The sequence below is a fragment of the Mus musculus genome, chromosome X (assembly GCF_000001635.26).
Source record: "Mus musculus strain C57BL/6J chromosome X, GRCm38.p6 C57BL/6J".
In the NCBI taxonomy this organism is placed as follows: Eukaryota; Metazoa; Chordata; class Mammalia; order Rodentia; family Muridae; genus Mus; species Mus musculus.
Window position 1 is genome coordinate 37,123,884 of NC_000086.7, and position 53,825 is coordinate 37,177,708.

Genomic DNA, 53,825 nt, shown 5'->3' on the forward strand with positions numbered 1-53,825 from the left:
TCTATAGGTTTCTCCTTCTTTCTATATCCATGACTTTTCTTCTTGAACCCACTTTAACTCTCTATCCTTGATATCCCCCAGTTCATCCTGGCTATCTAATCCAGCAGTCATTCAACCATAGGATGCATGCATCTCCTCACAGAATTCCAAGTTCAAGGCCAACTCTAGCTAGGAGTAATTTCTACAAAGGGCCATGTAGGTTTTTATGGCCTCTGTGGTTATGTTGTCTAGATTCTTCTCATGGCCATCAAGATCAAGGGTAAGGCCTGTCCCTCACCCACCACAGTCTTATGACCACCTCCATTCCTCATTCCCGAGAACCACATCTGTTTCATTTATTATGGTGTTATTAGCTTTGAGTAACGGGGGAAGTGTATTCTCCAGGAGAGATTGAAAGTAAAACACATAGATCAGACAGCAGATCAGATCCAGGCCAATGGCAGTCAATCAGCACATGTGCTGATCAACAGCTTGGCAATGCTTCAGGGGCAGGAACTGTGTCACAACACCCCTTATGCAGTCATGCTGGACCTGGAAAGAACTCCCCGCTTTGAGTTATTGGTCAGGGGAGTCCAAGAGCCTCCCCAAACATTATAGGCTAGGACCTAGATGATACACATTGGCTCTGACTTGAAAGCTGCCTCCCTGAGGACTAGCAATTGTGGTACCAGAAGTTGCCATACAAAATTCCAGAACAACCAATAGTCATGCCAGCAATGACAGCTAAGAACTTCAACATCAACCAGCACAGCATGATATTTCTAAGGGTGCAGGAGGGGCATGAATATCCTACTACCAGCAGATCTCTATTTGGCTGCATCCTCTCTTAGATGAGCCTGCCTACCTTTGAGTCTGGCTTGTTATCCATCGTTTCTGCTTGTATTTTGATCCCTGCTTGCCTCAAACCTTTTTCTATCCCTTTTTTCATTCCACCCCATAATCTTTTTATTCATCCTTTTCTTCCTTACATTTTCATTCATCCTCAAATAAAATAAGGCCTGCTCAACAAGAAGGAAATGATACCTCGTACCAGAAACCCAGCCAACTACCCAGGGCTACTGATGAATTTATCTTTGCACAGAATCTACAACCACCACTTTACTAAACCAGCACAGTTTTAACTGTATTATAAATATTTATCCTTACACCCATATATACAAGTGTAACAATCACCCCTCATTAAAGAAACTTATCTTTACAAAAGACAGAGAGCACCACACAGAAAAATCAAATTTGGTGGAGCTATTCATGTGACTACTCAATGAAATATGTACTGCACCCATCACAGAGAACAAGTAATCCTGTGGTGCCCAGCCCAGACTGATCCATATGCAACCTAACCCTTGCATCTATGGCTCAGGGATCATGGAGGAAGGGAGTGGGCAGAAAGAGTGTAAGAGACCAAGAAGTTTGCTCTCAGACTGCATCCCCTAGAAATGTCAGAGAAACTATGAAGTCTCAGCAACATGGCTACTTAAGCAAGACCTGACAAGGATGACACCAGAAGATAGATTATGGGAAAATCTCACGAGGCTCTAACCCTAGACAAAGAACTACAGGCAACTAGGTAATGCTGAGAGCCAGGAGAAATAGTCTTCCCTCAGCTGATTATCCAATACCAAATGGTCGGTCCTGAAATCATAAACATACGGTTAATATATGCTCTGAGCAGGTTATTGTAACAGGGCTCTAGACCTTAGTAGGTCCCCAGACCTTAGCACAACTGACTCCATGATGGAAGTACCATTCAGGCTGCAACATTCAGCATGTAGACAGTATCACCTGCCAAAACAAAAGACAAAAGATCAAAGTACATAGTTCTGGGAATATTCCTAAAGGTACTGACCTTCCCTGTTGGCTTCTGTAGTTTCACTTTTGGACATGTTCTTGTTAACTGAAGTATATCAACACAGGACGTGTGTGTGTGTGTGTGTGTGTGTGTGTGTGTGTGTGTGTGTGCGCGCGCAACTTTTTTTTTCGAGACAGGGTTTCTCTGTGTAGCCCTGGTTGTCCTGGAACTCACTCTGTGGACCAGGCTGGCCTTGAACTCAGAAATCCTCCTGCCTCTGCCTCCCAAGTGCTGGGATTAAAGGCATGGGCCACCACCGCCCCGGCGTGTGTGACTTTCTATTGGCTAAAACCCATATCTAAGTAGTCTTCTCTGGTGAAAACATTACAACAGCTATAGTTACAGGTACATGTAATGACAAATAAAGAAAAAGAGGCAATGAGTTTAAAAGAGCAAGAGGAGGCACGCAGGAATGGTTGGAGGTAGAAAGGGGAAAATGACACAATTACATTTCAATTTCAAAAAAATTAAAAACAAAATTAATATTTGAATGCTCTTTTGCCTAAAAATACTTAATACATACAACTATTAATCGTCTACCTTATATTTTGCTGGGCTAGTGTATGATGGACTAGTTGAAGGGGCTTGATAACTTCGTTTTGTGGGACATTTGTAGAGATGGGTGGCTTGAACCTACGTACTAAGATTTTCCTCTGGGTCGCTAAATTAATCGGAGTATAACAGACTGAAGTTATCAGAATGTATGCTTTCTAAGTGAACTGGACAACAATGATCTTAGATTAAAGCTTAACCCTAATCATGATCTTTTGTTTGCTTGGGATTAAAAAAAAAAGAGTGGGAGTGGGGGTTATAATACATACACAGATTCATACGCGCACACTATACAGGCAAAGATCGTCCCACACTAAATAAAGGGAGAATTGGCGGTGTTGCTTATATGGCTACTCAATGAAATACTTGTCTCATTCATCGCAATGTTCTTTCAGGCATCCAGTGCGGTTTAGGTTTCAGAAACCTCACTAGGAACTGGATGAGAGCGTAGCCTCAGTTTCCTGGCCGGCTTCTATATAGAGGTACACAAATCCCTTCCTGTTGGCGGCAAGGACTCTGGGTCCGGGGGAAGGGGTTTACCGCTGTACACGGAACTGTTTCCAAGTTGGTTTTTTTGTTTGTTTGTTTGTTTGCTTGCTTTTTTTCGGATTTGGTCGGCTGCAAGCTCTAGGACCCTAGGTGTCCGGGACCTTTGGGGGTCGCGAGAGCGCCTCCTTGTCCCGCCCCTTGGTAGCTTCAGCTTCCCCCACCATGGCTCCTGTATCGGGCTCGCGTAGCCCTGAACGGGAGGCCTCCGGGGCGAAGCGTCGCAGTCCATCGCGGAGCCCCAAATCCATCAAATCTTCCCGCTCCCCGCGGTGTCGCCGGTCTCGCTCGCGCTCTTGTTCTCGGTTCGGCGACCGGAATGGCCTCAGTCATTCGCTGAGTGGCTTCAGCCAAAGCTCCCGAAACCAATCTTACCGCTCCCGCTCTCGATCGCGCTCTCGCGAACGGCCCTCGGCACAGCGGAGCGCCCCGTTTGCTTCTGCATCCTCGTCCGCCTATTACGGCGGCTACTCGCGTCCCTACGGGGGCGACAAGCCATGGCCTAGCCTGCTGGACAAGGAAAGGGAGGAGAGTCTCCGGCAGAAGTGAGTGAAATCGCCGCACCCTCTCTTGGGTCATTCTGCCTGCCTTTGAGTCCAGCTTGTTCATTGTTTCTGTTTTATTTCGCTTCCCATCCGCCTCGCACCTTTTTCATCTCTTTCTTCAGTTCACCCCGTGACCTTTTTTATTTATCCTTTCTAACTTACATTTTCATTCATCCCTAGACTCCTTCATAAGAGGCCCTGGTTTCCCACTACCTACTTACCCCTACTGGGAAAGTAAGAGGCTATTGTATGCCTTGGTGTCATTATCCGTGCACCTGTCTTTATTCCTCACTAAACGGAAATAGAGGTTTGTGACTTTTATTGATCACAGAATTAGTAGTGCCTGCCTCTTGGTAGGCATGGCAGCTGTTTCTTGTTGCATGAACAAACAGAAAAAATTGAGACAAGAGGATATTTCAGTGGAAACGTTTTGCAGTGAACTGGGAAGTATTGTAATTAAGTATATGTATTGGTTTTGAGGGAAAAGAATAATTAGATGAGGCTATGTTGGGAAAAGTCTTGGCAAGTGGTCTCAGCCGTGTTGACCATGCAAACCAATGTGGGAATGAGATTGGATTTCCTCTAATGGAATTCTTAGTTTAAAAAGACTCACAAATCTTTAGTAGCAACAACTGTGAGACTCTTGAGGCAAGTCAGAACACTCATTCTCATCGACGTAGCAAATTTACGGCCGCCTTGGTCTACATGAGGCCATGCCTCAAGACATATTTAAATTCAAAAGCTGGGCATGCATGATGTCTCACTCCTGTAATCCTAGCGTTCAGGAAGCCGAGGTAGGACTGTCACAAGTAATTCGAGGCCAGCCTGTACTACAGAGTTAATTCAAGGTAGGCCTGAGGTAGAGTGATATCCTGAGAGAGGCTCATGTTGCTGCATTAGTCATAGTATCTGATATGTATGAAGTTTATTATGCTTGTTAAAAATTAGGTCTTAGGCCCTGTACCATGTGTTTCAAAATGGTAAAATTTCAAGTATTACAGGCATCGAGGGGCAAGTTAACTTTCCAACAGTTGAGAGATGCTTCATGTTTTTTTTTCCTCCCCCAGCAGGGGAAGAAATACAGTATAAGAAAAAAAAAGGGCAAGTTTCCGCATTGCCCTGCCTGAGTGTGAAGGTTTTGTTTGTGGTGAAGCAGGATGGTCTTGGGCAAGTGAGACCTTTCCTAGCTTCGCTTCTTCATCATTAAAAATCCGCAGAAGCTGGAGCTGAGCTCAGGGGAAGAATGCTTGCCTAGCAAACCCGAGGCCCCGAGTTGGAGCAGCGGCCCACAAGGGACAGGGAAATCAGTAACAAGGCTTTTAAGGGTGTAATAACATCCATAAGTGAAACAGTCCTGATCTGTTAGAGACCTCTGGGATGGTACCCATGGAGTGTGTCAGTTGAAAAGCAAATGCTGAGCCAGGATCATGTCTCTAATCCCAACACTTGAGAGAGGGTCAGAACCACTAGGAGTTGAAGACTAGCTAGACCCTGTCCTATGAGATCCAGTTTCAGAGGAGTAAAGGATTTACTGGAATGTTAAGTGATTGGATGAGATTTGCATTTGTACTTTTAGGTGATATGAAGTTTATTCTGTCTATTAAAATTATGTCTTAGGCATGGTACTAGGCCTTAGACTTTGTGTTTTAAAATAAGAAATTTTAACATATTACAGGAGCAATAGACATGAGACTTCTGTGCTCTTTATGGCTGGGCAGGCATTCTTCCCCCAGAAGCCACAAACAGTTGTACCCCTTTTCTAAATTATCCATTTTGGCCAAATACAAAATTCTCCAAGTCTCTCTCTGTGTAGTTATCAATACCCTTTTTCATGATCAAAAATGTTAAAAAAAAGAAAAGCCAATTATAGGTCTTTCGTAGTAACTTTTTTTTTAAAGATTTATTTATTTTATGTATATGAGTACACTGTAGTTGTCTTCAGACACACCAGACAAGAGCGTCAGATCACATTGCAGATGGTTGTGAGCCACCATGTGGTTGCTGGGTTTTGAACTCAGGACCTTCGGAAGAGCAGTCAGTGCTCTTAACCACTGAGCCATCTCTCCAGCCCAGTAGTAACTTTTAAAAGTGAGTCATAAGCCATCAAACTTTAAGGAATTCAGGCTAATTATTTTCTTCAAAGAATTATTTTTATTTTATTTATTTTTGGGTGGAGGGGATTGAGACAAGGTCACTATGTATAGCTTTGGCTGTCCTGGAACTCATGTTGATGAAGCTGGCTGCAAACACAGAGAGATCTGCCTGCCTTTGCCTCCCAAGTATTGGGACTGAAGGCATCCACCAGCACACTCAGTGTTATTTTTATTATATTTTTAATTATATGTATGTATGTGTCTGTGTGTGGATATGTACATGTCAGTGTAGATGCCTTGGGAGGCCAGAAGCGTCAGATCTCCTGGAGCTGGGCTTAGAGGTAGCTGAGGGCTAACCAGCTAGGAAGCTAGGAACCAAATTCCAGTCCCCTACAAAAACAGTATGTTCTTTTAACCTCTAGGCTATCTTTCTAGCCCATAGTTTGTATTTTAAGTTTATGAGTCGTAGTAAATATTAAAACAGAATTAGTCTCATACATAAAATGAATAAAGTGTCCCCTTCCCCCGCAAGAGTAGAGAGCGTCCTCCTCCAAAAGGGTCTGAAAGGAAAGCTGGTAAGAGAGGAGAGTTTCTGGCAAGGAAGACTCTTCTTCCTTTCTCGAATCCCTTTTATTTTCCTTTCATCTTTATCTTCTTCACTAATTCCTAGGTTCCTGAAAACTGAAAGTTTTCAAATCAAGATTTCCTTATCTTTATAACATACATAAACAAATGCATTTATTTTTAAATATAAGACTTTCTGTCAATCTTTACAGTGAAATGAGGACATTTCGAACATGTGCCACACATTCAGCAAAGGGATGTCCTTACCCAGTTGCTGAGGCACTCTATAGTTGGTACCCGTTACTATCAGAACATTAAATCCTACATAATGAGTTTATAGTTAAGCTAAGTCTCTCCCCCACTCTCCTGCTCTCAGACTGGGTTTCTCTGTTATTCCCTGGCTGTCCTGGAACTCTCTCTGTAGACCAGGTTGGCCTCAAACAGAGATCTGCCTGCCTCTGCCTCTGCCTCTGCCTCTGCCTCTGCCTCTGCCTCTGCCTCTGCCTCTGCCTCTGCCTCTGCCTCTGCCTCTGCCTCTGCCTCAGCCTCTGCCTCTGCCTCTGCCTCTGCCTCTGCCTCTGCCTCTGCCTCTGCCTCTGCCTCTGCCTCTGCCTCTGCCTCTGCCTCTGCCTCTGCCTCTGCCTCTGCCTCTGCCTCCAAAATGCTGGGATCAAAGGCATGCATTACCACCGCCTGGCTTAAACCACGTTTTAATTAACTTTTTAAAACATATAGATAGATTCAGGTGTCCCTGTAGCTCCAGCTACTTGGAAGGCTAGATCATGAGCCTAGGAGTTCAGAGCCAGCCTAGGCAACATGGTAAGATCCTGTCTCAAAAGATATATGATGAAAATAATACTGGGAGACTTGACGTCTGTTGAGTTTATTATTATACATTTAGGAAACAGTCCATTGAGTTATAATTTAAATATTTATCTCTTCTAGGAGATTAAGTGAAAGAGAGAGGATTGGAGAATTGGGAGCTCCTGAAGTTTGGGGACTTTCCCCAAAGAATCCTGAACCAGAGTAAGTGTGTTTAAAAAAAAAATTAAAATGTCAATAGCATTTGCTTAAATCCTGGTCTTCGGTCAAATACTTTTTAATTATGTCTTCTTACGTTTTATTTATTTGTACATGTGTGTATGTACACAGGTAGAGGTCAGAGGACAACTTGCAGGAGTCGGTTCTCTCCTTCCACCATGTGGGTCCCAGGGATTGAACTCAGATCATCAGGCTTAGCAGCAAGCGCCATTACCCACTGAGCCATCTCACCAGCCCTACTGTCAAAATTTTTAAGTGAAGAGCTTCAAGTACTTAACAGATTTTTTTTTTTTGCTTTCTTATGATTTATGCTATTTTACCCCTTATATTTAAAAACACATGGAGGATGGGTGATGATTACAGATGCTGCTAGTAGATTTTAGCACATTCATTATGTGTGTGTGTGGAGGTTGTTTTGTTTTGTTTTGTTTTTGAGACCTGGTCTCATTCTGTAATTCAGGCTATCTGGAACTCTTTGTGTAATAGCCAAGGCAGGACTCAAAACCCAGAGCAATCTTCTTGCCTTTGCCCCTGAATGCTGGAATTACTGGCCCAGATGACCATGCCTGGCTCAGTTGCTGTCTTTAAATTATACCGCACAAAGTTCCAGTTTCCTACTCAGAAAGATGCATTATTAAAAATAATATATGTATTATTTTTATTGTTTTCTCCTACTAACCCACTATCAGACTGCTAGGTGTTAGCATAACAAAGAGTTTTAATTTTTTAAAAGTGTTACAAGTGGAGGCATTTCCCTAAGAAAGAAGGCGCTCCTGAGGGTGGGAAGGGACTAGTCAGCTGGGAAAAGCAGACACAAAAGCTGGAAAAAAAAAATGAGTGTGCCCGAGTGAATGAGTATGTGGGGTCAGAATTTGAAGTCAGATATTGTCTCTGATCTCTTTTCTACCTTATCTATTGATTTGCATTTATTTACATTTTATTTAATTTACATTTATTTATTCTCTGTGTGTGTGTATATGTATGTTTGTGTGCATGCATGCTCTTGCTCGTACACAAGATCAAGTAGCACATGTGGGGGTCAGAGGACAACTTGCAGGAGGTTGATTCTCTTCTACCATGTGGGGTCAAGGACATGTGATTCAAGTTTTTAGGATTGGCATCAAGTGCCCCTACCTGCTAAGGCATCTTGGCAGTCCAGCACCTTAGTTTTTGAGACAGAGTTTCTTAGTGAACCTGGTGCTGATATGGTGAAGTGGATTGGTTGACCTAGGGGTCCTCCTGTCTCTTTCTCCCCAGGGCTGGAGTTACAGGTGAGTGCTACGGTGACCACCATTTTTCTTTTTTTTTTTTTTTTTTTATTTATTATATGTAAGTACACTGTAGCTGTCCAGAAAATGGAGTCAGATCTCATTACAGATGGTTGTGAGCTACCATGTGGTTGCTGGATTTGAACTCAGGACCTTCGAAAGAGCAGTCAATGCTCTTAACCGCTGAGCCATCTCGTCAGCCCAAAATTCGTATTTCTGAGACTTGCCTAACTTGCTCAATATGATTATTTCCTCTTACCTTCGTTTTCCCCTGTGTGATGCAACTCCATTTTTCTTTTGACTGAAAATATTTCCACTGTGTGCACATACTACATTTTAAATCTATGCCTCTGTTGTTACAGGCTGTCTAGTTTGATCAGGTAACCGAGTCCCTGGATAGTGCTGCAGTTTCCATTGCTGTGTGTGTCTGGGCTGTGGTGACTTGCAGTCCTTCAGGCAGATGCGCAGGACCGCTCTAACTACATTCCGTGCAGGGTCTTTTTGGTTTGGTTTGTGTTTTGAGAAACAGAAGCTGAATTAGTTTACATCTCCACTGAGTGGAAAAGGCTGCTTGTCCCTGCATCCACAACAGCATTTGTTCTTGGTCGCTTTCTTTTTTTCTTTTTAAATATTTTTTATTAGATATTTTCTTTATTTGCATTTTAAATGTTATCCCCTTTCCAGGTTTCCCCTCGGAAAATCCCCTCTCCCCCCTGCCCCCCGCTCCCCAACCCACCCACTCCGATTCCTGGCCCTGGCATTCCCCTACACTGGGGCATAGAGCCTTCACAGGACCAAGGGCCTCTCCTCCTATTGATAGTCGACTAGGCCATCTTCTGCTACATATGCAGCTAGAGACACAGCTCTGGGGGTACTGGTTAGTTCATATTGTTGTTCCTCCTATGGGGCTGCAAACCCCTTCAGCTCCTTGGGTCCTTTCTCTAGCTCCTTCATTGGAGGCCCTGTGCTCAGTCCCATGTATAGCTGTGAGCATTCACTTCTGTATTTGTCAGACACTGACAGCCTCTCAGGAGACAACTGTATTAGGCTCCTGTCAGCAAGCTCTTGTTGGCATCCACAATAGTGTTTGGGTTTGGTGGTTGTATATGGGATGGATCCCCAGGTGGGTCAGTCTCTGGATGGTCCTTCCTTCAGTCTCTGCTCCGTCTTGGTCACTTTCTTAATGACTGTCATTCTGACTATGGGTTAAGATGGACTGAGTGTAGTTTTTATTTGCGTTTCCCTGATGGATAGTGAGGCTGAACATTTTTTTCTCGTCCTCTGGAAGAAAAGCCATTGCTCTTAACCACTGAGCCATCTCTTCATCCCCCACTTGTACATTCTTGGTATCCTCCTCTGTAAGATGTAATAGGTAGCAAGATTTTCTCCCATTCTATAGGCCATCTCTTCACGCAACTGCTTTTCTTTGCTGTACAAGGTCCCGTTCATTGACCTGTGGACTTAGTGAATAACTGGTATCCTATTTAGAAACTTCTTGCCTATGCCTATATTTTTTTTAAAAAAAAACATTTATTGTATAAGTTTTGCCTACATTATGTATAGGTGTGCTGCATGCAAGCCCTGGGCCCACAGAGGTCAGAAGAGAGAATTGAAACTGAACTTACAGATGGCTGTGAGCTCCTTTGTGGGTGTTGGGAATTCAACTTGGGTCCTCTGCAAGAGAAGCCAATGTGTTTAACCACTGAGCCAAGTTTTCATCCCATTTGTTTATATCCCTTTTATCATTAAGGTCACCAAGAGTTTTAAACATTAATATACTGGCATTTAAAGAATGTTTCCTGCTGGGCAGTGATGGTGCATACCTGTCATCCCAGCCTGGTCTACGGAGTGAGTTCCAGGACAGCCAGGGTTGCACAGAGAAACCCTGTCTCGAAAAACAAAAAGAAAAAAGAAAAAAAGAAAAAAAAAGCTTCCTATATCTAATACTCTGAAGGCCATGTGCTTTTTTACTATTCCATATTTATTTACTTTTTAATTATTTTTAATATTCTATAGGGAGGGGGGACATGTGTGTACCATAGCACACAGGTGGAAGTTCCTGACCCTTCCCAGTATGGATCAAACTTCACAGCAAGCATGTTTAACTTGTTGGCCCCATATTTATTTTGTCTTCGCTGCTACTGAGAAGTTTCTTCTTCTTGTTTCATACTCCTCCCCAAGTCCACCTCAAGAGAGAAGGTTTCTTTGTGTAGCCTTGGCCGTCTGTAGCCTGTGGGGGGTTAAAGGCATGTGCTACCATGCCCAGCTCCACTCTTTGATTTTCTTAACAAGAAACCTGTAAGAGCAATCAAGCAGTATTATGTGAAACTTGTTCTTATAGGTAGATACTTGAATGCATTAAACGGGAGTTAAAAGAAACCCTTAAAAATATTTTGGTAGATAATACTTGTTATTCCATGTGTGATCTTCAAATCTTTTTTTTTTTTTTTTTTTTTTTGAGACAGGGTTTCTCTGTGTAGCCCTGGCTGTCCTGGAACTCACTCTGTAGACCAGGCTGGCCTCGAACTCAGAAACCCGCCTGTCTCTGCCTCCCAAGTGCTGGGATTAAAGGCGTGCGCCACCACGCCCGACTCGATCTTCAAAACTTTTGAAAAGTTTTGAATATGAGAATACTCCTTTAGTACCACCAAAGCATTTTAACGTTTTAAAGGCTGTCCCAAAGAATTATTTTTTAAATATTTCTTTACTATTTTGACAAGATCTCCCTATGTGGCTTTGGACTGGCCTGAAACTCACTGTGGAGATGAGGCTGGACTCAAGTTCACAGAGATCTACCTTCATCTGCCTCCTGAGTGCTGGGATTAAAGGCGTACATCATCATGTCTAGCTGTCTTTATTAGTTTTGTGTGCCATGTGGCTTTCCATGGGTATGTGCATCTAGGTGCTGGTGACTCCAGAGGCCAGGGACATCAGACTGACTTGAAGCCGCTGGAGTTATAGGTGATTGTGAGCCACCCAGAATGGGTGCCAGCAATCAAACTCAGGTTCTATGCAGGTGCAGGGCACACTCAGATAAGAGCTGGTGAAGTGCTTATCCAGAATGCTTAAGACCCTGGGTTTGATCTCTAGTACTAAATGCACTAGGCATGATGGTGCATGATTTATAATCCCAGGATTGCAGAGGTAGAGGCAGGAGGGTCAAAGTGAAAGGTCATCCTTAGCAACAGAGAGAGTTCAACCCCAGTGTAGGCTTGAGACCTTGTCTCCAAAGAAACCTATCCAGACACTGAGACGCTTCAGCAGCTAAAGTTGCCTGCTGCCAATGCTCTAAACAAGTGAAATGTAAAAAATAGTATTTCTAAATCCCCCAAAACAAAAACTTACTTTCAGAATTTATTTTTACAAAATCTGTAGTTCTGGGGAGATGGGGATTGTTCTAGCACATATCCTTCACCTACTTAAAATGAAAGTATGGAGCTAGGATATAGCTTGGTGAGGAAGCAATTACCTGGGACTTTTGTAGGTCTGGGTTTCATTCCTGCAGCTAAAAAATAATAATAAAATCACACACTCTTCCTTTAATCTTCATGTTTGTCCTTTCTTTTCTTTTTTTTTTCTTTTGGTTTTAGTGCTGGGATTAAAGGCATGAGCCACCACGCTTGGCTATGTTTGTCCTTTCTTGATCTTATATTCTCTATTTCTCAACTTTTAACTTGGGAGTTTCTTCAAAAAATATAAATATTACATATTTCTTTTTTAATGGTACTGTGTAAACTTAAAAGTATTATGTAAGTATGTCCTTTTATTATTATGAAGGTGGTACACTGTTGAATATATGCTTACAAAAATGCTTGCCTTTGGGAACTAGAGTGAGAGTTCAATTGTTGAGAGGACTGACTGTTCTTCAGGGACCCTGGGTTTGAACCACAGGACCCACATAGAGGCTAGTCTGTACTCCAATCCCAGAAGATCTGATGTCTTTCTAGCCTCTGTGGGGACTGGGCACAGTTCTACATATAAGCAAAATGCCTATATACAGAAGATAAAATGTAATGATAATAATAATAATATAAGATTTTAATAATAATAATATTTCAAAAAATGCTTGCCTTTAAAGGTTTCTAGGTAATGAGTGCTGTTACTGAAAATTTTAAGTATATTTTAATACTCTATGGTTCATATTTCTTACAATCATTTTCTGTGATTCAGCTCTGATGAACATACACCAGTAGAGGATGAAGAACCAAAGAAAAGCACTACTTCAGCATCTAGTTCAGAAGGTAATTTTATAAAATAAGGGACTTACTCATTCATAAGTTTCAAAAGTATGTTTGTAAGTAAGTGAACTACTTTGCTGTTACTCAAACTACCAACTAGCTATTCCTGTTCAGTAATTCAAATATAGAAATACTTCTTTAGAAGTTAATTTCCCTTTTGTACTTACAACAGATGATAAGAAGAAGAAAAGGAAATCTAGTCATTCAAAAGACAGAGCCAAGAAAAAGAGAAAGAAAAAGTCATCTAAAAGAAAACATAAAAAGTATTCTGAAGATAGCGACAGTGACTCTGAATCTGACACAGACTCCAGCGGTAAGAAAGCCGTATCATTCTGCAAATCCTAGAATATATTATAGTTGTTAAACATGTTATGTGGATGTCTGTGCAGCATGTGTAGTCCTGATGGCTGTGGAGACCAGAAGAGGACACCAGATCTCTTGGTACTGATGTTACCAGTTGCTTGCGAGCCACCATGTGGGGGCTGGGAATCAAACCCAAGTCTTTTGGAAGAGCATGCAGTGCTCTGAACTGTTAAGCCATCTCTCTAGCCCCTCAGCTTTTAAACATTTGTTGAATTATAACCATAATTATGGCTATGTTAGGTTTTTTATTCCAATTTATTTATTTATTTACTTACTTATAATTTTTCAATTCACTTTACATCTCAAATCTCTGCCTTCTTCTGGCCCTCTCCTCACACAGTCCCTCCTCTCCCATCCCCTCTTCTCTTCTCTGAGAGGGTGGAAGTATCCCTGGGTATCTCCCAACCTTGCCACATGAGGTCTCTTCAGGGCTAACACAATCCTTTCCCATGAGTCCAGACATGGTAGCCTTTTTGGGGAATGGAGTCCACAAACAGGCAACAGCTTTTTTGGGATAGCTTGTACTCTAGTTGTTGGGGGACCCACATGAAGACCGAGCTGCACATCTGCTACATATGTAGTGGGGGGAAGCTAGGTCCAACCCGTGTATGCTCTTTGGTTGGTGGTTCAGACTCAGCCCCAGGGGTTCAGGTTAGTTGACTCTGTTGGTCTTCCTGTGGAGTTCCTATCCTGTTCAGAGACCTCAGTCCTTCCCCCAACTCTTCCATAAGAGTCCTTGAGCTCCGTCCAGTGTTTGGCTGTGGGTGTCTGCATCTGCTTCAGTCGGCTGCTGAGTGGAGCCTCTCAGAGGACAGTTATGCTAGGTTCCAGTCTGCAAGCATAACAGAGTATCATTATCATTAATAGTGTCAGGGATTGGTGCTTGCCTATGGGATGGGTCTCAAGTTGGGTTAGTTATTGGTTAGTCATTCCCTTAGTCTCTGCTCCATCCCTGTTCCTGCATTTCTTGTAGACTGGATAAGTTTTAGGTCACAAGTTTTGTGGGTGTGTTGGTGTCTCTATTGCTCCACTGGGGTTCCTGCTTGGCTATAGGAGGTGGCCTCTTCAGGATCCATATCCCTACTATTGTGAATCTCGGCTAAGGTCACCCCCATTGATTCTTGTGAGCCTGTCCATCTCAGCTCTCTGGCATGTCCTTGAGATGCCTCCCTTCACACTGCAGATTTCCTCTCATTCTCTTAGCCCTCTGGCCCTTTGTCCTGTCCCTCCCCACACCTGATCTGAACTATCCCATTCCCCGTCCCCTGTCACTTCTCCCTCCCAGTTCTCTTCCTCTGTCTGCCTCCTATGACAGTTTTATTCCCCCTTCTGAGTAAGATTCAAGCATCCTCGCTTGTGCCTGCCTTCCTTCTTGTTTAGCTTCTTTGGGTCTGTGGAGTGTAGCATGGGTAGCCTGTATTTTGTGTCTAATGTCCACTTATAAGTGAGTGCATACCATGTCTGTCCCTTTGGGACTAGGTTACCTCACTTAGGATGACACTCTCAAGTTCCATCCATTTGCCTGTATATTGCAGTTTTTAATAATTAGTGGGTGTCATGTGGTACAGTGGGCCTGCTGCCTTCAGAGCCAGTTATTCCCTGCACCTACCTTGGTTTACTCAGCGCAGCAGTGAACATGCGGGGCTTTTGTAATCAACTGAGTTAAAAAACAAGTAGCTTAAGAGTTCCCTCTTCCCTGTCAACCATTCCTCAGTTACCTTCCCAAACCAGTCATGCTTTAGGTTACATTTTATTCATTTATTTTGTGTAGATGTGTGTTTGTATGTAGATGTGCATAGCACAGTATACATATGGAAATCAGAGATTAACTTTGAGGAGTTGAAGTTTCTCTCCTTCCACCAAGAGGGTCTAGGGGATTGAACTCATGTCCCCAAGCCCAGCAATAAGCACCCTTACCTACTGAGCCATCTTGCTGGTACACTGGCTGATTTTCAGACTCCCGTGGATCCACAGAGCACCCCCTGCTTTTCTCTGTCAGCCAGATTATACCCATTTCATTACCATCTCTCATTCTACTGAGAATCTGGAAGACATAGTCTTCCTCTGCCACACACAGAGTTGTTTCTTTTTGGTTTTGTTTTTTCTCACTATGAAACTTTAGCAATTTTCAGGAAAATAAAGGGAATAATGTTAATCAGCATCACCATCATTATTAACTTTCGTTATTTTGACACATTGCTTAAAATATGAGGGTCAGGGGAGTTGCTGTGTTATTCAAAGTATGTTAAGTCATCATTCCTTGGCTAACCATTTCTATATGTCCCTCTTTGAAATGACCATATTCTTACTTAACCAATGTCGTCACTGCAGTGAATAAATTAATACCTAGTGTGTGACTTTAATTTTTTTACATTTACTTATTGTATGCATTTGTGTGTGTGCACTCATACATGCTATAGGCAGTATGTGGAGAGCTTAGAAGACAGGTTAGAGGATTCGGTTCCCTCCTTCCATCATAGTGTTCTAGGGTTCAAGCTCACGTCATCGGGTTGACAGTAAACGTTTACCACTGAGCCATCTTACTAGTCCATGACTGCAATTTCTTTGACTCCTGCCCCTAGTATAATTCATGGCAAGCCTTAATAAATGTTAGGATGAATTTTGTGATAATAGAATATTTGTGATAATAGAATATTTATCTGTTAAAATAAAAATTGTTTAACAATTTTGAACTTCAGAATGTTTTTCAATAATAATGTGCCTCAATTTGCAGATGAAGATTCAAAAAGAAGAGCAAAGAAAGCTAAGAAAAAGGACAAGAAAAAGAAACGAAGAGGGTCAGTTGTTTTTCTTTTTAAAAATGATTATATAAAATCGTATAATGATCCACTGTGTGTGTGTGTGTGTGTGTTGTGTGTGTGTGTGTGTGTGTGTGTGTATTTCAGCAGTTACCCTCTCATTGGGTAGTGTCTACCACCCTCTGTTTATTTTGGAAATAATTGGAGTTATCATTCTTTTCACAAATAATTCCACAATTTAGTACCTTCCTCTAAAGGGTTTTGTTTGTTTGTTTGTTTTTTTTTTTTTTGTTTTTGTTTTTTTTGGTTTTTCGAGACAGGGTTTCTCTGTGTAGCCCTGGCTGTCCTGGAGCTCACTTTGTAGACCAGGCTGGCCTCGAACTCAGAAATCCGCCTGCCTCTGCCTCCCGAGTGCTGGGATTAAAGACGTGCCCCACCACGCCTGGCTGAGGGTATTCTTTAAAAAAAAAAAAAAAGACCTTTGATTGTGCATAAGAATTTAGCAATCATCAATACACTGCAGTTTTTTTCCTACAGTTTCTTCAAATCAAAATGCAAATAATGTCCCTAAATTGTAGTTGTTATACAGAGAGAATTAGCATGTTTTTCTGTCATTCCTCTTTCCTGGAGAGAGAGGGATCTCAACATTGGCAGATTGGCCGGGTCCTTTCTAGGAGGGGCTGTATACTACTGTCACGAGGAAACTAATAAACACTGCTGCTCATTGTCTGCATTTAGTATGTCATTGGGAATGCAGAACAATGGTAGTTTACTTTGAATGCTGCTATTTAAACATATTTGATATATTTTAATCCATCACACTGGACATTTTTATTAATGCTCACATTGCTGAGAACTTGTTTTTCTTTTTTGTGTGTTTATTTATTTTATTTATTTACATTTTGTTTTTTTGTGCTTATTTTTTATTTGGGGTTGTTTTATGTTTTTTTAAAGATCTATTTTCATTTAAGTCTATGTGTGCATCTATATATGTGCAATGTACATGCATGCACCCGGAGAGGCTAGAAGAGGGCCTCAGATCCTCTGGAGCTAGACTTAGAGGTGGTTATGCCTACCTGATGTCGGGGCTGGGATACGAACGCGAGTACTCTGGAAGAGCATCAAGCACTCATGACTGTTGAATCATCTCTCTAGCCACTGTATGTTTTTGAGATAGAGTCTTGTATACCCCAGGCTGGCTGCAAGCTCACTAGACAGCATAGGATGCCTTTGGACTCTTAATTTTCCTGCCTCTTGCACCCAAGTGCTAAGATTCTAGATATAAGCTACCACCTCCTGCCTGAGAGTTAGGTTTTTAAGCTAATCCATTTCTATTATCTTTCTATATGATAACTGTATTTTGTTAATTCTTTAGTCATTTCCTTTTTTAAAAAAGATTATTTATCAATATTATTTATTTGAGCACACTGTAGCTATCTTCACACACACTAGAAGAGGACACCAGTTTAAAACTCAACTTAGGATCTTTGGGAAAACAGTCAGTATTCTTAACCACTGAGCCATCTCTCCAGCCCCTAGTCACTTCTTGTTAATAGCAAAATACTATTTGGTTAACTGAGAAGATTGAATTGAAAAGTTTGAATAAGCTGGGAATTCAGATAGTTTTATCAACTGTTCATTCCCATGAAAACTGAGGATACCTGGGGCTGAAGAGATGGCTCAGCAGTTAAGAACACTGGCTTCTTTTTTTTTTTTAAGGGTACCTGGGTTCAATTCCCCGCAACTGCATAGCAGCTCACAACTGTCTGTAACTTCAGTTCCAGGGGATCTGGCATGCTCACACAGACATTCACACAGGCAAAATACCAGTATGCATAAAAATATATCTTTATAAAAGTTTTCATTAAAAAAGAAATGTAAGAATGCCTTTTTAACATGAGAATACTTAATTTGTATTAAATTATAACCCTTGCAGGAAGAAATACAAGAAAAAGAAGTCTAAGAAAAACAGAAAAGAGTCCAGTGATTCGAGCTCTAAAGAGTCCCAAGAAGAATTTCTAGAGAATCCTTGGAAGGATCGATCAAGTAGGCTCTTGTATTGACTAACTCAAAACAGTTCAAACATTAACTGATTAGTCAAGATGTGACTGTGTTTCTTAATGTATTTCATGCAGAGGCAGAAGAACCATCAGATTTGATTGGCCCAGAGGCTCCCAAAACTCTTGCCTCCCAAGATGATAAGCCTTTGAAGTGAGTAGCAGTGTACGCTTGTGGGGTTTTGTGGTTTTCTTTGTTGTAGGTTCTGTGTTTTGTTTTTGCTGAGTGGTCACATAGGTTTAGCAGTCTGCCCTTGAACTGTGCCCACAGCCAGTAGCAGTGGATTTGAAATATCTAAAGTACTTTATTTAGCTTGGTGTGCTGCTTATGCCTGTGATCTCAGCGTTTGGGAGGAGGGGGAGGCAGGGAGTTCAGGAATTCAGGGTTTTTCTAGGCTCCTTTGTGATCTTAAGGCCAACCTGGGCTATTGTGTAAGGGGGAGGGGAAGGCATGAAGGTTAGAGGACAACTAACCTTTAGGAGTTGGTTCTCTCCTTCCACGTTTACTGGAGGGTACCAAGGATTAAACTCAACTCCGCAGACTTGACAGTAAAGAAATGTCTTTACCCTGTGAGCCTTCTGGCAGCCCATACAAAATAGTACTTATGTTTAATTTGTAGTGTAGTAAATGCGTAAACTTCATAAGTGATAAGATTACTGTTGTACTGTAAGCTTCAAGCTTAATATGAATACAAGGAAACATACTGAACTGCTCTTAAAATCTCTTAATCAAGGGTAAAAGAGAAGTTTTACTGGATGGCCTTTACTGGAGGGCATCAGATTCTGTTACAGATGGTTGTGAGCCACCATGTGGTTGTGGGAATTGAACTCAGGACCTCTGGAAGAGCAGTCAGTGCTCTTAACCGCTGAGCCATCTCTCCAGCCCACCTTAATCCACAATTTTCAATCGTGAATTTATACTTGTGAATCATAGTTCTTTTGTTCTTCCAAAGTATGTATACATTCCTTGGTTAATGATACAGGCCATAGTACAGCATCCTATAATAAAAATGAAGACATTTCCATCAAGCACACTACTGCTCAGCACTGTTATTCTTCCTATTGTCTGAGGAAAAATATTTTGTGCTGTCATTTTCTATGGAGCTAGTTTGATGAACCTTTTGTGAATTCTGAATTACTTTGTAGCTATGGCCACGCTCTGTTACCTGGTGAAGGCGCAGCTATGGCTGAATATGTAAAAGCTGGCAAGCGTATCCCAAGAAGAGGTGAAATTGGCTTGACAAGTGAAGAGATCGCATCATTTGAATGTTCCGGTTACGTAATGAGTGGTAGCAGGTATTTTCTCGGCATTGCGGCAATTTCCTTCTTTCTTACTGCTGGAATTATATTTAGTGATCTGTTTCCTTTGACTATATCCTAGTGGAAAATAGAGTGTGCGCGCGTGCACACACACACACACACACACACACACACACACACACACACGTGAGATACTGGTTTCATTAGAAGAAACATACCTAAATAAGTTTCAACTACATATAGAACTTAGCCTCAAACTCTACGCATGTCCAAATTTAACAAATCAATAGTTTCCAGTTTTAGGTTTTTCCTCTGGTAAATACAGTTAGTTTAAGTTAAGCCATCTGTCATAAGAGCATATAGGATTCCAGTAGTGAGGAAAACAATTTCATAAGATTATCTTTCTTGATTTTTGAGTTTGCTTCCAGTTCTCAGAGGTCCAGAATTTCTGGAATGAATATCAGTTAAGGATCATGAAAGATGTCAGATTTAGCCTGAGGAAATAAAATTGTAGAAGAATCACAAAATACTTGACTCCTCAGGGAGAGAGAGGGTAGCTGCACTGAATCACACTGAAGTGTCGGCTCGTTACGCTTACAGACTATTAAAACAGTTCAAACTGCTTTGATTGGGGCCAGACACAAATATGTGTGGAACCTCTGAGATACCTCCAGAATCTTCCATGTCTGAAAACTAACATCACATTTGAGGATGACACAGTATGACTAGGACAAATCACTAGAGACCTAAGGATCAGTAAGGAGGGTTCAATATAGCCATTTTTGTGATTGAAGTGATTGTTTACATCTCAGACTCTTCAGGGGGGTAGCAAATGGTTACATATAAAGTCATTACAAAACCAGTTGTGTTTCTAAATCTCAGCAACAGGCAACTAGAAAATATAAACACATCATTAATATATTAGTATAATTAACAATGTATAATTGTGATTGCTGGCGTTCAGAGCCTAGGAAGTGGGCTGCGTTTCAGGGGGAAGTCCATGATCACCACGTGGCAACATGCAAGCGGGTGCTGGAGCAGTATGTCTTAGTTAGGGTTTTACTGCTGTGAACAGACACCATGACCAAGGCAACTCTTATAAGGTCAACGTTTAGTTGGGGCTGGCTTACAAGTTCAGAGGTTCAGTCCATTATCATCCAGGAGGAACACACTGGCATCCAGGCAGACATGGTGCAGGAGGAGCAGAGAGTTCTAGATCTTCATCTGAAGGCTGCTAGTAGAATACTGGCTTCTGGACAGCTAGGATGAGGATCTTAAAGCCCACACCCACAGTGACACACTTACTCCAACAAGGCCACAGATTCTAATAATGTCACTTCCTGAGCCAAGCATATACAAACACAGGAGCTGAGAGCTACAGCCTGATCCATAGGTGGCAGGCAGAGAGAGAGAGAGAGAGAGAGAGGAAGATGAAGAAGAAGAAGAAGAAGAAGAAGAAGAAGAAGAAGAAGAAGAAGAAGAAGAAGAAGAAGAAGAAGAAGAAGAAGAAGAAGAGAAGGAGGGGGAGGAAGAGGAGGAGGAAGAGGAAAAGGAGGAGGGGGTGGGGGGGACGGGAAAGGGAGAGGAGAGGAACAGGGGAGGGAGACTAGACCAGGCGTGGCCCACTCTTAGGTCACACACCTCCTCCTCCAAGGATACATCTATCTCCTAATCCTTCTTAAGCCGCCCACCGAGACTGTGGACTTAGGCATTTAGATGCTTGAGCCTATGAGGGCCATTTTTATTCAAATCACCACACTCTGTTTATTGTGTCAGTATTCACTATGGGACAAAATGGATGCCTGTTAACAGGACAAAGAAAAAGTGTGTGTGTGTTGTGTGTGTGTATACATTGAAATCCTATTCAGCTGTAAAGAAAATTAAATGGTATCATTTGAAGAAAAAAAAAAAAAAAAAAAAAAACAATGTATAATTGTGTATGCTAAATATAGTTAAATATAATGAAATATATAAATATAATAGTATTAGAGAATCTGAGTGATTTAGAAATTAATTCTAATAAAAGAGTCCCCAGACCTTCACAGAGAAAACTAAGCCATGAAGAAATATTAAGGGTCTGGAGCGATGACTCAGCGGTTAGAGAGAGCACTGGCTGTTCAATCTGCAGCACCCACATGCCTGTAACTCTAGTGCCAGGGCATCTGCAGCCCTCTCCTGGCCTCTGCTGGCACTACACATAATGTGAGGTACAAACATACATGCAGGCAAAACACTCATATACAGAAAACTAAAAAAAATCATGTGTGTTTTTGTTAATGCAACTTGGCATGATTTCTTATAGTCTGTTTCATGCTACAGATAATCTATATGTTTACTTTTGTGTTACTAATTTTAAAACTCACATTGGATCATTTATAATAATTCTTTGTATCCTACACAATGGGTATGCTCTGGTTTCTAATATTACCTTTATTAGACACATAATAAAGCACATTAATTTTGTTCTAAAAAATCAATTAAATAATTAGTTGGGCCTGGTGATACATATCCTTAATCTTGGCACTAAGGAAGCAGAGGCAGGTGTATCTCTGAGTTCACAGCCAGCCTGGTCTACAGAGCAAGTTCCAGGACAGCCAGGGATACACAGAGAAACCCTGTCTTGAAAAACAAAACAATGAGCTGGGCGTGATGGCACACACTCTTAATCCCAGCACTCAGGAGGCAGAGGCAGGGGGATTTCTGAGTTTGAGGCCAGCCTGGTCTACAGAGTGAGTTCCAGGACAGCCAGGGATACACAGAGAAACCCTGTCTCGAGAAGAAAAAAAAAAAGAAAAACAAAACAAAACAATAGTAATAATAAAAATAAACATTAAAGAAGATTTATATCAATGGACACATAGCATGTTCAAAGTTACAATAGCATTATTGTAAAGTCAATTCTCAGATTTATAGAGTCAATAAAATTTCAATCAAAATCATGACAGTTCATGAAACTTAGTCAGGTGGTTCTAGAAATATTTGTTAGACTAAAAGGTCAATAAAAGCCATGTTAGTTATGAAAGACAGTAGAAAAATAAGATGGGACCTATGCAAGATGAGAACTTAAGGAACTTGCAGGCTTTAGGAAGCATTTGGTATAGCCTAAATATTCAGTGGGATAAAATGCAGAGCCCAAAGCCAGTTGGAATTTTGGTGTATGAAAGAGATAGCATGTCAGATCCATGTGTTAAAAGAACATAAAATACTGAATCGCCTTATATAAAAGGCAGTGCCACTAGATTAAGTACTTTCAGAGAGGATGTCTTTTAGATTAAAAAGTGTTTTCTAAACAAAACAAAACAAAACAAAAATGTGCTACCCAGAAGTTTGCATAGGCTAAAAGTAAGAACTTATGTCCATCAAAAGACACATTAAAATGTGAAAGTTCTAGGTTCATATAAGATTCATGGAATACACTCAACTGATAAAGTATTGGTAGTGAGAATATTTAAATACCTATAAAAGAAATAAGGGGAAATGACAGGGCCATTTATCAAAATGATATATATGTTCTATATGTAAGTTAAATGATGTTCATTGACACTGGAAATGGAAGTCAAGAGTTGAGTGAAATACTGTTTTGTACGCATTTAATAGGAAAAGGCACAAAGTTCTGATAATGCCAAATATTTGAAAGGATGTGGTGCCCGCCATAGGATCTCTTAAACCCTTCTGTTAGTATACACATTAATACACTAAAAACCGATATGACATTATCTGAGAAAGTTGGACTCTCATATGCACTCTGAGCAAGCAGCACCACACACTATGGTACCCAAGAGAAACTCTTTCCCACAGACTAGAGGCATGCATGTGGGTGCTCATTAGAGTATCACTGTGATGCTTTCTGTTTCTTATAACTTCACAGGGCACTCACAGTACTCAAAGTAGCCTACATTGTTGCCATCTCCTCAGCTCTCCCATCTTATCTCTAGATGGTACCACACTAACCTGAAATGATTCTCGCCTCTTCTTACCAGTCTTTCATGGGTTTTTCTAGAGATAAGTTTCTTAAACTGATGATGTAGGTTCGGTATGTATATACAAATAGGGTCATTAATATTTCTCTCTGACTAGCAGACCTTTTGAATCTAACTTCAAAAATGTCCTCTGTCCTTGTATTTTACTGATCTAACTCTTAGACTGAATCCCCTTTTGTTTTCTGTGTGACACTTATGGATTCTAAGGAAATTAAACTATGCACAGAAGGCCTGTTCACTTAGAGATTTAGACTTGATTCTCTTCTTTGTATCAGTAAAGTTGAACCTTACTGTACCACTTGATTAATTAAGGTAAAACTTTTATCTACCCTGCTCTGGATTCCCCAAAGACAAAAAACCCACTATTGCTGGCTGGGCTTTAATTTCTGGCTTGGGAGGCAGAGCCCATGGATCTACGTGAGTTTGAGACCAGCCTGGTTTGCATAGAGCGCTCCATGCTGGCTGGAGCTACTTAATGAAACCCTGTCCAAAACTAAATCGTCTAAAACATTTAACAAGTTTCCCATTTCAGCTAATTAAAATAAGAAAAAAAGAATTTATCTTTAGTATTTGAAATTAAACAATATCTTCTCTGTTGACAAAACATTGGAGATCATTATTTGAATACTGGAAATAAGTCAAAGGAAAAAGAAACCTCAACAGGTAAAATACACAGTCATTTAATAACCCGTCTCCAGTGTCTATTATCACCTTTTAAGTAGAAGATTCTATGACAACATACTGTAAGAATTATTAGTATGAAATTAAGTCAAAAATAAAATTTGTCTCCAGGCATCGCCGAATGGAGGCTGTTCGACTTCGGAAAGAGAACCAGATCTACAGTGCTGATGAGAAGAGAGCCCTTGCATCCTTTAACCAAGAAGAAAGACGAAAGAGGGAGAACAAGATTCTGGCCAGCTTTCGTGAGATGGTATACAGAAAGACCAAAGGGAAGGATGACAAGTGAGGACTTCTTGGCTTTACAAGTGAATATTTTTAACATCGAAAAGGAAATTGTGGGTTCTAACAACAAAAGCTTATTGTTTTGTTTTTGTTTTGAGTTACTGTTTGATGTATGGTTTCAATTAGCCCAGGTTGACCTCAGGCTTTGTAGCCAAGGATGACTCTGAACTCTTGGTCTCCTGCCTCCACCTTCCAAGTGCTGAAATTCGAGGTGTGTGCCACCAGGCCCAGCCAAAAAGGCTACTGTGCTATGAAGTGGCTTTTCAGGGCTTCTGTGCCTTCTTTTTAATTCTTCAGTCCTTCAATAAAAGATGCTTGTTGATAAAATTAGTTAAGTTATTTGAGGCTTTTAAAGATTGACCCCAGCCTTCTGGTTTAAAAGTCCAAAGTCCTGCTATGTTCGGAAGGTGGCATAGAGAGAAAGTGGCAGATGAACGAGAAGGTTAAGTCTCACATCATGATCTGGTGTGACTATGATTATTAGCCCCATACAGTGTCTGCCACTATCCCAGCAGAACTTGAGAATTTCATATCTTGTTTTGAATGTGTTACAGATGGGCTTGACAGAAACTATTTAGGAGGCTATTTCTGTTAACAAACTGACGGTGTTGCTGTGCACAGCCACTCTGGAATTGGAAAACTGGCTTGCCTCTATAGTCGGCCCTAGAAATGTATACTGGGCTAACTCTACCTCTGCTCTAAAACCAAGCAAACCAAATGGCTGACTCACACATGTGTGGGGCAGAAAATGTGAGCATTAGCTGTTTCCCGTCCTATTACATTACTTACCATTGTTCTTTCAGTGGCTAGGATGTAGCTCAGAGTTAGAGCACGTGCTTATGAGGCCCCGAGCTACATCCCCAGCAGTGCAAAAAAGTTCCAAATGCAGTTTTGGGAGTCTATTGTGCCAATATAAGAATACTATTTCTATTTAAGCTGGTATTTAATAGAGGATAATATCTTAAAAATGAGTATTAAGAGTGCTAATAAGGGAAAATATAATAAGTCAGTATTTTAATTAAGCTGTTTCATGATGATGATGAAAGTAAAATATTAAACATTTTCAATTATGTCCTTTATATTACCAGATTTCTTGTTTGAGACAGAGTCTCACTATGTAGCCCTGGATGGCCTAGAACTCCCAGAGTTCCCCCTGCCTCAGCCTGCCAGGTGCTAGGATTAGAGGTGTGTGCCACTGCACCTCACTATAGGATTTTATTTTAAATATTGTTAAGCTCTTCAGCTTTTTATATCTGTCATGACTTTAATCCTTAACTTTCTAGAAACCCTCCTTACTTCATTACTGTTTGAAAGTTTAATATATGTTCTGAGAAAATGTGTTTCTAACCCACAACTGCTGAACTAAGCAGCAGTTAGCATGTAGTAAAATCTGTGATCTTTGAACTTGAAATTATTTCATGGTATTTATACGTCTCAGTCTGATAAGTATATAGTTTCCTAAAGTCTAATGGAAACTAGGTTCCAAAGTTGAAAGTCTTCTTAATCCATACACTTCCTCATGTAATACAATGTAAAGTTTATAATCGCTACTTTAAAAGTTAAAACGAAGGGCCATTATTTTTTGTTAAATGGCTCCTAGCAACTGGGTGAATATGTTTTTCTTTTTTTTAATAGGAAATGTAGTTTCAATGCAACAATTTTGTAGTGTATAAGTATTACAGATTTTCTTTTGATTATTCTCCACAGAGTATATACAGTCAATGAAAAAATAGGAATTTATTTAAAAATCTATCATTATTTAGTAGCAGTCCTTTAAAAAATGGAGGGCTAAAAGTATTTTATTTTTAGCTTGTTTGAATTATCCCTTCAAACTGTGTTCTTTCACCTGAGCTCTAAGTCAGCCATTGTTTGCAAAAACATATCTTTCCTTGTCTACAGAAGAAGAAACACACACTCGTGTACACACACACACACACACACACACACACACACACACTTATAATTGAACAAAACATTAAGCCAGGAATTTCCTCTTTGTTACATTCCTAGTGAACAAGGTAGTGGTTATGCTTCTATCTGTTTTCTTTATAGCTCTTTAGGCCTGAGTAAAGGCTATGTAGAAGTATTGTAATTTAAATATTTTGTTTTCTAAAGAGACTTACTCAGTTTCTCACCTCTTCGCCTGTTGTTTATAGGATTTCTCTCTTTTTTTATTTGTTGTACAAAGATAATAGGAAAAATAGAGAAATTGCTCAGTCCTACCACATGAATTGTTACAAGTGTTCTGTGTCCCTTGTACGTCTTTGTCATTTGAAGTGTACTGTAAAGTTGTCTTTGGTATTTTAAAATTGTGTGAGCAGGCATAGGAGTCCCATTGGGAAGTTAGGAATACATGATGATCCAGTGTGAAGACAGAAATAAGGAAGGGTGGTAACCCACCCCTGCTTCATTGCAATCATGAGCATGATGGGATGTTCAGAGTTTAGCAGTGAGGTCATCTGACAGTAGAAGAGATCTATGGGTAGTGGAGCCCTTCAGACTGTTAGTGTGAGATATAGAACGGTTGCCAGTTTGTTATCCAGATACCCATAAAAATGTCTATCAAGCCTAGAGCTAGGCAGAGAGAAGGACCAGACAGCTAAGGGCCAGTGGCTGAACTTTAGTAATGTTCACAACTCGACTCTGTGCTTGCCACACTCCAAAATCTTCTCCAGAACAGAAAACAACTTATTGCAGAATGGATAATGAATAAAAACAAAAACACAGTTGGGTTGTGTGCCATGAGTTTATTACTCAATAAATATTATGTGCTTTGACATGTTTCATATTTTTAATGTGTGGATTGTAAACATCCTCAAACATAACATAGGAATCAAACAACTTTAAAGGGAATGGACTCCAACAAAATATGCTTGGTCTCAGTAATGTCCCGCAGCCACTGTTCTCGAAATCGAATTTCTCCTGGTCTGTAGAGGAAGGGAAAAAACAACACACATCACACACGAAGCTTTTTTTTTTTTTTTTGGTTTTTCGAGACAGGGTTTCTCTGTGTAGCCCTGGCTGTCCTGGAACTCACTTTGTAAACCAGGCTGGCATCCAACTCAGAAATCTGCCCACCTCTGCCTCCCAAGTGCTGGGATTAAAGGTGTGCACCACCACGCCGAGTCACACACATCAAAAGGTTGAGGCAGGACTTCCCTCCTTACATTCCCAGTGAGCAAGATTCTGGCTGGGTTCTAGCTATATTCCTTTCTGTTCGTTAGACTTATGTGAGAAGTCTTTCAGAGAGCTGCTATACAGTAATGTGGGTTGTCACACACTAGCTACTTCGATATGAGTTTGGTGTGGTTCTTTATTGAGAGAGAGAGTTCTGAAACATCTCACTCTATAGCCCAGACAGGTCCCAAACTTACAGCAATCCTCAGCCTCCCAATTGCTGGGATTATAGATATGAGTATAATGCCTAAAAGGGATTATATCATCCATAGTAAATTCAGTATAATTCTGAAGTTTTCCTGAAGAGGACTAGAGCTGTAGCTCAGTATTAGAGTACCTGTGTGGCATGTGCAAGGCCCTGGTATTGATATCCAGCACCATACACACGCAGACACACACATACACATACTTTAAAATTTCTATAGAAATAATAGACATGACTCACTTTGTCCAACCCTGTTCTCTCAACCAATCCTTAAGTTTCTAATTGCTAAAAAAGCATTTTTAAACAATTTTCTAGAGTAATGCTTGAATCCTACCTTCAGCCTATGCTATAGGGTAGGTGGTCCAAAGATGAAGGGGGCCCTGCTTGAATTATCTGTGTCCATGGGCCTGTGGGAGTCCTAGAATGTGACAACCTTTACCCTCACCCATTTAGAATAAGTCTCCAAATTTTAATTACCTTTGAAGTAGTTCTGAATTCTCAAAGATGTAAGAGACATCAACAGGCATATCCTAAGAGAGAGGAACAAGTGTAAGCCTGGACCAAGCTCGCCGATGCTTAATCCTCCCAGTCCACCCTTATCTATATGTATATGTTTGCATTTTCAGGGCCTGTTTTTATTAACTGGAATCCATTAATTGGTAGGTTTTTTTTTGTTTTGTTTGTTTCTTTTACAAAATTATCTTTCTTTTTTTTTCTTAAATTTAAATGCATTTTATACATCAAACATATTAATAATATTGAGTGTTTTGAGAATCAAATAACACATAAAAATGTGTTCAATGTTTATATTCATATCTTTTCATAATTGGTAGTTTTTTAAATATTTCAAACCTATTCAGGGAAAGGTCACAGATACCTTAAGCTACTCCACCAGATTGGAGACAGCTGGTCGAGGCTTGGGTTCCTCACTAAGAGCACCAGGAATCAGTCTTTTGTCTCCTTTTTAATTTTTTTTTTGGTAGGGGAGGGGTTGGAAATGTTTTGTTTTGAGGCAGGGGTTTTCCTATGTTACATATCTGGGATTGAGTTCCTCGCTGCAAGTAAACCTCCTCACAACCTCTTTGCTGAGTGCTAGGACTGTAGCTGTGCTAACACACCTAACAAATGCATTTGGGTTTTGGAGATAGGGTCTCATGTAGCCCAGGCTGGACTCAGTATGTACAAGGTTGCCTTTGTTATAGATCCTCTTGCCTCCACCTCCCAAGTTCTAGAATTACAGTTATTTGCTACCAAGCCTAGCTCCAACAAATACATTTTTTCCAAAGAGGAAAAATTTTGGGGGGGCTAGGCAGTGGTGGTACACTTTTAATCCCAGCACTCAGGAGGCCGATGTGGGTGGATCTCTGTGAGTTTTGCTCAGTTTTACTGAGCAAGTTCCAGAACAGCCGGGGCTGCATGGAGAAACCTTGTCCCCAAAAATTAAAAACAACTATAAAAAAAGAGTTATTTTTGACTCCCGGTTTTAGATTCTTTCAGTTGATGATGGTAGAGGAGTCATAGTGTCAGGAGCAGGAGATTTGGTTATATGTACATACAGGAGACAGGAAGCACAGATGGAATACAAGGGCACGTACAAGCTTCAAAGGCCCACCCCTAGTTATGTAGTTACACACTTCCACCAGCTAGAACCCACCTAAAAGCTTCACAGCCTTCAAAATAGTGTCACAAGACCAACTCATAATATATATTTTTTCATATAGGATCTTAATACGGTTGTCCAACTGGCCTTGAATTCAAGGTAATCAATGTTCTTGCCTCAGACTCAATAACATTAAGATTATATGTATGAACTAATCTGCCCATCTGTTGTTAACTTTTTTTTAAAGATTTATTTATTATTATACATAAGTATACTGTAGCTGTCTTCAGACACACCAGAAGAAGGTGTCAGATCTCATTACGGGTGGTTGTGAGCCGCCATGTGGTTGCTGGGATTTGAACTCTAGACCTTCAGTAGAGCAGTCAATGCTCTTACCCACTGAGCCATCTTGCCAGTCCCTGTTGACTATTTTTTTTTTTAATTTTGTTTTTTTCGAGACAGGGTTTTTCTGTGTAGCCCTGGCTGTCCTGGCACTCAGTTTGTAGACCAGGCTGGCCTCGAACTCAGAAATCTGCCTGCCTCTGCCTCCCGAGTGCTGGGATTAAAGGCGTGCGCCACCACACCTGGCTGACTTTTTTTTTTCTTAAATGAAGTTCTTGTACAGATTTGTTTTTTCTTGAGCAGTGGAGGTTTTTTTTTTAAGATTTTATTTTATGTATGTATGTGTGTGTGTGTGTGTGTATCCTGACTTGTGTGTAGGTACCCACAGAGGCCAGAAGAAGGAATTGGATCCCCAAAAGCTGCAGTTACAGGTAACTGTGAACTGCCTGCTGTGGAGGTTAGGAACTGAGCTGGGGTCCTTGGCCAAAGCAGTAAGTAGAAATTTTCTTTCAACTATTATTTTTATTTTATGTATGGAAGTGTTTTGCTTGCATGTATGTGCAACATGTATATGCCTGGTGCCCAGAGGTCAGAAGAGGATGACAGATTCCCTGAAATTAGATTTATGGGCAATTGGTTATAAGCTACCATAATGGGTGCTGAGAACTGAACCTAGGTCCTCTGCAAGAGCAGTCAGTGCTCTTAACTAAGCCAGCTCTCCAGCCTCATAACAAGTACATTTTTAAGGCAGAAAAAAATAGATAATAATATTGCAGTGGTCACTATTTATTTATTTATTTATTTATTTATTTATTTATTTATTTATTTATATTTGTTTCAAGACAGGGTTTCTCTGTTTAGCCCTGGATGTCCTGGAAGTCACTAAGTAAACCAGGCAGGCCTTGAACTCACAGACAACACTTGCCACTGTCCCAAGTGCTAGGATTACAGGTATGTGCCACCACTGCTTGATACCCCCACCTATTTTCACCTTCAAAATTGAGCTTGGGATTTTGAGCAAGAGCCTTTTCTCTAGGGCTTCATCTCATGATGTCTGGTCTTGCTTAACTTCACCAGTCTCACCACCTCGCCTCCCTCAATGACGGAGGGAATCCCATGCATATTAGAAATAGCTATAGCTCATAGGTCCTTGCTACTTAGATATAACTCTCTAGGTGTGCACTGCCAGAATTACCTAGGAGTTTTGTTAAGAATGTATTGTCTCGACGGGCAGTGGTGGCACATGCCTTTAATCCCAGCACTTGGGAGGCAGAGGCAGGTGGATTTCTGAGTTCGAGGCCAGCCTGGTCTACAAAGTGAGTTCCAGGACAGCCAGGGCTACACAGAGAAACTCTGTCTCAAAAAACAAAATAAAACAAAACCAAAAAAAACTGTACTGTCTCAGCCAGGCAGTGGTGGCACACACCTTTAATCCCAGCACTCAGGAGGCAAAGACAAGTGGATATCTAGAGGGCGCTGCAGAGTGACTTCCAGGATGGCCAGAGCTACATAGAGAAGCCCCGTCTCCAACAAACAAACAAACAGAACCCCAAAACAACAGCACCACAAAGACTGTATCATCTCTAGCCATACGCAGACTTGCTGAATCAGAAGCTTCATTTAACAAGATCATCAATATTTTTCATGTTCTTCAAAGTTCCAGGCCACTTTGGGGCTATTTGAAACAAAGGACTAGGGCTGGAGAGATGGCTCAGTGGGTAAGAGCACCCGACTGCTCTTATGAAGGTCCAGAGTTCAAATCCCAGCAACCACATGGTGGCTCACAACCATCCGTAACGAGATCTGACTCCCTCTTCTGGTGTGTCTGAAGACAGCTACAATGTACTTACATATAATAAATAAATAAATCTTAAAAAAAAAAGACACTAATTAAGAAACAAAGGACTAGAGGCTGGAGAGATGGAGTGCTCCTCCAGAGGACCTGAGTTCCTCGCACCCGTGGCAGGCAGCTTGCAGCTGCATGGACCTCCAGGTTCAGAGGATGTGAACCCTTTTTAGCCTCTGTGTATGGCAGCTGCACAGCTCTGTGTGTGCGTGTGTGTGCATATATATACACACATAAATAATAAAAATAAGTCTTTAAACACAGTGAAAAGGCTCTGGCTGACATGTGAGCAACAACAGAAGGAGGGAGGCCAGTTAAGCTACTGAAATAATCAGACGGGGTGGGTGAGATCCTGTACACAGTCTCCTAATGGGAGGGATGGGAGAGAAAGAAGAGTCAAGGAAGATGCCACAGGTTCAGCCATCAACTCAGATGAAAGACTTGAAGTGGGTAGGATGTGGGAGGGAGAATCAAACATTCAATTCCAGGACTGGGGAGACCGCTCAGCGGTAGAGCACCTGCTTAGCATGTGAAGTTCCTAAGTTCAGCCTCCAGAACTGCAGGCACAAAATCAGCTTTAAAAAGGGTAAGTGAAATTTTCATTGAATATCAAGATAGGCTAGAGATTTAGAAATCACAAGGTTGAAGTGACATTAATGCATCTTATTGATTGGGTTAGGGTTAGGCACACTATGTCACCTAAGCTGGCTATAGACATTTTTTTTACAAATGGGTTTTTTGTTATATTTTATTATTTTATGTGTATAAGTGTTTTGTCTGCATGTATGTTTATGTACTGTACATGTGCTTGAAACCAAAGAGGGTGTCAGATTCCCTTGGACTGGAGTTACAGATGGTTGTGAGCTGCCCTGTGGATGCTGGGAATCTAACCCAGGTCCACTGCAAGAGCAGCCAATGCTCTTAACTACTGAGCTAGCTTTGGATTTTATTTTTAAATTGTGTGTGTGTGTGTGTGTGTGTGTGTATGGTGTGCTTGTGAATGCCATGGAAGCCAGAAGCCAGAGGCCTTGGATCCTGTGGAGCTGGAGTTAACAGGTAGTTATGAGCCATGTGCCATGGGTACTGGGAACCAAACACAGCCACAGCAGTAAGTGTTTGTAACTGCTGAACCACTTCTCCAATCCTGCCATTACCTCTTAGGGTCGAGTGATACTCAGCCTTCTGTGTGTTGAGTAAAGTGTGCCCTGCTGTGCCCAGATAGGGGTTTTGTTTGTTTCTGTAATGTAGCGCTTGCTGTTGCCTGGGCTAGTCTGTGAATTCTAATGATCCTTCCATTTCAACTTCCTGAGTAAGTGGGACTATGGGCGTACATCTGCTTCACCAACTCTGGGTGCTGTTTAAAGTCATAGGACTGGATAAAATAACCAAGGTAATTACAGAGACGGGGACTGGGTGTTGGGACATTCCAACATGAAGGTGTTAGTGTGTGAGGCAGACACATCAGTACACGCTGCCAAGGGATGGTGAGGGAGGCACAAGGCATATCGGGAGAGCATGCTCTAGAAACCAGACACAAAGTGTTGTGGAGAGCAGAGTAATCAACATGGTAAGTGCCACAGCCGGGTCAGTACGCTGACGACAGAAACATGTCTATTTGGTTTCATGTGCTAGATATACAGCTCACTGGTAAAGTAACTGCCTCACATATGCAAGGCCTTGGGTTCAACCCTCAACCTAACAAACAGCTTGAACTTGTTAGAGCCAGCATGGTGGTGTACAACCCTGGCAAGGCTGAGACAAGAGCATCAGGATTATAGGGCCATCCTTAGCTATCGAGGTAAAGATCAGAACCTGCCTTCATAAAACCTGAAATTTTGCCATGGGGGTCAGGGGAGGGAGGAAGGAATCAAGGATGCCCATGATTGGAAATGTCACCATTGCCGAATCTTAACCAAAGGGACCAGGAAGCAAAAAAAAAAAAAAAAAAGAGCTTACGGCAGGTTTGCTTTTGTTGAACTTGATGGTGAATAAGGCATTGGCACTGACTCGTGCCATGGGTCTCACAGCCGTGGGGGCACTCCAGCGCACCCGGTAGATATAGTGGTAGGAATGAATTAAGTCTTTCTTCTCTATAAAATCAGCATAATACACCCAGCGGTTTTGAAACTCCCATGTCTGTTTCATAGGAAAAAAAAAAAAGAGAGGGGATGGGGGAGGGGAGGAGAAAGCTTACTGAGAAAGAAAATCAGGCTCAGTTCAACAAAGGCACTACATAACAGGGTTACGAATTCAGAACTCTTGACAGTTTTTTGTTTTGATTCAAACTAGAACCCACCTCCTCTTATCCTCCACAGTAGAGGAGAGATGGAATAACTCAGCAATGCAAAACTCACTTGAGATGCGCTTTAACTGTGGTGGAGGCAGGGGGCAAGGGTTAAGGTATGCACGGACATCTGACACTTTTCCACATTCTCACTTGGGAGGCCAGTGTGTGGCTAAACTGGAGGATAATTCGTGATGAAATAGGTGTTCTGCTTACCCTATCCCAGGACACCTAAGGGATGAGTAGAAGGTAATGGACCCAGTTTCAGCCACCTATAAGGTTGGGCTTCCTTCATTTGTTGTAATATGTGGTTTATAAAACAAGAGCCAAGCTCTGGGGAGATTTCTCAGTGAAGGCACCTGTTATGCAGGCCTGACAACTCAAACGGCCAGGATCCATGTGAAAGGTAGAAGGAGATCCGAACTAACTCCATGAGGTTGTCTTCTGACCTATTTACATGTACACTGGTCTGTGCACATGTACGTGATACCTCCCTACACACACTCACACAATAATAGTGTATAAAAGGAAAATAAGACCAGAGAGAAATAAGTCAGGCAATTGGGTTATCCAAAAGGGTGGCTTACAACCATCTGTAATGGGATCCAACGATGCCCTCTTCTGGCAGGCAGGTGTATATGCAGCAGAGCGCTCATAAATGAATTAAATAAAATTACATAGAAAATCAAATAAAATAAGCAAATCAAAAAGTGGTGGAAGTTGGACAGATCTAAGGAAGAGCAAAAGGTAACCTTTGACTTCCACCTAGGCATACACATATATACACAGTCTGCACAGACATCCTGTTCATTCGCTCCTTCTGCCCTTCCCAGTTCACAGACATTGCATTCATCTTCGTTCGTGTGTGTCCTTTCCTGCTGTGGCTCACATCTCCCCACTGCTCTCTGATCCTGGTACCACTACTTCATTGTAGCTTGTATTGGTGCTCACCAGACCCTAGGCAGAAGGCTCCTATCTGTACCCCATTGCCCTCAACCCCACTTCTCCAGACTGCCCTGTATTTTGAAATCAGGGTTACTTTCTTCAAGCCTAGCCTCAAACCTACCATCGCAACTCTGAAGCCTTCAGCAGCCCATGGAATGCCAAAGAAAGTGACAATGTCTCACTGTGTCATTTAGGATTTTCCACAGTCTAGAGTAAAAAGCGGACGATTTTTTTTCCTTCATGTGTACATGTGTGTGGTGTATGTTGCATGTGTATATGCATTTTTATGGGAACATATGTATGCTTGGGGGGGCTGAATTAAATATCTGGAATCTTCCTCAATCACTCTTCCACCTTATTTTTGAGGCAGGGTCTTACAAGGATTCATTCAGTCCCTGGCCAGTTGGGTCTTGAGATTCACTGTCTCTGTCTTCTAAAGCTGTAATTACAGGTAGATGGCTACCCAGCATTTATGTGGGCTCTGGCCACTTGCCTGTGTATATGCTTTAAACCCTGACCCATCTCTCCATCCCATTGCATTGTGGGGGTGGGAAGGCACAGGATATTCTGTAGCTCAGACTGGCCTTGAACTCACTATACAGCTAAGAATGACTTTAAATTTGTAAACTACCTCCCTCTCCCTCCCAAGAGTTGGTATGACAGGTGTGCTCCAACACATCTTGCTTACACAGTGATGAAGAACAAACTCGAGGCTTTGTATGTTCAAGACACTCTACCAACTCTGCTACATCCCAGGCCCAAATAAGGTAAGAGCTTTCACCTTTGTGTCATACTTTTCTCACCAAACTAGAACTACTCACTGTCCCCCAACATCTACTTGTTCATTATAGATCCAAGGTAGAATGGCTTTGTTTGTTTGTTTTTGAGATGTGCTGGGATGGGGTATCATTATGTTGATTGGCCTACTCTTGAAATCCTGGACTCAGCAACTGTCCTGCTTCAGCCTCCTGAGTGTCTGCAACTATGAGCAATTACAGTGTGCCACACAAGAGCCTGGCACTTTTTTGGATGGTCCAGTGACAGAGATGAGAAGTGGGACAAAGGAATTGGTTCCAAGTTTTTCAGGTCCGTGTTTAAAAACAGGAAAGCAAATGTCTGGTCTTTTGCCTCAGCTTATTTCAAACTCATATCCAATTGGCCGTTTCAGTTAGAAGAGAGAAACGGTGCTCAGTTAGTTGAGATTGGGGACTGTGTCTTCTCCCACCATCTCTATAATCGCTCCCTTTTTCTGTTTTAAGACAGGGCCTTATTATATATAGCCTAAACTTAACTCCAACTTGCTATGTAGTCAAAGATGACTTTGAATTTCTAACACTCCTCGACCTCCAAAGTGCTGGGAATAAAGGCATGCCTTGTTTGTGCAGAGTGGGGGTAAACCCAGGACTTAGTACATGTGTGGCAAGCTCTCTACCACCTGAGCTATATTTCCAGACACTTTTTGTTTTTGAAATAGGGTGTCATGTAGCTCAGGGTGACCTTGAGCTCCCAATTTTCCTGCCTCTACCACCCAAGTGATGAGAATGAGAGGCATCCGCCCTGTTGCTCAGTGCATTATTTCTTGTCAAGAAGCCTGGCAGTCAACTCCTTGTGTGCGCATTTCCTCCCCTGGCCTCAGTTACTCAGATTTGTTTCCAGTGGGAATGTTAGTCAAGAAAAGATTCTGTAGCACGACAATAGTTCCTAGAGAACGTCCTACCAAGCCACACACTTTTCGGATGAAGACAGTGGGGCCTCAGGTCTGGACAGATAGCCAGGGGCTTCTAGGCAGAAAGCTCAGTGTTGTCCACTCCCACCAGATGCCTCCGTTCTCAGAGTTTCTTCCTCTCTGCTTGCTTGTACCGTACTTTATCTTCTATGTGAACTAAGGTAAACTCCAGACATTCAGTTCAGCTATTTCTATTTTATGAATGTATGGGCAATGAAATTTTATGTCACTCCAGTGAGTGCCTTATGTTTTGTATTTTCTTTATCTATAACACACCTTCACATACTCACTGATATGGTACTAGTCTGCCATGGATGGCTTAGCCCATTCTATATTATTGGACACTCAAAATCAGCAGGCACCTGAAAGTACATGCACAAAACTGTTAGCCATGGCAGGCGACCTTTAGAGGAGTAGAACTGTATTGTGACAGCTGGAGCGGTGGCCCAAGCTTGTCATCCTAGCACATGGGAAGCTGAGTCGAGAAATAGGAATTCAACTCACCCACAACTGCACAGCAAGTTCAAGGCCAGCCTGCTTCAAAAGCCCAAAAGAAAGTAGGTGGGAGAGGGGGATAAATGTCTCATGTGGGGGAAAGAGTGGAGAGAGAAGAGAGCGAATGAACCTATTCATGTGCCCAACAAGGACTTATTGAGCATCTACTATGCTAGAAGCCTAGAGCAAAACTGACCAGAATGCTCTGCTCTCCAGGACCATATGATCTGGTGATGGAAGAATGACAGGGAATAAATCAGTATTCTGCAGTGTCTTAGGTAGCGCTCCTGACTGAGACTCCTGAGACAGGAGGGAATGAAGGGGAGAAGGCTCTAAGTCTAGATGATGTGGTGAGGAAAGGCCTCAAAGAGCAGGTGGCATTTCACAAAGACCTAGAGGTAAAGCATAGATCTCGGGGTAGAGGGAGGGGTAAACACCCAGGTCCTGGTGCTGGGCCATGCCTGGCATCTGGGAAACAGCAAGGAGGCAGCCATGGCAGGGGGAGAAAGTGAGAGGGCAAACGTTCTATGATGGAAACAGCAGGGCACTCAGCATCCCCTTGGACTTTGCAGGCCTCTGGCAGGGCTCGCTTTGCCATTTATCAAAACAGCTGTCCCTTTGGCAAGAGAAACATTTGCCCCTTCCCCTGGCCCATTCTGCTTCGTGTCAGGAGCCCTGAATGCAGTGTGTGTGTGCGTGTGTGTGGTTGCTCAGCCTGAAAAGAAACTCACACTAGAGCAGGATGTTCAATAGCCACTCACAACTCATTCCCGGGTGCTCAAGAAGCCCTCCCTACCGGAAACACTGCGTGGTACCTAGTGAGGTAAAGAGAGTGGGTGACTCTTCGCTGCTTTCTCGCGGGGCCACCTGACCACGGTGGCCAGGGCCTAGGAAATTGTCCTTGGGACTGTAGGCTCAGGATTTTACTTTCACTTTCAACTAATCTCTCTTCAGAGAAAGTATAGTGAGTAGGAATTTCAAGTCATTCTTCATCTACCTACAATGCAAAGCAATCATGGTTATACTGCCCAGAAGCCACCTAAAAGGCTCAGAGCCAGACACAGGTCGCAGGTAGGGTAGGATTGATGGGCTTGCATGTCATTATTACCATCTGGGCAATATATTCCAAAGTTACAGCAAAAAAATCTATTGATCTCAGCGGTGGCGAAAGTGGGTCAGTAATAGTAAACATGTAAGCATGCTTAGTGCAAGTCTCCAACACTATAAAGACATTTGACCCTCCTGCAGCCTCTGTTAGCCTAAACATACTAACTAATATTGTTGGAGGAAAGCTGTTTTAGGGAGGCTTCTCTCTCCTGAAGCCAGCAGGCCCCCATTGAGACTTTTATGGAAATAGCAATTTCCTTGGGCAGTGTACGATTAAGATGATGCAAATGCATGGCAGTATGGCTGCAGTTTTCTCTTTCAAAGATTTTCCCACCTTGGGGTTGGAGCGATGATGGTTCGGTGGTTAAGAATGCTAACTGGCTGGGGAGGTAGTGCACCCTTTTAACCCTAGCATTCAAGAGGCAGGGACAGATGGATCTCTGTGTGTCTGGGGCTAGCCTAATCTACATAGCAAATTCCAAGCTAGCTTCAGTTACATAGGAGACCTTGTTTCTCAAAAAATTAAAATAGGACTGGAGAAATGGCTAAGAACACTGGCTATCCTGGTTCAATTTCCAAAATCTGCTTGGCAACTCAGTCACATGTAACATTCAGGGCATCTGACATCCTTTTCCAGTCTTCACAGGCAAAACACACACACACACACACACACACACACACACACACACACACGATGCACACACACATGATGCACACACACATGATGCACACACACACACATACAGAGGGGGGGATACTCATACATATAAAATAAATATTTTTTAAAAGAAAAGGATATTACCTTAAGGGTGTAAAATGCTTTTAAAAATAAAACAAGTAAGCAAAACTTTCCTATCTTGGTTATGAAATTTACAAGAAAATTATGTTTACTTATTTTAATTGTCTATAATGCTATCCCTTTGGTTTTTATGACCTTAAACTTATGATCAGTGGAGGACCTTTTATATTGTTGCTCATACCCTTGGGTACCAAAGTGGAGTGAGCAAAGTTACTTACTGAAACAAACTTTTCAATTTGTTTTCGCCCCTTTTCTGGTGTGAATTCCCCGTGAGTGAGCCACTTGATGTTCTTGATGGGGTTTCTGGCTTCTGGAAACAAGGCATGAGTTAATGAGTTGTCTGATAGTGTGGTGCTATGGTAATGAGACAATGGCTTTGCTTTTACCATTCTGAAGCCTACCTTCCACCATCTCAACAGCAGCAGCCATTACGCCGTCCACTACAGTCCGAGCGACTTCACTCGCCCCGTCTTTTTTCTTTACAACTACAGGCTTTTTCTCTTTTACCTCTGGCACAATTTTCTTCTCTTTTACGTCTTTCACATGAGCCTTCTGCTTGATCTCTGATCCAACCTTCTTTACTTTTATCTCTGGTGCGAATGACGATGCCTTGATTTCCTTTAACTCGGGCACACGTAGTGGCACTTCCTTCTTCCCCTTCACCTCTGACACCGGGATCTTCTGTTTTACTTCTGGCACAACTGGTGCAACTGGCACAGCTGGTGCAACTGGCACAGCTGGCGCAACGGGCAGAGCAGGTGCAACTGGTGCAACTGGCGCAACGGGCAGAGCAGGTGCGACTGGTGCAACTGGAGCAGCAGGCACAACTGGTGCAGCAGGCGCAACGGGCGCAGCAGGCACAACTGGCACAGCAGGTGCAACAGGCGCAACTGGCGTAACAGGTGCAGCAGGTACAGCACGCACAACTGATGTAACAGGTGCAGCAGGCGCAACAGGCTTTGCAGGCGCAACAGGCACAACAGGCTTTGCAGGCGCAACAGGCGCAACAGGCTTTGCAGGCGCAACAGGCGCAACAGGCTTTGCAGGCGCAACAGGCTTTGCAGGTGCAGCATGCTCAGTATGCGCAACAGGCGGAGCATGCGGAACATGCGCAACTGACCCAATTGGTGTAGTAGGTAAAACAGCCACCTTCTCTTTTGGGTCTAACAGCTGCACTCTCTTCTCTTTTACTTCAGGCACTACTACTGGCACCTTTTCCTTTGTGTCTATTGATGCAATTCTGTTTTCTTTTGTGTCGGTCACAATCCTCTTGTCTTTTACTTCTGTCACAAATGTCACCGTCCTCTTGTCTTTCTCTATCGCTGGTTTCTTGGCTTTGGGGTCTGAGATCGTCACAGTCTTCTTTTCTTTTGGCTCCGTCTCACTCTTTTTATCCTTTGGCTCTGCAATGGTGGTCACCGTTTTCTTCTCTTTCTGATCTGTCACAGGGATCTTTGGGTCCTCCACAGACTTACTGTCTTTTGGCTCTGTAACATGCTTGGGCTCTGGAGCCTCCGGTTTCTTTGTCTTGGCTGTGCTAGTGTTTTCCACAATCTTCGCCTTCTGGTTTGGGAACTTTTTTTTGTTACTCATTTTTATTTTGCCTGTAGTAAAAAAAAAAAAAAAAAAAAAAAAAAAAAAAAAAAAATCTCAAGAATTTACTCTATGCGTGCAGGGTTACAGATCACAAACATTCTTACATTAGGTACACACTCTCCTTTTTAAAGAATGTTTTTAGTTATTTATGTGTATGGATATTTTGCTTGCATGCATATCTGTGCACTAAGTGTATTCCTGGTGCCTGCAGAGGTTAGACGAAAGCACCGGATCCTCTGTAACAAGAGATACAGAGTTTTGTGCCACCATGTGGAGCGCTGGAAATCCAACTGTGGTTTCCTATGAGAGCAACAGGGCAAAAAACAAAACAAAACAACAAAACCAAAACAAACCAAAAAAGAACAACACTGAGTCATCTCTCCAACCTCTATACTTTGTCTCCTGGAAGATCAAAATCCTCAGGCAACGCTTGCTGCTTCTTGAGGAGAGACTGGGGAGGAAGGGTGGGAGGGAGAACTTGCTGTTGACCCATTTTATCTGCTTGCTGAGGTGGATCTTTCCTGAAAACCAAGGCTTTTCCATTCTTCAAACTGTGAAGATTAAAGTCAAAATGTAGAAGAGGAATCCCTAGCTTCTTTGAACAGGAACTCCAAATACTGACTCACAAAGAGCCTCAGCCCATGCTTGGAGCAACTAAGTGTGCCTGTGACTATTGGTGAGATTTGAGATTCTATTTTTAATTATATGTATGCAGGGTTCTTTGTGCATGTGGATACAGGTGACTGGAGATGCCAAAAGAAGGCTTCAGGTTGCCCTGGAATTGTGGTTATAGGTGGGTGGTTTAAGCCACCTCAGATGAGTGCTAGGAACCAAACTTAGAAGAACATTACATGACCTTGGTTTTTTTGTTTTTTGTTTTTGTTGTTTTGTTTTATTTTCCCTATGTAGTCCTGACTGTCCTAGAACTCACACTGTAGACCAGGCTGGCCTTGAACTCAGAGATCCACCCCTGTCTATCTCCTGAGTGCTCCCGGCACATGACTTTTTTTTTTTAAAGTAGTGAATTGAGGGAATGAAAGAATATTCCAGTAGTAGATCGCTTACCTAGCCTTGAGAAGCCTTGGATTCCATATCTAGCAATGCACACGCAACATGCATGTGCACACACACGCACATGAATGAGTCAAGAGGCATGGCAGCAGATCGGTGTGTTTCTATCTTGACTTTTCTCGGTATATAATTCTATTATTTCAAAGAAACTATTACTCTTACCATTTCTTTTCCGGAATATGTGTATCTCTTATGTTTATTAGCTTTGGTTAACACATGCAAGCCAAGGTGATGAACATTCTCCTATGTATCTGATTCAGTGGGTACTGCTTTCTGCTTTTGCACCATTTAGGATGATGCTTGCTCATGATCTGAGACCTAAAGCTGGGAATAGTGGCAAACCCCTGTGATTTTTAGCATTTGGGAGGCTGAGGTAGAAGGATTGCTACAAGTTCAAGGTCAGCCTGGGCTAGGTAGTGGATGTTAGGCTGATTAAGGGCTGTATACCAAGACAGTGCCACCCCAAACCAAACCAAACAAACAAACACCTCAAAACCAACCAACCAAAAAAACCAAAACAAAATCAAACCCCCAATATATGGATAAACCAGGTGTGGAACTGTAGGCACATCTGTAATTCTACCTGGGAGCGAAAGGCAAGGGACCAAAAGTTCAACATTAGCCTTAGCTACATAGCAGATCTGAGGCCATCCTGAGCTATATAAGACCCTGGAGAGAGAGAGAGAGAGAGAGAGAGAGAGAGAGAGAGAGAGAGAGAGAGAGAGAGACACACAGAGAGACACACAGAGAGACAGAGACAGAGAACATTTCAGCTGTGCATGGTGATGCGGCATATGCCTGTCCCAGTATTTGAAAGGCTGAGGCAGGAGAAGAAAATTGTGAGTTGGAGGCCAGCTTAAGCTACATAGTGACACCTTATCTTAACAAAGAAGTAAATGGGCCAGGTGGTGGTGGCACACACCTTTAATCCCAGCACTTGGGAGGTAGAGGCAGGTGGATCTCTGGGAGTTCCAGGTTAGCCAGGACTACACAAAGAAACCTGGTCTTGAAAAAAAATAGAGCTGGAGAGATGGTTTAGTGGTTAAGAGCACAAACTGCTCTTTCAGAGAACTAGGGTTTGATTCCCATCATCCATCTGGAAGCTCACATGTGGTGCACAAATTTACACACAGGCAAAGTACTCATACACATAAAATAAGAATAAACAACTCTTTTGTTTAAAAAAGGAAAATTTTTGTTCCTGTTTGAAGACTTTTTTTGTTTGTTTGTTTCGTTTTGTTTTTTGAGTCAGGGTTTCTCTGTGTAGCCCTGGCTGTCCTGGAACTCACTCTGTAGACCAGGATGGCCTTGAACTCAGAGATCTGCATGCCTCTGCCTCCCAAGTGCTGGGATTAAAGGCGTGCACCACCACTGCCTGGCTGAAAACTTTTTTAAAAGTCATAAATGCAGCTCAAGTTTTCCAAATACCTTCAGCATCTACTGATAATGTGAACATTGGCTCTCTCAGGATTATGGGCCGGGGGTCTATCAAAATAACAGGGGTGTGTCCATCAGGCATTTTTCCCCCTTATATGTGTTTCCCCCTTGAGTTTTGGACTCACTTTCCTTGCTTCACTTCCCTTCCCTCACTCAGAACTGTTCACTTCTGAGAAATCATTTCTAGCAGGCAAATTTCTTTCTTTCTTTCTTTCTTTCTTTCTTTCTTTCTTTCTTTCTTTCTTTCTTTCTTTCTTTCTTTCTTTCTTTCTTTCTTTCTCTCTTTCTTTCTTTCTTTCTTTCTTTCTTTCTTTCTTTCTTTCTTTCTACCAGGTCTCATTGTGTGTAGCTTTGGCTGACCTGGAGCTCTCTGTGTAGACCAGGATGGCCTTAATCTCACGAAAAAAGCCATCTGCCTGCATGATTAAAGGTGTACAAGGCCGTGCCCAGCCTTCTTGCTAGCAAATCTTTAAATGGTAGGAGGGAATGGTAGAAGATGCCTTTCCAAACTGAGAAAGTTATTTATTTATTATAAATAAAGTTTCCAGTTTGGGACTATTTAATGTGCTATGTTTCATTTAACCACCATGACCCTATGAATGAAATGGACACTGGCTATTTTCCACATCCACTCTCCTCTGTCACTACATAGCTAACAGGAGACGCCCACATGAAATGGCTCTCTAGTGCCCTCTAGTGTCCTTGAGAGGCCATACACTAGTAAGTGCATGCTGACAGATTTGTGAGAGGGAAACTGTATTCCGGGACGCCTGTGACTGGATGCCTACAGAAGTTTCCAGTTTCTCAGGGCTACTGTCTTCTACAACTTTTCAGTCTGGTTTCCCCCAACTCTCACTAGCCCAAATAACTACAAATCTCAGCAAGCTGAAGTTTCATTTGCCTCTCTCTCCTGTGGCCACATCTTTATATTTCCATGACCAACTATCTTAATTTTTAGTATGATAACTTGAAAACCATGTTTATTTCATTTTATGTATGCGTCTATGTGCCTTACGTGAGTGTACGTAAGTGTAGGTAAAGGTACTGTGCTTGTGCAGGTGACTTTGGTAACTGAAAGAAGGCATTGGATCCCCTGGACCTGGAGTTACAGGCAGTTGTGAGCCAGCTGATATAGGTGCTAGGAAAAGAAAGAAATGCAAAACAATATAAATTAAGTAAGAGACTTCCAGCCTGCCATGGTGGGGTACACCTTTAATCTCAGTTTCCAGGATGCAGAGGCAGGCAGTTTTAGTGAGTTCAGGTAAGGCTGGTCTACAGAGCTAGTTGCTGCAGAAAGAAATGCTGTCTTGAAAAGCAAGCAAGCAAGCAAGCAAGCAAGCAAGCAAACAAAGAAACAAAAAAGAGGCTTCCAGAGACCTTTCCTCACCGTCAGATAGATCAGAATGTGTTCCTATCTGCAAGCCTCATCTTAAAGTCATAGTTTTTCCATGTATCTCTTGAACTGGGGAGACTCAGCATGTGTGTGGGGTCAAAGAGGTGACTTGCAGAAGACGTTTCTCTCCTTTCACCATGTGAATTCTGGGGACCACCACTTTTATCCACTGAGCCATCTCATTCTCCCTGTAAGACCCTTTCATGAAAAGCAACCCTGTTTCCTTTTCTAACATCTTTTGTCCCAAGGGTACGGTAGACACTGCACAAGGCAACTAAGTTTCCCGTGACCATCAATCAAACAAAATCTGTATACTCTTTAAGCATTCCTGTAATAATTATAGATTAAATGCTCATTTAGGTCTTATTATTTTCATTGTCCACTCAGTTCCCTTTCACCTCAGTTTCCTCTTCTGCAGCTGGCGGAAAACAGGACTATCTGCTAAAAGAAAGTCATTTCAGGCTACATAGCAACTTTGAAACCAGCAACTTTGGCTCACATAGACCCCTCTCTCCAAAGCAACAACAAACCAGAAAGGGAGGAGGAACTGAGGAAGGAAGGAAGGGAAGGAGGGAGGGAGGGAGGGAGGGAGAGAGGAAGGAAGAGAGGGAGGGAGGGAGGGAGGAAGGAAGGAAAGGAGGGAGGGAGGGACTTATCTTCATCCATCAATGGATGCATATCATTCATAGGTATCTCTCCCATTAGCTTCTTTGGGGTCTGGATGATTAATAGAACCACTTCAAGCCCCCTTTCAGGCCTCCCCCTTAGCAAAGAAACCCCAATACCTAAAGATTATTCTTTGAAGCAGTAGCAGAGGAGGCCTTAGCAGTCTCTCAGCAGTGCTGCCCCAAGGTTCCTAAAGAGAATGTTTACAAGTGCTGCCACAGCAACGATGGCAGTTTCAACAATGGGGAGCCATGGGCCTCTGTCAATAAGAGAAAGGAATTTGAGAGGAGAGAGAATGCTGAGTCCTACATGCTATTCGACCTCAGCATCAGAGCTAAACTGTACAAAGCAAGCCTAGCTTCTTCCCAGGAGGCGATGCAGGCCCAGCTGTGCCGGGAGGACTGGTGAGGTGACCTTCTTCAGCCAAAAAGCATTTGAGCATTTGCATGCTGTACAAGTCACTGCATCGAGCTGTCTCCACCTTGCAATAGTGTCCTAAGGTAACTATTACTGTTTCATATTATGTTTGCATGAAGTGAGACACAGAGGGTACCCTGGGAATTGCCAGGAGCTCAAACCCAGAAGTATCTGCCATCACTGCCTACAGTCTGACATTTTCATGTCATCATTCTGAGGTTAGGACTTTATGTGCTGGAGGAGGAGAGAGGGGGAGCAGTGAGTATCTGAGCAGACTCAGAGACAGTTGACTTAGCACTTTTCTTTCTCCATTTCTTGTCTACAAAATACAGATGAGCATGGCTTTAGACAAAGTCTTTTTATAGAGCCTGTGCTGGCCTCAAACATGACGTCCCCATGCCTCAGCCTCCTGAGTGCACCACCATGCCAAACTTAGAACATGTTTCCTCCCTCCCTCCCTCCCTCCCTCCCTCCCTCCCTCCCTCCCTCCCTCCCTCCCTCCCTCCGTCCCTCCCTCCCTCCCTCTGTCCCTCCCTCCCTCCCTCTGTCCCTCCCTCCCTTCTACTCTCTCTTTCCCTCTCCCACCCCCTCTTTTGACAGAAACCTGTTATAGCTCTCTCCTAAGAGGCTCTGTCAGTGCCTGACAAATACAGAAGTGGATGCTCACAGTCATCTATAGGATGGAACACAGGGTCCCCAATGAAGGAGCTAGAGAAAGGACCCAAGGAGCTGAAAGGGTTTGCAGCCCCATAGGAGCAACAATATGAACTAACCAGTACCCCCAGAGCTCCCTGGGACTAAACCACCAATCAAATAAAACACATGGAGGGACCCATAGCTCTAGCTGCATATGTAGCAGAGGATGGCCGTGTTGGACATCAATGGGAGGAGAGGCCCTTGGTCCTGTGAAGATTCTATGCTCCAGTATAGGGGATTGCCAGGGCCAGAAGCAGGAGTGGGTGGGTGGGTGAGCAGGGGGAGTGGGGGGAGGGGATAGGGGGTATTCAGAGGGGAAACCAGGAAAGAGGATAACATTTGAAATGTAAATAATGAAAATATCTAATAAAAATTTATCTACAACAATTAAGCATATTTAAATCTTATAAATTATAAATTTTAATGAGAATTATTATGAACTAAACTTTGTAAATTACTATAATGATTTTTAAAACTCAGGAACAAAATATACTTTGTTTTTTTTATTTCAATAGTTGCCTTGAGATTAATGTTTTATTTTTAAAATGAGTGGTTAGATTTTATTAAATAAAAAATAAAGTATTTCATAGTTTTTCTTTCAAAAAAAAATACCCAGGGTATTAGGCTGAACCTGAACTTACTATGTAGTGGAGGTTGGCCTTGAACTTCCGATCCTTCTTATGCTATGGCTTTACCTATGTGCATCATTACACCAGGGCTTCATGATGCTAGGCAAGAATGCTGACAACCGAGTTGCATCCTTAGGCCTGAATAGGTTGTTTGTTTCAGGGGGTTTGTTGTTGTTTGGTTGTTGCTGTTGTGGTTGTGGTTGGGTTTTGTTCTGCTTGTTTGTTTTTGAGACAGGTTCTCACTATGTTAGCTGTGCCTGGCCTGGGACTTGCTACATAGATGAGGATAGCCTCAAACTCACTGATATCCGCCTGCCTTTGCCTCCAAAGAGTTGGTGTGTGTGTGTTTAAATGGGAATTAAGCCCAATTATTCATATGAAGATTAAGAGTAGTAGTGCCAAATATATCATAAACTTTCTATATAACAGTTAATAATATTCCTAGTATTGTTATCAATAATACTGGTATATTTAAAAGGTTTATTCATTTTATTATTTTTTGTGTATAAGTATTTTGCCTGAGTGTATGTGTGTGTATCACATATATGCTTTGCATCAATGGATGCCAGAAGAATATGCTGGAACCTCTGGTTCTGGAGTTACAGACTATTGTGAGTTACCATGTGTGTGTGCTAGGAACTGAACCTGGGTCTTCTGCAAGAGCAATCAACATTCTTATCTGCTGAGCCATCTCTCCAACCCTGATAGTAGAGATAGTTTTAACATTTTCTATTTACTGTGTATTTTTAAATGTATGAGTGCTCATGTGTGCTTTCATGCAAAACACCATCCAACACAACTGACTTGCATGTATGCCTGCATGCCAGAAGAGGGCATTGGATCCCATTACGGATGGTTGTGATCCAATCATATGGTTGCTGGGAATTGAACTTAGGACCTCTGGAAGAACAGCCAGTGCTCTTAACCGCTGAGCCATCTCTCCAGCCCCGGGAGTGATATTTTCAATGGTTTGTATTTAAATGGCTAGTGAAATGAAAAGTGGATGACTCTATATCAGGACTTAGTCATTTTAGTCCAGAAAAACCTCCCAGGCTCTGACTCCATGCCCTGAACCATGCTATCGTGTGGAGTGGCTGCTTACAATGACACGGATGATCTGCATCAGAGCAAAGAAGAAAACTGCTCTCTCAGGTGCCATTTTTCCCCTCAGGAGAGATGCTGAGCTCACTGGACGGCACCACACACATCCAAGGTTCCATACACTGAAATCCTGCTGCTGAAATGAAGTCCCAGATAGGTGAGCTGCTGGGGTGCGGGGGGTGTGGAGGCAGTATGGCAAGGCAGGAAGATCTCACTACATGGTGGGTTCCATCCCAGCACCAGAATAAAAGATTTTAATGCTCTAGTAACTTTAGAGCTGGGTGGGGTGATGGTGCTCACCTAGAATCCCAGCCCCTGGAAGCAGAAGCAGAAGGATTGCCACAAATTAGCAGAAGTGCAGGCCCTAGGACAGTGGGTGATATCCATGGGGAGGACCTGATGCGGACTGAATGAGCTATCTCCCATATACCATATTTTTGGGTATTTGATTACTTGGTCCCCAGTTGGTGACACTGTTTGGGTGTTACTGATGAGGAGGTGTGTCTGAAAGATGGAAACTCAAGGATTCTTTGGGAAGTCAGTTGTGTTGGATGGTGTTTTGCTGGGGCAAACATGTGAAAGAATGCTTCACTGAAGCAGACCCAGGAGAAAGGATGTTCTGCTAAAGCAAGCACATGAAAGCACACATGAGGAGGGAGTCTTTGCTAACAACACACATGTATTGGTCTGCCTTACATTGCATAGTTGAGCTGCATTTGTAAGGGACTCCGTAGAGGGAAATGTACCAAAAAAAAAACCAAAACCAAAACCAAAAACAAAAACAAAAACCAAAAAACTTCTGGTGGTGTGCTGTGGCTTCTTGCCACTTCCAAGGACTTGGGCTGATGGGGAGAGAGATGTTAGCTTAGGCAAGGCATGTGCTGAAGCAGGGCACGTGGAGGACACATGATGTTTGGAGGGTATAAAAAGACTCGAACAGAAACAGGCTGAGCTAGCCTTGCTTATAGAGCTAGCTGTGCAATGCTTGTTCGTCTAGTGTCCTCACTGATCTTCACTCTGCTGGGAGAAGCATAGCAAAGAACTTTTCCTGGGATTCCAGTTGGCCTTTGTCCCTCCTGCTGACTCCTGCTGATTTGGCTGAGGCCTGACTGTTTCTGCTAGGTCATACCACTACTGCTGCTATCCTCATACTACTGAATTAGACTGCTGGTGTATCCCTGAAGTGTTTGGGAGTGGATTGAGCTGCCTCTGCTAACCTGTGAACTGACCTGCCAATTTCCAGACAACACAAATGGGAGTTGCTCCGAAGAACCTTTCTAAACAGGTCCACTTTCTCCCCCCACCCCGTATCCTTTCTTTTCCACTACCTCTGGTGGGTCATGGGTAAAAAGGGAGGTTAAAGAATTTAAGAACCATCAGTTAAAATAGGCTTTGACAGGGCTGGAGAGATGTCTCAGCGGTTAAGAGCACTGACTGTTCTTCTGAAGGTCCTGAGTTCAAATCCCAGCAACCACATGGTGGCTTACAACCATCTGTAATGAGATCTGATGCCCTCTACTGGTGTATCTGAAGACAGCTACAGTGTACTTACATATAAATAATAAATAAATATTTTTAAAAATAGGCTTTGAAAAAATTAAAGTTACATGTGTCTTTGCTGGAGGAAGTATGTCATGTGAAGGCGGTGGGGTGGGGTGGGTGGTGGTTTGAGAGTTCAATTCCCAGCAACCACATGGTGGTTCATAGCCATTTATGATGAGATCTGGTGCCCTCTTCTGGCCTGAAGGCATACATGCAGGCAGAATGCTGTATACATAATAGATAGATAGATAGATAGATAGATAGATAGATAGATAGATAGATAGATAGATAGATAGATAGATAGATAGATAGATAGATAGATAGTTTGGGACCCAAACTCTGCCCCTTTGCAAGAGCAGTAAGCTCTCTTATTGTCAAGCCATCTTTCCAGCATCCAGGTAGTACATTCATGATTGTCAGAGAAAGACGTGCAGGGATCTGACAGGTAGTTCTTTCTTGACAAAATATGCCTTCATGAGCAGAACAACAAGAGATTTCCAGCAGACAAACAGGCCTTTTCTCTGTAGCAGGAAGGTTCATCTAGCTTCCAGGGTTCAGCAGATTAGAGACCTCTCATGCAAAACTGAGCACATTCTTCTCAGCTGGGCCAAGATTGGTGCCCATGCAGGTAAGTGTGAGGAGTGAAGGAGAGCAGAATGGGGGGTCAGCAGAGCAGAATGGGGTGTGAGCAAAGTAGAATGGTGGTGGTGTCAGCAGAGCAGAATGGGGGTGTCAGCAGAGAAAAATGGGGGTCAGTAGAGCAGAATGGGGGGTGTCAGCAGAGAAGAACGGGGGGTATCAGCAGAGCAGAATGGGGGGTGTCAGCAGAGTGGGGTGTCAGCAGAGGAAAATGGAAGGTCATCAGAGCAGAACAGGGGTGTCAGCAGAGAAGAACGGGGGGTATCAGTAGAGCAGAATGGGGGGTCAGCAGAGCAGAATGGGGGTCAGCAGAGCTGAATGGGGGGCATCAGAGCAGAATAGGGGGTGTCAGGATAGTAGAATGGGGGGCAGGAGAGCAGAATTGGTGGTCAGCAGAGCAGAATGGGGGTGTCAGCAGAGCAGAAGGGGGTCAACAGAGCAGGATGGGGCATCAGAGTAGGATAGGGGGTGTCAGCAGAGCAGAAGGGGGTGTCAGCAGAGAAATGGGGGTCAGTAGAGCAGAACGGGGGGTGTTAGCAGAGAAGAATGGGGGGTGTCAGCAGAGTGGGGTTCAGCAGAGGAAAATGGAAGGTCATCAGAGCAAAACGGGGGTGTCAGCAGAGAAGAACGGGGGGAATCAGTAGAGCAGAATGGGGGGTCAGCAGAGCAGAATGGGAGTGTCAGTAGAGCAGAATGGGAGTCAGCAGAGCTGAATGGGAGCATCAGCAGAATAGGGGGTGTCAGGATAGCAGAATGGGGGGCAGGAGAGCAGAATTGGTGGTCAGCAGAGCAGAATGGGGGTGTCAGCAGAGAAAAACGGGGGTCAGTAGAGCAGAACGGGGGGTGTCAGCAGAGAAGAATGGGGGGTGTCAGCAGAGTGGGGTTCAGCAGAGGAAAATGGAAGGTCATCAGAGCAAAACGGGGGTGTCAGCAGAGAAGAATGGAGGTATCAGCAGAGCAGAATGGGGGTGTCAGCAGAGCAGAATGGGGGTCAACAGAGCAGGATGGGGCATCAGAGTAGAATAGGGGGTGTCAGCAGAGCAGAAGGGGGTGTCAGCAGAGAAAATGGGGGTCAGTAGAGCAGAACAGGGGGTGTTAGCAGAGAAGAACGGGGGGTATCAGCAGAGCAGAATGGGGGGTGTCAGCAGAGGAAATGGAAGGTCATCAGAGCAGAACGGGGGTGTCATCAGAGAAGAATGGGGGTATCAGCAGAGCAGAATGGGGTGTCAGCAGAGCAGAATGAGGGTCAACAAAGCAGAATGGGGGTCAGCAGAGCTGAATGGGGGCATCAGAGCAGAATAGGGGGTGTCAGGATAGTAGAATGGGGGGCAGGAGAGCAGAATTGGTGGTCAGCAGAGCAGAATGGGGGTGTCAGCAGAGCAGAAGGGGGTCAACAGAGCAGGATGGGGGCATCAGAGTAGGATAGGGGGTGTCAGCAGAGCAGAAGGGGGGTTTCAGTAGAGCAGAGTGGGGATCAGGAGAGCAGAATGGGGTGTCAGCAGAGCAGAATGGGGGACATCAGAGGAGAATGGGGGCAGCAGAGCAGAATGGGGGCAGCAGAGCAGAATGGGGGTGTCAGCAGAGCAGAATGGGGTGTCAGCAGAGCGAATGGGGTGTCAGAGCAGAATAGGGTGTCAGCAGAGCAAAATAGGGGGTGTCAGCAGAGAATTGGTTGTCATTAGAGCAGAATGGGCTGCAGCAGAGCAGAAAGGGCGTGGCAGAGCAGAATGGGAGTCAGCAGATCTTAATGAGGGGCAGCAGAGCACAATGGGGGTTCAGCATAGCAGAATGGGGGGCATCAGAGGAGAATGGGGGCAGCAGAGCAGAATGGGCATGTCAGCAGAGCAGAATGGGGTGTCAGCAGAGCAAAATGGAAATGTCAGGAGAACAGAATGGGGGGGGGGTCAGCACAGCAAAATGGGGGGTTAGCAGAGCAGAATGGGGGAGTTAGTAAAGCAGAATGATGGTGTCAGAAAAGTAAAATAGGGGGTCAGCAGAGCAGTTGGGGTGCAGCACAGAAGAATTTGGGTGTCACCAGAGCAGAATGGGGGTATCAGGAGAACAGAATGGGGGTCAGTATAGCAGAATGGGGTCAGCAGAGCAGAATGGGGGTCAGCAGAGCAGAATGGGGGTCAGCAGAGCAGAATGGGGGTCAGCAGAGCAGAATGGGGGGGTCAGCAGAGCAGAATGGGGGTCAGCAGAGCAGAATGGGGGTCAGCAGAGCAGAATGGGGGTCAGCAGAGCAGAATGGGGGCCACCATAAGAGAATTTGGGTGACACCAGAGCAGAATGGGGTTGCCAGCAGAGTAGAATGTGGGTTCAGCAAACAGAATGGGGTGTCAGCAAAGCAGAATGGGGGGCATCAGAGCAGAATGTGCTGCAGGAGAGCAGAATGGGGGCTGCAGAGTAAAATGGGTGGTGCCAACAGAGCATAATGGGGGTCATTAGAGCAGAATGGGAGGCAGCAGAGCATAATGGGGGTTAGCAGTGCATAATGGGGGTCAGCAGAGCATATTGGGGGGTCAGCAGAGCAGAATGGGGGGCATCAGAGGAGAATTGGGGTCAGCAGAGCAGAATGGTGGATCAGCACAGCAGAATGGGGGGGGTGTCAGCAAAGCAGAATGTGGGTCAGCAGAGCAGAATGGGGGTTCGGCAGAGCAGAATGTGGGGTCATTATAGCAAAATGGGGGCAGCAGAGCAGAATGGGGTGTTAGCAGTACATAATGGGGGGTCAGCAGAGCAGAATGGCGGGTTAGCAGAGCAGAATGGGGGGTGTCAGAAAAGCAAAATGTGGGTCACCAGAGCAGAATGGGGGGGTCAGCAGAGCAGAATGTGGGATCTGCAGAGCCGAATAGGGGTCAGCGGAGCAGAATGTGGGATCTGCAGAGCCGAATAGGGGTCAGCGGAGCAGAATGTGGGATCTGCAGAGCCGAATAGGGGTCAGTGGAGCAGAATGTGGGTGGTTTTAGCAGAGTAGAATGGGGGTCACCAGAGCAGAATGAGGATGTCAGCAGAGCAGAATCCGAGTCAGGAAAGCAGAATGGGGTGTCAGCCAAGCAGAATGTGGGGTGTCATCAGAGCAGAATGGGGGAGTTAAAAGAGCAGAGTGGGGGCATCAGAGCAGAATAGGGGGGAAGCAGAGCTTATTGAAGGGCAGCAGAGCAGAGTGGGTTTTTAGCAGAGCAGAATGGGTGGTTAGCAGAGTAAAGTGGGGGGTGTCAGCAGAGCAGAATGGGGGGGTCAGCAGAGCAGAATGGGGGCATCAGAACAGAATATGGGGCAGCAGAGCAGAATGTGGGATCCACATAACAGAATGTGGGTGTCAGCTGAACAGAATAGGGGGTCAGCAGAGCTTAATGTAGGGCAGCAGAGCACAATGGGGGTCATCAAGCAGAATGAGGAGCATCAGAGTAGAAGGGGGGTCATTAGAACAGAATGGGGGGTTTGCAGAGCAGAATTGAGGTGTCAGCAGAGCAGAATGGGGGTGTCAGGAGAACAGAGTGGGGGTTAGCAGAGTCGAATGGGGTTCATTAGAACATAATGGGCTGTAGCAGAGCAGAATGGGGGTGGCAGGTCAGAATGGGGTCAGCAGAACATAATGGGGGTTTCAGTAGATCAGAATGTGGATCAGCAGAGTAGAATGGGGGCAGCAGAGCATAATGGGGCTCAGCTGAGCAGAATGGGGGTCAGCAGAACAGAATGGGGGTATCAGCAGAGAAGAATGGGGGTGTCAGCTATGAAGAATGGGGGGCAGCAGAGCAGAATGTGGGATGTCAGCAGAGCAGAATGGGAAGCAGCAACTAAAGGAACAAGAAGCATAGAGGAAGAGCTGGACACTGGAAGCTCAGCTCTCTTTCCATGCCTGGGAGGCCTCACATGCCCATTCATCCACCTGTCTCAGCTCCCCCTACCCCCTTCCAATGTCCCTCTTCCAATGTCCCCCTTCCTCTAGCAATCAAGGTCTCCAGCCTCCTCGGAATGTTGAGCCTCCACTCCTGGCCTTGACCGTGCAGGGAGCAGGACCCCCACTGGCT

General features: G+C 43.2%; 2 protein-coding genes and 1 long non-coding RNA gene across 4 annotated transcripts; 2 read left to right on the forward strand and 1 right to left on the reverse strand.

The window, feature by feature from the left end:
- Positions 1-2,879: 2,879 nt before the first annotated feature.
- Nkap (NFKB activating protein) lies at positions 2,880-26,863 on the forward strand. The gene is made up of 9 exons (NM_025937.4): positions 2,880-3,492; positions 7,095-7,175; positions 12,629-12,699; positions 12,869-13,009; positions 15,794-15,857; positions 17,755-17,864; positions 17,954-18,029; positions 19,022-19,171; positions 23,908-26,863. The coding sequence occupies exons 1-9, from the start codon at positions 3,113-3,115 to the stop codon at positions 24,080-24,082; spliced, it is 1,248 nt and encodes a 415-aa protein (NP_080213.3). The 5' UTR covers positions 2,880-3,112; the 3' UTR covers positions 24,083-26,863.
- Positions 26,815-44,959, reverse strand: Akap14 (A kinase (PRKA) anchor protein 14). The gene is made up of 6 exons (NM_001033785.2): positions 44,887-44,959; positions 39,006-40,208; positions 38,823-38,914; positions 33,205-33,384; positions 27,938-27,990; positions 26,815-27,005 (listed from the first exon to the last, which is right to left on the reverse strand). The coding sequence occupies exons 2-6, from the start codon at positions 40,195-40,197 to the stop codon at positions 26,912-26,914; spliced, it is 1,611 nt and encodes a 536-aa protein (NP_001028957.1). The 5' UTR covers positions 40,198-40,208; positions 44,887-44,959; the 3' UTR covers positions 26,815-26,911.
- Positions 30,307-49,192, forward strand: Gm39503. 2 transcript variants are annotated; one of them, XR_882286.2, is made up of 3 exons: positions 30,307-35,244; positions 47,681-47,767; positions 48,733-48,847. It is a non-coding gene; the product is annotated as a predicted gene, 39503 (long non-coding RNA). The 2 variants fall into 2 exon arrangements; XR_882287.2 differs by lacking the exon at positions 30,307-35,244 and adding an exon at positions 44,758-45,267 and having other exon boundaries at positions 48,733-49,192.
- The last annotated feature ends 4,633 nt before the right edge of the window (positions 49,193-53,825 follow it).

Coding starts and splice junctions, on each gene's coding strand:
- Nkap (NM_025937.4), top strand. CDS start 3,113: ATGGCTCCTGTATCGGGCTCGCGTAGCCCTGAACGGGAGGCCTCCGGG. Junction 15,858..17,754: donor AAGAAAAAGAAACGAAGAGG/GTCAGTTGTTTT, acceptor TAACCCTTGCAG/GAAGAAATACAAGAAAAAGA. Junction 18,030..19,021: donor CAAGATGATAAGCCTTTGAA/GTGAGTAGCAGT, acceptor ATTACTTTGTAG/CTATGGCCACGCTCTGTTAC.
- Akap14 (NM_001033785.2), bottom strand. CDS start 40,197: ATGAGTAACAAAAAAAAGTTCCCAAACCAGAAGGCGAAGATTGTGGAA. Junction 33,385..38,822: donor AAATTGAAAAGTTTGTTTCA/GTAAGTAACTTT, acceptor CCTATGAAACAG/ACATGGGAGTTTCAAAACCG. Junction 27,991..33,204: donor TCAACAAAAGCAAACCTGCC/GTAAGCTCTTTT, acceptor CCTCTCTCTTAG/GATATGCCTGTTGATGTCTC.